The 51,492-nt window shown below is 41.5% G+C and overlaps 1 long non-coding RNA gene across 1 annotated transcript; it reads right to left on the reverse strand.

Moving 5' to 3' along the window:
* Positions 1-332: 332 nt before the first annotated feature.
* On the reverse strand, positions 333-48,731 carry LOC112995486 (uncharacterized). Its single transcript, XR_003262198.2, has 5 exons — positions 48,607-48,731; positions 45,229-45,346; positions 44,941-45,035; positions 44,404-44,559; positions 333-881 (listed from the first exon to the last, which is right to left on the reverse strand). It is a non-coding gene; the product is annotated as an uncharacterized LOC112995486 (long non-coding RNA).
* Positions 48,732-51,492: the final 2,761 nt, after the last annotated feature.

Here is a 51,492-nt window from a genome sequence, read left to right on the forward strand (position 1 = left end):
GCAAAGAAGATACCACAAAAACTGAAGTCAGCACAATCTTGAATGCTGCTGATTGATGCACTGAGCTAATCTAATTGATACATTTTGGAAAGACTTGTTTGAATAAGCTAGGTAATTTGGAAATGAGGTATATAATGATGCACCCCCACATAAAGTCATCAATTACTATAGCACCAACTGAAATACTAGCTGCATCTTTTGTTCGCGTGGCTGAATTCTAGAAATATTGTATTGTTCCCCCAACTTTTTTTTTCTTTTTCACTTTTTAAGGTGGAGGATGTAAGTACAGTTTAGCTTCACTTCTCATGTTATATGCTTATGCACTACTGGGTCCTGTTATTCAACCTTGTTTGCTGTACCTCCAGAGTACATTAAAATGCTATAGGTCAGATCCATATTAGATCCTGTCCTGTCCTCGTGATGAAATACAAAATCTGCTTGACCCAGCCATTCTGAGAAAACAGATTTTAAATCCTTCACTAATCACTAGTCCTGTGCGTAGTGCTTATTTCCATATTCAGTGGAAAGGACAGATTTCAGGGATTTGACAACATCCTGGGGCTTTACCTGGGCTTGTAGAGGCAAGGAGCTGTCAGTAAAGTGTCCCATGTCTCCTGAGGTTTTGGTAAATTGCATAATAATTTTCTCTTTCTTACAGCATGACTGTTTAACCGTATAACCTGTTCATGAAACCTTCCAGAGGACTTCATACAGATCTCACCACTTTAATAGTATTCTTGGTTGGATAACAAATATGAATAGTCAAACTAATTTCTACACATCTTTGCTGTAAAATCAGTTGTTTATTCAGCTGTTTGGTTCCGTACTAGCTCTTCTCATTCCTCCTCCATTAGATGCAGGACAGTTCTGGGCTGGCAGCTCTGTAAGGAAGTATAGATACAGATTGTCTGAGGGACTTTCCCAATGGGCAACAGGAATCAGCCAGTCCTGATTCCAGTGAATGTTCCCAATGCCTCTATAGCATTTTGTTAAGCAAATGGACAAATCAAGGGCAGGCCAGCTTACCATTCCTGCCCCTTTGTGCCAGTTTAGACCTCAGCCCAGACAGTGGTAGCAGAAAACTCACAACAACTCGAAAGTCCAAAGGGCTGTACTCAAGGGCTAGACCTGGGTCTCTTCCTATTCAGGAGTTACCTAATCTTTGGGTTCTTCCAACAGAAAAATTTAAAAACATATTGAAAAGATAACAGCAAAAGTTAAGTTTCACATTCTGTCTTGGTGTTCTCCAACTTCTTCTACTTCAAATAAAAGGTGTGAACATTTTTCATTTCTCTGTTTCTTACTTTGAACAAAATAAAGGTATGGTAACATCTTACAGCTCTATACCACTGTCAAGTGCTGCGGAGTGAAGGAAGAACCTGGAAATCCACTGTTTCTAAGCAAAAATATTCTGGAATGTTTTAAACTGGTTTCTCTCATTCTGGAAAATTTCAAACAACCACAAGACTGCCAGAAATTACTTTTGTTGTTTTAGAACTATTTGCTTAAAGGAATTAATTCCAGAAAGATGTTGGAATCTTCCTACACAAGGCAACTAATAGAATCTAGCTGAAGTATTTTATTCCAAGGTCAGGTCTTCACCCATCTGGGTAACTCACATGAAAGCTGGAAACTCTCTTCTAAGCAAACAGAGATGTGTATGAAATGAAGGGAATACCCAAGCAACAGAAGAAATCAGGTACTTAACTGAAATCTTCAAGGCAAAAGGTATCTAAACAGATACAAAGATATCATGGGAATGCTCAAATCAGAGATTCAGAACTGTCAAAATGACAAAGGAAAAGAAGAATATTATTTCACAAGAGTATCAGAGAGAGACTGATGGGAGACAAAAGGCCTGTGCTCCAAATGAAAGAAAAGGCTTAGACAGTGTTCACTCAGCTACTCACCTCATCTGAAAACTGTTTCCACTCTGGTAGGATTTTACTTCAAGCTAACTAACTCTAAACCACACCTTTTCCTCTCCTCTTGGCATGAAATAAACACTAAGATTTCACCTTGAATTATTTATCAAGGTTAGTCAAACCTCATGAGCACACACCCCAAAGAGGAGAAGGAGAAGATGGGATTTGTGGATAGCTGATAAGAACATATTTCTGATGCTAATTATCAACGACTGATAGGAACACCCTCACAGATTAGGAAACCCAGTGTTGAATCATTTCTTAACAACATGTTTTTCTAGAACCTCCTTAAGAGCACAGGTTACAGCTGGGAGATATCTTTTTTTTTTTTTTTTTTTTTTTTAATGTTACCAGAGCTTCCAATGCAAATCTGATAGTTTGCAAGTTCTAGTTTCGTTTCCCTCCTGCCAATGTTGCAAATACTTTATTAGTCAGCTCTCTAGCAGAGCTTGGAAGGAACAGGGACTCCCCCAGCACTGGCTCAGAACAACAATATAGCATGAAGAAGTTGCTCCAGGCCCCAGATTCGTTCCTCCTCCTCTCATATGTGCACTGGGCACCCCTGCTGCCATGCTGTTAACCATTTAAGCACTGACCACTATTTACTCATTTGGTATTTGTTCCACATACCTCTGTACCACTTCTCTTGTGATGTGTCTGTGCTGACAGCCTCATTTTTCAAACCTCCCAAGCCTCCAGTCCCTTTTCCTTTTTTCACTGGTCTTTTATTCCTTTCTATTCAACTATCCACAGTAAGAGAATTCTGCATGCAGATAACTAACGGATAAAACTGAAAAGAGGAAGAAATTGTCCACTTAACGTCACTCATGTTGGATGCCTCACTGCCAAATTCCTCAGCTTTTTTTTCTTAGATGTGAAACTATATGGGATGGTTAATGGATTTTAAAAATCTGTAGGAATATTTGCTTTGGACATGAAAACTAACACAGGAGGATTGTGCAAGTACCTTAATCCCAAGTTATGTGGACAGCCTGTACAGAATATTAGCTGAGGATTTATTAACAAATAAACACAGTCAGGGCTTCCAAAGAAAAAGCCATTTTCATTTTCTATTGGAAAGGTTCCTCCAAAAGCTTTTCTGTTGCTTTTGTCCAGAAACTTATACTAATACCCATACGTCAAGCCACATGCCACCAAATACCTTCAGAATGCCTTTTACCTGGAAGGAGTATTAAGCAAATGCATCAGATTCAGAGGAGAACAAAGACCACAACTACTTCAGAAAGGCTACAGATCAGCGAGCGTGCAGGAAAGTATTCTGGTAAATACTGCTGGTTGCCTGCCCTGTTCTTATATTCTTACCTGGGTGCCTGGAGTTGGTGTTCTTTGTGGATATCCCCCAAGAGTAATGGGCCTCAACCAGCCCCTAACAAAACTGAACACCCTCACCCCATCAACTCCCAGCAAAGCGTGTGCGCAAAAGAAAAAGAAACCAGAGAGAAAACTAACAATGTTGGAGGACAACAAATGAAAGAAAGGGCAAGAGTTCATGGTCACAGGTTAGAAAGGAAACAACAGTTTTGGAGACAGAAGGAGACGCCAAGCAGAGCACCCTTGCAAGGGTCCCTGAAACCAACCAAAGAGCTGGTGGATGCTGTGCGGCAGTGCTCTGCGTGGACATGATGGGATGAGAGTATGAAGATAGGCTCCAGTCCCTGGGACCCCCTCTCTGGTATCCCCACTCCAGAGGCTGCGACACAGCAGCAGGAGCACACCACGTGAAACTGGAGACATCCTGCAACTTGGTGAGCCTCGGGTAGGGGGATATAAATAAATACACAGGGGGAAAACTGAAACCAAAACCTCAACGAGAGGGTTTGGAGGAGCAGTAAGAGGGACTGCCACCTGATTAACTTGATATGCTTGTACAACATGGTCTCTCTGTTGCCACAGAAGTGACCTGAGTCAAGGGACCCCCGTGATTTGCGCTGAGAGTATGCCCATACTCATACCTCTGGAGAAGATTTTCCAAAGTATGTGCCCAATGGGTCATTGGTTGGGCTCAGTGCAGCCTGGTGGAGACAAGACTCAGGGCTAGACAGAACCCTGAGCTGAGCTGGTATAGCCATTTTGATGTTGCTTACAGTTCCCTGCATCCTTATTATATGAGCACTTCCATATAATATCAAAGAAATATGCTAACATCTAAAAAAGGTTGTATGAGCAACCATATTTTCAGTTGAATTTAGCAACACATTCTGTCCAAAGCTGTTGAAAATAATCTGTTAATAGCAGTCACTCTCTCTGTTTTTCAGTATACTTCTGAAACATATTCAAGAGTGTTATGGCGAATATGGGATTTTGTGGGTAAGGTCATCTGGACACTGCACATAAGTGTGGAGTCACGTAGCATGTATTAACTATAGTTTGCAATTCAAGTTAGGAGAAGCTTGTTATTTAGCCTTTCTTTATTAAGCTTAAAGAAGCTTTAGCAGCTTCTTTACAAAGCAGTTGCTGCAGGATTGCACTTTACATTAATGTAAGGAGGAAATATCTTAATCACATACTGTGAGAAAAAAATAGAACAATATAGGGCTTTGCAATGCATCTTCCTTAATATGCAGAAAGTTAATATCCACCTTGATTTTTGACGTTACAATATCTAATGCAGGGCTTCAGTACAATTGCTACTTATTTTATTGGCAAGCAGAAAGCTGCTGTTGCAGTTACACCACCAGACTGGCATTCAAGAGATATAGATTTAGCCACACATTTCCTGTGTGACTTTGTATAAATTGCTTAACCTCTGTTTCTCAATTCCATCCATGAAACAGAATTATTTCTTTGTGCCACAGCAATATACTTTAACCCAAATATACTAATGAGTATGTACAATAGTGATATAAACTACATAAAATGGCACTTAGGAAAATATCAGCATTAGGTGAAAATAACAGTAAAAGATCTCTGTGTTCATAACAGTAATTTATTCCTAACTTCAGTCCAGACCTCTGTACAATTTCTGCAGACCTATGCCAATGCCTCACTGGGGATTTGATTAATTTTCTGAATAATTCTCTGGAGGGCATTGCAAAAATACAGTGTTTATCTAGATAGTATTCTATCAGAATAATGTTGTCACTATTTCTTTCAACATGCCGTGGCTAAAATACATGAAAAAATCCAAAGTAAAGGATTATCAGAGACAATTTACATGAGAAATGAAGAATCATATGAGGAAAGAAATGAACAGAACTTTATCTCCTTCAACAGTTTTTGCCACGAATAAAAGACTTGTTGAAGATCTGTCCAGTGTGAAATTCAGGTATGTTAGAATTGAAGCTATAGGCCATTTGATTGGCAGAGAACATGCAAACAGATTGTAGTAATGCCAGCTTTAGGGCCTTTGATTAAAAATAGGCTCTGGTGAGGTCTTGAATATAGTGGAGCAACTGTGTTTTCATGAAGGGTAGGGAAAGGGGGAGGAGAAGAGTGCAGGATGATGTAAGATTGCACAACTGCTCCGCGTGGAGTGAATCTACCCCAGCACTGAGTTGCTGTTTGAGGAAGCTGGGAAAAGGAGAAGGGTGTGCCTGGTGAAACCATGCCTATGAGAGCCATAACCACATATTTAAAATAGCATTGAAAAATACACTCTGGACCATTTCTGTTGGGTTTTAGTGCAATAAGCCTTTTATACAACTCCTTTAAATTAGACATGCATACAAAAGGAAAAATAAGAGCCGTTGGTGACATAAAGAAGATCCCTCATTTCCACGCTCCCTTCTGCTCTAGGTGACATGGAGCTCCCAGAGACAAGACTCTATCTAGGCTATTGTCTAACTGAAGTATCCTCCCTAATGATGCACAATGACAGAAACTGTTTGTTTCTGATTCCGTAGAAAATGAAAGAACAGGCACACAGGAAAAACACTCATTCTCATTCAAAATAAAAAGAAATGTGTGGGCTTATGCATCACGAGTGTAGATAGGTCATAGTCAGGAGTAACACAGCATTCTGGTAAAATGAGGTTCCACTTTCTGCATGAAGAAAACTATATCATTCGGGCAGGGTGAGAGTTCTTCCAGTACTAAAGAAATGAAGAGCGGAGAAAGCCAGGCAACTAAAAGCAGCAGTCTGACTAAAGGTCTCTTTCTAAGCAGTTATATAAAGGGAGGGGAAGCAGACGTGGAACTGCTGCAACCACAGCTACCGTTTGAACTTGACAACATGCTTCAGGGTGCAGTAAAATGACAGAATGAGAATAAAAGACAGCCTCCGAGTGATTCATTTCAAAACAGGGTGAAAAGCCCTTACATAGCTTCATGTTAGCCCCTATTCCCAAATGGTTCAGAAGGCCCTTTCCTCAGGGCTCCAGTCGCACACATAAACCAAGCTGAGTCAGTTCTGACTAGGAAGAGCCTCCCTTTCTGCTTGCATGGCTTCTTCCTCTTTTGCACATCTGGACAAGGTCTTGCTTGGGGAACAGCACCTGCTTATAATCCCAAAGTCGTAGCAACAGACTCTGGACTGCTCCTAACGTGAGGAACGTATTTCCTAACCCTGTCCCCCATTTGAATGATCTTACTAGTGCACTTACTCAGTGTCCTACCTCAGGACTATTTTTGGTTTCATTTAAGCTGAGGGGTGACATGAGGCAAGTACTCTGAGGTAACGCTGGAATCTGAGGTTTTCATTGTATGGAGTCAATGTAGTTGCCTGAACAACTGCTGAGTTAAATTGAGCCCTGAATAAACAGCACATAAGGCAGCACATCAGACAACTGAAAACCAAATACACACACAAATGCTGTGTCTTTATGTTATAGAGCTTCCTGTGTAGGGTATGATGTTTACATCCTTAAAACTGCTAGGACAGGGCCACTTCTAGTCTCACAGAGTGTCAGTCTTTTAAATTATGGACTGTACTTACCAGGCTTATTGCAGATAATTTGCTGTCTGCTGAATGCTGGCTCACAGTGAAATGAGCAGGTGATTTCCTGAAAAGCTGCTCTTTTGTCAAGGTCTGTAAAGCAAAATTTAGAATAAACCTCCTCTAATAGTTGACCAAGCTGAGGAAGGACTGCTTTTATTTCTTGCTTTCCAAGAAAGGAGCGTTGGCCAACAACAGCCTTGTCCAAGATGTCATAACTTTGCTCTTATAACATAGAACACTCTCTCAGTCTCCTGATTTCCAGCTTTGCACACTCTGTGATCTTTTGTAGAGGCAAAGCAAGCTCCACTTCAGAGCCGCATGGGCTTCGGTTTGATCAACTAAGACTTTCTGAGCAAATAAGCCTTTCCAAAGTTTCAAAGATTTTGGCAAACTTCGGTGGCAAATTGACCTTGCTTTCATCTGAGGCACCAGTGTCCGGCAGAGCAGCAGGGTAGATCCTGACTTGGCAGTTACTGGCTCAGATCCCCAGAGCTCATCTGCTGCGTCTGTGCACCATTGAGCCCAAACTATGAAGCACAGGTTTCTGTTAGACATGTGAAATATTGTGACAAACTCCTGGAAAAGCTGCAAAATCTCCTTCACTGGAGGTTTATAATGACAAGTTAAAAAACACCAGTCAGGGAGGGTATATGGATAACTAGTCTGCATCAATGCTGGGCCATTTCAGGTCCAGGTTCCTTCCAGCCCACCGCTTCTAGCTTGCCAAGAGCTTCTCTTCTCTCTGGCGAATCAGTCTTTTAGGCTGAAATTCTCCACTTTATTTTCCTTATTGCACTGCTACGCATAAGCCAGTCGAACCTGAATAAAATTACTTCCAGCACTAGTGCTTCTAGTTACTTCTGACTTGTCTCGTATGGGCAGCATACGTCAGGACAGTATCATGCCTGTAACCTCACGCAGCAACCGTGGCCCACCAACACCACCTCAGTGCTGCTGCGAGAGCCTCTCCTCATACAGTGGGTGACCTCAAAGAGACAATTTCACTCTTATGCCTATTTCCCATCAGTCTTGATTCGTTAATTACACGTAGAAATACAGGAAGAAATATTGTCAAACTACTTTGGGGGGGGGGGTTGTGTCATTTTTTTAAGTTTCTGTGTGTATTGGTGCATTATTACAGAAAACATTGTTCTTGTTGGGGAGCTCACAACTGCTTTTGGCCTGTTAATCAGCTTGAAAGATAAGAACGTTACAGGAGGAAAAGTCTACCAGATGCTCCAGAATACTTCTAAAGATTGATTGCAAATATTTTTGTTGTTTAGATTGAGCTGACTTCAGATTAATTAGAACTGCTGCTAATAAACAGTGAATGACTTTATGCTCAATGTTGCTGCCAGTTGCTTCATTTAACTGTGTTCACAGTGATAGTATTAAAAAAAGATCTTATGGGAATCATTACATTCCCTCACTGTGAAAGGATTTCTTCTTGTTTATCTTATATACTCTTGCTGCCAGTTCAAGCATTCAGCTTTTGAATAGTTCCCAGTCACTTTCTTGGCCTGATACTGCCAATCCTCAACTACTGTCATCACCCCATTACCTAAAATGTGTACAAAAGCTGCCATTCAGATCCCTAGAATTCTGCCTTTTCGTTAATTAACTGTATTACTACTGTTACTACTATAATACTATATTGTAATAGTCCCACTGTGTATCATGACAGTAACATTTCTGATATGCAAATATCAGTAAATTAATATCACAGCTTGCAGTGGTTGCAGTATTCTCCCGTGATCTGTTGGTTAGAACAGAAACCCAGGAGCTATGAGACCTACATTCCAGCACTCGTTTGCTACCCACTCTGCTGCCTTGCGCCTGCCTTCAAACATTGACGTCCTTCAGCTTCCTCAGTTGTGAAACCAGGACCCTGAGGTCCTTGTATACCTTCTTTATGAGGTTTGTGAAAAGTTTTGAAACACTGGGACGAAAGATACTAGCAAAATCCAAAGTAAAGTCAGGAATTTTATTTGTTTGATTGTGTCTTATCTGGAATCTATTAGATCAGATCCAACCCATCCCGCTCATACCCCAAGGCAGCCAGCCTTGAGCCTGCTCTGGTCTGTGAGCCAACTCTCCATACCAGCCCCAGTATATGGCCATATTCACTATATTCCCCATCTCCAGACTGGTATGATTAATGTTAAATCTGTCACTGTAATAATTCTGCATCTCACAAATACTGCTCCACTACCCTAGGCCCCCATCTACCTCAGTTCACGGGCTCACTTCCCCACAGTCCCTGTTCTTCAGGAAACTCAGTACTGATTACTTCATCAGAAGGGACTCATGGTTTCTCAACAAAGCAGAAAAAAATTTATAACTGAGCAGAAAAAAAATGCATTTTGATGCCTCAAAGATGAGAGGCCAGGCTATTTCTGCCCTTAGAGGGGAGGAGACAGGCAGAGGTAAGACAGAGGCTGAGGACAGAGCCCTGCAGAGCCAAGCAGGCTGGCTGAAGCATTACTCGTGCTGCCACTGGAAGGGGCCCTGAGCTCAACATACCTCCTGCCCTCCCACTCATCCTACCAAAGACCATGGTGGCCAGCCCAGGCGCAGAGCTCCAACAGACTGGACAGGCCTCAGAGGCATGGGTCTTTTGCTATCGCCAGGCATCTGCTGCCTTCGGTAACTCTCTGCTTCACCTATGCCAGGACATGGCCCCCACCAAAGCATACCCCTATGAATAGCGCTATCCTGCCCTAGTCCCCCCTTCTCCCCCCAACACTTCAGCAGCTCTCATCGTGAATATGGGTCCCCCAGGGCACTGACAGACCCAAGAATACAGAAGTCATCCTTGTCCATGTAGTCTAAACCTTTGTCTCTGACAGCACTTAATGCCAACTTCATCTGAGAAAAGCTATAGAAAATTTGTGCAAGCAATTAGGGGATGAACCGCCTCCAAGGAAACTTTCTCTCTAACCCTTATTAGTAGTTAGAGGTTGGCCGCAAAGCAAGTAGCTTTACATTCTCAGACTTGCAGACACCATTATGATGGACACCGTAACAGAAGCCAATTCAAAACAGATACACAGCTCTTTGTTCAGCAGCTTGGGTGCACTGATTCGGTGAGGCACTAGCAATGCAACTCAGGACTAGATTGACGTGGCTTTATCTTTTCTGAGCATTGATCTTTAAGGGATTTTTAAAAAGGGATTTTTTTTCCATCTAAAGCCAAAATCATTTGATTTTAACAAGATTTCAGATCACCCCTAAAACCAAAAACATTTTCAAACAATCTACGAACATTTAAAATGAAATCTGTTATGAAAGGTCATGTATTTTTAGGGGTTTTAAAAATATTATTATTGACATCTCATTCAGCAGTGTAACAATACTGTCTGACACAACATGTAATGTCATTCAATACCCTCAATATTCTATTAACTAATTCTCGTATTTTATATAAGGGCAGCTGCACCTTAGTGAAGGCAGAAAACTCTTATTTCATGGATAGAAAGGTCTTCTGTTTGTACTCTGACACATATTTTACAGAATTTTTCAACAGAATTTCCATTCCACAGGAAGTTTTGGGCTGTTTTCATTCTGAAGGAGAGCGATTTGTGAAATGACACTATTTTCCATAAAATGAAAATCATGGGTTTTAACTGGTTCCTGTCCTGAAGAATGTGGCTGACACCTTCCTTCGGTGTCACTCCCAGCTCTGTTGCCCTTGTCGTCCTGTCCCTTCCTGTGTTACTTACTGCCTTTCAGCTGAGGATTTATGTCTCTAAGGTTAGCAGAAATGATTCTGAGTATGGCTAGGAAGAAGATTTCATGAAATACGGATGTCATTTTTGGAGGTGTCTCTCTTCAGATCAGAATCACATTCTGAAACCAAAGTTGTGGCCTCAAATTAAATATATATTGTTGATGACCAAGCCCTTAATTTTCCAGGTCACAAAGGTTATTACGATCAGGTCTTGAGAGGAGTTGGGTCCTGAGTTCTGCAATTAGTTTGCAGATGCTTTTATTTGTATATACAGCCTCATCCGTAATCATACTTGCACCATATGCAAAGTCCTGTTTGCAATTCATATAAATTATTGATTCACAGCTTAAGCTGCACATTTCCTCTATTAGTCACATTTCTTAGAGGCTTTTCATTACTGCAGCATATGGAAGTCCTCCTTTCCTATAGTGCTGTGCAGTGATTAATTGTAGGAATTAAAAGGTATGTAAAAGATGTAATTTAGGACCAAACTCAACATGGAAATTTCCCCAGCACAAACCTGAAGCAAGCAGTAGAGTTAATGAATGTTTATACTACTGCTAGCTTTTCACTGTGTGAAGACAATGTATTTTCAGCTTGTCCCATACCAAATGGACAACAGGAGTTTCAGAACTGTTTGTAGGGATTAATGACTAGCAGGGAGGAGCTGACGGCTCAAACGCAGTTGAGGGCCATCAGTCATGGATGGTCATTAATTCTCAGGCAACACCCAGTGTCAGAGTTATTACTGTTATGAACTGTTGTTTAAAATCTTGCACATGAATGTTTTTAGGGATAGGCAGTTATAGTCAGCAAGTATGGGGCATTTCTAGAAAATTAATGCCTTATATGTTGGGCAGACTGCTTATGTCAGCTCTCACTATTGCTCTCATCTGCTAATATAATTTATTTTGGATGATGGCTGTGGTTTGTGTGCCCATACACTCCCAGTACAGGACATTTAAATCACATCTGTTGACTTTTCAAGAAGTGTGCCCCCCCCATTTTAAGGCAGTACATTGCAGAAGACAAACTCCATGTTCATATATCTGACATGACCAATGTAAAAACCAAAGGAAAGAATTTTAGGTGAATCAGAATTTAAATGAAAATGTCTCCAGAATGTTGCAGGTCGTGTAAGGATGCAAGAAAGGACACAGAAAGTACAGCAAACTGCTGACAACAGGCTTACCCAAACATGCAGACATATGCCTCTTGGATACACTGCACACTTCTCTAAAATGGGTTCAGGACTGGTAAAATGTGCAAGTTAATTAAAATACTACCAGTGATAACATAACTATTTTTATGAATTGTATGAAATTAAGGTGTAGTTTCAGTTCCATTCTCAGCAAATTCCTATCTGTATCACATAAGCCATCATCAGAAAAGATGTTAATTTGACTTCCTTGTTGAAGAAGCCAAAACGTAGAGGACTACAGAAAATTAAGCTTGCTTTTTCTATTTGACTTGCTTGTTCCAGGTTGCACTGGAGAAATGTTGGTAGTGAAACACAAAAACATTGTTCTACCCTATATTTGTCCCTCAGGTGTCTCAGTGTGCCTATTCAGCAGCTTTCAAAACAGCAATATTCATTAGCTTTTAAGGAATGGAAAATCCATAGGTTTTTTTAAGTACAACTACTGAAGCTGGCAATCGGACATATAAAACAGAGCACATGAGCATCTGCAGAGGTAAGCCAGGTAGTCAAAAGACTAGTGTGAGTATACTCTTCTAGACATCAAAGTCTGCCAAAGGACATCCATCCTTTCCTCTTCTCCCTTTCAAAACTTCTCTTTGCCATGTTCCAGATCTGTTTATTTTCCCTACAGATCCCAATAGCAATAGGGACTTAGGAGTCCTATTGAGATCAGGGTCATATATTAACCTAACAGTCTCTGGTATAAGGTTATTACTAATCTCGCTTCACGTGTGCTGTCTCTGAGGGCAGGGCATTTTAGAAGTGTTTAATTGCTCTGCAGGGAGAACTTATGTCTTATTCAAGCAGAAAATAAAAGGGTCAGGAAAAGAAGTAAGGAAAGAGATAAATTCTCAGATAAAACTGAGTGCTTAAGCTGCCATTATAAAACATACAGACATCCATGCAAATTCAAGAGTTGTGTATTTCAAATAATAGGAAAAATGCCTGATCTGTAGATGCAACAGTGTCTTTTATGCACACCTGTTTGGGTGCACAACAGCTTAGATTCTTGATCTTGCAGTGAACTCTTTGTCAGCAGGTCCCTGTGCGTAGGTGCTTAGTTTTTGATAATGTAGCCTCTAAGTCTGTCTTTAGAATAGTTTTAAGATTTCCATGAACTTTGCTCAAAAATGTGCCAAAAGACTTCCAAGTAACAAACATGCTTTTGCAATTTACTGAAACTTTCCCCTTGTGTTCCAGAGAAGCAACCTCCCCATTACTCACCAGAGAGACACACGAGCCAAGGAGGAAGGAAAGGGAATCAGCTAATAAAAACAGGCAATTCCCTTCTTTAGTGTCTACACTTAGTCATTAAATAAAAAATAGAAGTGAAATCCAAACCTTTTTTTTTTTCCAAATGGGTCATTGCCTCAGTGAGAATTGAATCAGGTTTATTTGTATCTTGGTTTTGATCAGAACTTTTTGTAATTAGTTGCTTTGTCAAAAGAGTACTACTGCACTTCATACCATAGCAGGGCTGTTGTGCCTATGAGGTACTCTGTATCCTTCCAAAGAAATCCAGTCTCCTAAGTATATCTTTTTACACTTCTTCAAATGACTAATGAACTATATTACCCAATAAGCAAGGGGCTTGGGGGTATTTTTGCCAGACACTAATTTTACTTGGAAAAAATTAAGTCAAGGCCAAGGCACAAAGTTCAGATCTAAATCAAATTCACTCTCCCCTAAAGTCTGAGCATGTTGCAGCCCGAGGTTTCCAACTGACTCTTCTTAAAAATGAGCTTTTGCAAATTTTCAGTGCTCAGCTTGCTTGGGGTTCAAGGCTTGGTTCATCAATTGGGAATTGTAAAATCAGATTTTACAAGCTATGTAATGCAGGAGGACAAGCATAGATGATCATAATGTCCCTTCTAGCCTTAAGAATATCACAGTCAAATAGAAGTAGAAATTTTCAAAGGAAAATGTCAGTTGATACATGATGAAATGGTAATTTCTGTTCACTTCACACTAAAATGTATTCAAGCCACAAGAGTGATATTCAAACCTTACTTTCTGCAAGACAATACCACACTTAGTAATGCACCAAGTAGTATGAATTGTAACTCAGGAATCTCCCCTGCAAGTTTTCAAGAGGTAAAGTAAGAAAATAGGAGGAAGCAAAACCCAAGCACATAATTCTTTTTTCTTGAGTTATTCTCTGAAATCTTTATACACAAGATCACTGGAAAGATTTTGGGGATACCTCCTATATGCTTACTACATCAAAGAGGCCACAACACAGATATCCATAAACTAATCAATGTTACACAGTCAAGGAAGCAATCTTTCCATGCATCCTGGCCAGAGCAAATTCTGAAAGGCTTTTTAGTGCCAAAGCAGTTGAACTAAATTATAAATTGGCTATATTTAGCCATCCCTCAAGATTTCAGTTTCTGAGTATCATTTGGCTGCAGATGAAGATGCAAAAGGACTCACACTCACAGGTCAGGTTATCATATATCAGTTGAGCCCCAGGGAATACCTGCCTGTACACTTCCAACCTGGCCAAACACAGGGTAGCATGGCATAGTTTAGCCATCTTTCACCACAGGCAAAGCTATGTCAAATTGCCTTACATTTTCCGTGGGCTAAAAGCATTCATACTGGAATTACCACATCTCAGCTGACAGATGGTAACTTATTAAACATCAGTATGCTGAAGAAGAGTTCAAACCCTCAAGACTTCTGAGGCTTTGAAAAGAAAGAATTTATGAAGTATGCCATACAGCTTCCACCTATACTGCTAGGTATACATTTGCAAGTGCTTTTTGGATATAAGGTGCCCTATATGCAAAGTCAAGCAGACGTGGCACTTCAGCTCCTCTCCTCCCTCCCTCCTGCTCTCAGGAATTATCATCCTATTGAAACAAGCAGGCTATTTGGCACAGTCCTAAGTGTGGTTACATAACAAAGCCAAAGAAAGCAGCTCCCACAAATCCAAGCCACAGATTAAGTCCAGTTTTAGAAGATAATATGTATGATAATGACAATGAGAATTATTCTATAAGAACGAACAACTCTCTGGCTCCATATGCTCACAGTAATTATATGTTTAAAAGACTTGTATGTGAATATTCCAAAATACAATAAAAAGCAAGTATTGTAGTCAGGATGGTATTTTCCATTCATACTTCTTACCCGCACCTACAAGCCTGCGTGGAGGTGAGCAAACTAGTTTGTATGGGCCACTCCTTGGCTAACCTAAGAGCTGTCTCTGGAAGCAGTACTAACAGTATTCTGTACCTGTATGCACAGGAAGGCGACAGAAGGTGAAAAGGAAGAAAGGAGGTAGACTTAAGAACTAAAGTGTCTTGAACTTCTTCTGGAAGTCAGAAATGCACCTATAAATTCTTAAAAATTCTTCACTGACCTAGAATACTGTCTGACTCCTTTATAAGGCATACATATTTTAGGGGCAGATGCACAGCCACATTCTTCTGTTTGCAGGTACTCAGTAACAAGTCTTTGGAGAGTCTTGGTACATGAAACATTGTTTTTCTCACATCATTTGCGAAATGTGTCTCATTACTACCTTTTCCAGCAGTTTAAAATGAGTCATAAAAGAACTGGTTGCTTGTCAGATATGCTACCTACGTGTTCTGGGGTTCATGAAGTATGTGTCCTCCAGCAGAACTTGACAATCAGCTAGCGGTTCTTCGATGTTTATATTTGCTTTGTGACTTTGTATTATCATCATTAATGAGGACAAGAATGAAAATGAAAAGCTATGTGCTTCATTAATAGGAACTAGCATACAAGTGACATGATTTTGGCTAAACTCAAATAGAACAGTAGTTGACGGGGCAATCAGTGAAAAGAACAAGAACTTTCAGACACTGTAATTCACAATATTCACAAGTTTAAGTGTTACATGTGACTTGAGGTTCTAGCCCTATTACTTGCATTTATCTTTTACTCCCTATGGTTGATGTAGGAAAAAATGCATGGCTACAATTTCATAAAATATTTGAACAAACTGGAGTTGTTTATGAATGACAAGAAACAGAAGTGAATTTCAGACATTCCAGAACTAGACACACAGCTGTCATAAAAAAGGACAAAAAACAAACAAGCAAAAAACCCCACCCTACGTTGTAGCATATGAAGCACAAGAATTAATTCATCATTATAGCATGAACAGTTGTCTCAGATATGCTGGCTTGTTGAATGTTGAGTGAGGACTAGCTAGCTTTGTCCAGGACAAAATTTCTCATGTTTCTTCAGTCAACAGATCTCCTTGTCTGTGGGAACAAGTCATAAAATGGACAAACAGAAAATAGAGGATATCAGCATTGCATCTGCTTAGCCATTTGAGACCAGAATCTTTTACTGGAGAGGTGACCAATACGGAAAAAAAAATCCTGTAAGCTTTTCACTGAAAGCGGTCACAGTGAAAGCACACTGGCTGAACAAGGTACATGCCCTACAGATCTTACGCACAGGACTGAACACTTAGGAGTGCCTGATGGAATGAAACCAACATACCACTCTTCTGGTTTGATCAGGACATTATCAAGCCCAACTTCCTTCTTTTATCACTGCTTTCCCAGTGCTTTGGAGCTTTCTCACCAAACAGGTCTGCTCCTAGAATGCACCGGCTCTCCAGAAAGCTTACTCATCTTAAGAGAACAGAACTACTCATTCACTAAGGCTTTAACCAGCCGCCCAGCTACCTGATGTTAATTATCATCAAAATGTAAATTCCAGATGGCACAAATCAATGAATCAGACAGACAGAAATCACTCTTGAAAAAGTATAGCACAATAACCAGAATAGATAGTTCGTTATGTAAAATAGCTCATCAAGCCAGATGATTTAATTGAAATGTTAGACTGAAGCACTGGATTCTGTGAAGAATAAGCAATGCATGGGACTGGTAAGATCAAATGAACTTGTGTAGGGAAAAATGTTCCAGTTTTCAACAGATTTTATTACCTGTTTCACAGCTGCTGGATGATCCCATCCCATATATGTACATCAAAGCTCAAGAAAAGTGGAGAAAAATTAGAGCCATAAACTCTGAAACAGTTCTGTGGCTTTCCTTATTGGTAACAGTTAGTGAAGAACAAGTTTGCCTGCTAAAGATGGAAATAGCCAGCACCTCCTTCAGAGAGGCTACCAAGCTCCTTGAAAAATAAATAGTTTTTCCACTCTTCAGGAAGGAAACACTAAACCCTGAAGATCTCTGCAATTGCCATCTCATTCCTGGGCAAAACTATTAAAAAAGCAGTAACCATAAAGTGCCAACAGCTCGCAACTGCCAGCACCTGGAGGCCTCACAGTCGGGGTTCAGATCAGGACACGGAATAGAGACTATCTTTATTGACACTCAGATTACCACTAACCGAAAGAAAAGCCTGATATTCCCTTATATAGTCATATGCAGGGATGCAATAAGCCACCACAGAGTGGATACAGAATGATACCCGCAATGTCTTGTTTGAAGCAGAGCTCAGACTGACATTAATTACATCTTCTGTCCAGGCCTTCACCTATAGCGTGACACATGCTATCCTTCTCCTTTAACAGCTACACAAGCTTATTGGCAGATACGCTAAGGTGGGAGAGGCATAGCGGATAACCCTGCAAGACACACTTATTCTCAACAGCTACAGCTATTGCTATTTTACAGTAATAGCAGAATGCCTACAGGAAGTCAGTTCTTCGATAAAGCATGGATAGCTTAAGCTGAACTAAGGCAAGACCTGGTCTACGTTGGTCAGACTGGGTAAAAAGCTTTGAGCTGCCTGAAAATACACCAGAAGCCTTCAGAGCCTAGGTATCACAGTCACGTAGTGCATCAGGGCCTTGACTGACACTCCAGTAGGTGTGGGTAGCCAGAGACTATCACTTCCCTCCTCTACTCTGCGAGAAAGCTTATTGCTCTCTCTTCAGTAAAGATCAACCCATGCCTTGGTCAGCTCCAGCCTTAGGTAGCCTGATTGGCTGTAGCTAAGTAATCTTTAAGCACTAACAAGACTTCATCTGTCCTCTTTCTCATTGACTCAGACCACCACCTGAATATGCCCATCCATAAGCTTTGGAAGGTGGCTTAAAAACTTCTTCCTGATTTCTTAAGCGCTCAATGGGCCAAACCCCAGAAACTAAAATGAAGCAGGCCTCTGCAGCTGCTCTGCTCCTCTGGGACAACACAATCACAATATAGCAGTGTGTGTTACAAAAGCCTTCCACCACAAGGCTAACAGAACCATCATGGCTCTTGTCTCCAGTAAACCTCAGGCAACCTTCCTGCCCTGCAAAGAACTCTACCTGAAGCACATTTTTGAAATGAATATGAGAAAAGTATCAGAAACAACATGAAGTCTATTAGGGATTTAGCTAATTTTTGGAGAAAGCATTTACACACCATAGTGATAGATAATGATACCAATCCCAAAAACAGATTAGTTAACACTGAGGAGAGAGAAATAAAAACAGGAATACAGGCAGCCAGAGAAGAGAGTTCTAGTAACTGGAACTGGAAGATAAACAAAAGGGAAAAATTGAAGGAAAAGGAATGCTTCTTTTAATCTTGTGGAAGGAAGAAGGTCAAGGAAAGAAAGGCATAAGCACAAGATTATGAAGGTGGGTTTCTCAGCTGAGTACCCAAGATACTGCTCAATCGTATGGTGGATATAATGAAATGTAACGTTTCCAAGTTTGGGGTAATATCCTATCTTTCTCAGAAAACATGAACCATCCTCAGTTCCAAATAAAAATACATGACTAACGTGTATATCCGGGCGAGACTGAATGAGACATTTTTGTGCCATTCTGGTGATACAGAACAGCTGGGATGGACCTTCAACATGTTTCCATGTTTTGACAACATGGAATCTAAACTGGTTTCTCCCTTTTCCCCTTGTTTTTTCTTTTAAACGGTCCCCCTGGCAATTATGAAGAGGTACTCCTCTTGCATACTGTACAGTAATCTCCATTTTCGTGCTCCTTGGAATTAAGCACTGACTTCATTGTGTGGAAAGTCTTAAAAAAAAGTGGAGGTGTGTGTGGGGGAAATCATTTCCAAGTGACATTCCAAGCCCCTCCCTCTCGTTGGCTCCGAGGAGTAATTACTCAGCTGGAAAATGAAACAACGCTGCTATTTTAGTGTGGCTTAGGACCTTGGGCCTGGTTTCATGTTTCAGATTAATGCTTTCTGTGCCTTTTGGAAATTCAGAAGAGCAGAAAAGCCACTCTTCAGATAGAGCTGCATCCTGTAGTTGTGAAGCATTCTGAAGAAATGCATAACTTGCTGCCCCTTTCCTATTTTGCTGTGTCCCACTGAGACAGAAATAGTTATTTTCCCTCCCACTTGAATGAACTTCTAACCTGCATCTACAAAGTCACATCTGTTCTTCCTGACCCTCTATCCTGGGTCTCTGGTTGCTCTGTGATGAACACTTATTATACTTTGTTGCAACAAACCAATAACGCCAAACAGACTGAAACAAGCCATTTAAATATGAACCAAGATAGGCCACTTATTGGCATCTGAAAAAAATCTAATCTTATGATCCCACATAATTCTAGTGCTAGCAGAAAGTGGCTGGCTAGAATGCCAAGACCTTTAAAAAAGGAGCTGAAATTATTCCTTCAGCACATTCTTTAATATTCCAGTAAACAAAGCAAAAATATTCCATTTACAATTCTGCCATTTCTTATATTCCAGCATGGTGGTCACTCCAAGAACACAGACACACTGGGACAGTGGTGAAATGCCATGCAAGGGGAACTTTGACATAACGTATCAGTCTGAGGAACAAATCAAAACAAGGTACCACTTTGCAGAGACAAGACAGGCTAAGACCAAACTCTGGAAATAGTGAACTGTTTCCAGATTCAGAGAGTAAAGAATAAGAGCTTCCAAAGGCAACACAATCAAGGAATAATCAACAGCCAAGGAAAAAATAACTAGAGCATTGACTCAATAACTTGCCTTTCCAATATAATCATAAATCAGAATGGAATAAACCATAGACTCTGTGAGTATCTGTATCTTCCTTAGGTCCATGCTTTTAAAGGAGCATGGTAGGAAACACATTGTTTTAATAGCATTCTATAAGCTACTTGCTCATTTATTTGTATCTTCTAGTAATGTCATAGCTTTTAACATACAAATTGCCATGCCTGCTCAGACACAAGGTCCATCTAGACCAGGATACTTTCTTTTAAAATGGTCAGCAGCAGATGTTCCAACAAAGGGCACAAGAAGCCCCACAAAAAAAGCCAGATGTGGTATACTCTACAGCCTTACTTTCTGCCCCAGCTCTCCATACACTCCCTTCTTCATCACTTAATAAAAGACCAGTTTCCTTTTCAAAAGTCTGTATATTCGTCAATGTACTTACAATAACAATCCATACTTCTATAAATTCTATCAAAAAAGCAAGTTTATCAGCAAAGCAGAATGAGAAGAATAAATTCTCAAAGCTGTATGAGATTCATCTATAAATCCCACGTATACAGTTGCCAGCAATAACAGTTAATAGTAACTACACTGTACAGCATCAGATCCCACTGTCTGCCCTCCCCTGAGAACATTATTGACGGGGTGATTCTCTGCGTTTGCAGAGTCTGGGAATGTTTTCAATAGACAGTGCAAAAGCAGACACACAGTCACACCTCAGATCTACCATATGTGTAAAGATGGAACTAATACCTGGCTGATTCTGTGAAGTTTAGAGCTCTTAAAAATTCTGGCAACGTGCACTTTGCTTATGCTTTACTAAGATAAGCATACATTTAATGGAATAAGTGCAAAAGTGAAATCTTATTACTTCAGATGATTTCTTCAGTCTTTGGGAAACCTAAACACTTAAAATGATTCACTGATTTCTAACATGATTATCAGACTCCTACAAAGCTTTGCATATTATCACATTATTTCTCCTGGTGATAACATACACAAAGTTGGAAATTGTCATCCCTTAGCTCTAACACTGAACAGAAATCAGTCACCAAAAAACAAACTTTCACTCTCTTTTCCTTACAAAAATCCATGATAATTCACTCTGTCAAATCAATGAAAGGACTAGTCTACCACATGCCTCACATTCAAGTTACTCTTTGAAATCCGTAAAACAATTCAGCCCTATCTGATAGCAATCATAAGAGAAAGCAAAAGAGCTGTGCTCCATCAGGTGAGCTTTTCTTTTTTCTCTTCTCCCAAGTGCCCTAAGAGTACTCTTATTCTGCAAATGGGATAGGACATAATGTCACCAAAGCACTGCCATCACTTCCTTCTGTGTGTTGCTGAGTCTTCACAAGCAAAAAAGTGTCTTTTCATCACAGCTATTTTGCAAAAGTGTCAACAGGAACTCATTTTGTCGGCACTGAACATGGGTTTTGGCCTTTATTTAGTGAAAGAAATCAGGAAATATTACTGCACTCAGTCTCTCTCCAGAAAACTGCGAGACTTTGAAATTCATTCTGTTTCCCTCAGTCTTCCAGTACCTGCCATAAGTTGCTGCTTCAGGGAGCTGTCCCAAGAACTGTGAAATAGGTTTGTAGAGGACAATGCAATCTAGTGGCAAAGTGTCTGGTGCAAGGACATGAGGTACAGTGACACGTGAATAAAGGTGGCTGCTGTTTACTCTTGTTCCTTGTACCAATATTATGAGTTCATTTCTCTAGGCAAAGCTTTTTCATCACCGATAAGTTGATTTAGAGAGAGAATATACGTATGCATATACATATATATGTGTGTGTGTGTATACATATATATATACATATATATATATATACAATCAAGCACAGAAATTTACTCCAGAAAAAAACACTTCCTTCCCTGAAGCCCGAGGGATTTCATGAGATATTCCAATCCCATGCCCTAGGCTAGCAAGCTATGAAACACACAGATCCTTAGAACAAATAAAACAAGAGACACCAAGTTACAGAATTATTTAATAAAACACTTAAATAAAAGTACAGAATCTTAGGGACAATTTCGTAATAACCCAATCAGTTAACTATAGCTTTGGACTGAACATCTCTTACTTCATATTTTCCTGTTTTTCACATTATGCCAGTAAAATGATTTTTATTCAAGATTACTGAAATTAGAGACAATTTATGCTGCAATATGTGAAAAAAAAAAGGAAATAAATTCTGTCCCTTAGTTTCTGAATGACAGGGCAGCATTTTAAGCAGTTTTTCCAGGGAACTAGAAGGGGCTCTGCATACCCAACTTTCTCTGGCATTATGGCTGACACGGGTGAACCAAACCTTCTGAAGAAACCAAGCCTCAATTTCTCTAATACCAACCAAGCATTATGGCCAATACAAGGTCTGGATTCTGAAAACTGAGCTTCATCCAAAACAAATTTAGGGATTAAAAAAAAAATCCATCAAATCTTGCCACAGAAAGGTTTGAAACAAAATCCAACAAAAGATTTCAAATTAAATTTTGTAGTTTATTTTGCCCTCTTCTCTCCACTATGGAATGTAACAAGTTCAACAGAGTCTTGGGGATTTTCCTTCCTTTACTATTGTCATGTCTATTGTTTCACTTACTCTACGAACTTCCTTCTAATTGGGAAACTTAGGGAGCAACAAAGTGTCATAACTGTGGTGCCCTTATGAATCCTGAAGTTACAGTGCAGGGGAAAAGCTTGGTTTTGCATGTGGAGATGGAATACAGCTGGACATTATAAAATTTGGTGGCACTCACTCTTAAAAGGAGGGGGAAATTAAGAATACAAAAATAACAATTTTCCCCTTGTGTTTAATGGAAAATTCATTTCACTTCAAACTCAGTGATGAAATGACAACAGCAACATTCTGACACTCATTTTTAATTGGTTTTCCATTTTTTCACCTGCTGTATTCACTACTATATCAGAGCTAGTGTGCAGGAGTTGCAACTGTTTTTATTGATAATCACAGCACTTGCAAGAACTTGGGCATAGTGACAAAAGACATCTAAGAATCAGGACAGACTTTACCTTTTAAAAGTGAAATAGCAGAAGCTGGGAGGTAGTCATCTAAGCAGAGTAGAGCCCATTCACGTGTGAAACCCTGAGAGATTTTCAGAGTTGGGATTATCCCCAGATATGTTCTCTAACAATTGCTTTGTTTGCTTTTCTCCCACATTTGCGTCACTTCTTCTGTCACCTGTATCTCATTCCCCTTTTTAATCATTCTTCTTTGTGTCTCTTCACCATGTCCCAAGCCTATGGTCTCAGATGTGCATTCCTCCCTCCTTATCAGTGCACTTTCTTCAAAGTAAGGAGCCTTTCTGGGGCCAGCACTAGTTATCTGCATTTAAAACACCTACAGAAAAGACAGAGTTTCTCCTCCTCTGCTGCCTGTGAAGTACAAAATATTCCTCCTGAGGAACATAGCCCTGGGTCTCAGCACTACCACTTTTTCATTTCCATTTCCATTTCTTGCTGCAGGAATTCTACCTAGAAATTTATTAATCCCTTGCTTATGTCTACTTACTTCTCTCCAAAAAAGGAAATAACCTATTTCTAGAGACCAAAGATTCCTCACCGCCCAGGAGTCATGACAAATTCAGCCCTGGGGAGGAGTGGTGGCTCCACATTAGCCAAAATATACACTGAAGTGCTGTTCTGGTGCTTATGGTTTCCAAAGAAGTGTCATGTGGCGAGGATGTCACTTGGTACTTGATAGTTTAATCAAACCCTCAGGGTTAGCAGACATTAATTATCTTGTAGTCCAAGAGCATTAATCCCTTCTCAAAGTGACATCATTTAAGTATGACAAATGCGTATCCTTTCACTACCCTGACTGGAAAGCAAACGCAAAATAATTCATCAACGGTATCGTTTTATCAGCATTGTCGCTCAGGCGGAAAGCATCACATGAACAAAGAATATTGCCGTGCCCGCGGGGACGAAAACCGGGCCTCCGAAGCAGGCTGAATCCTCTCCCATCCTGCCATCTTCTCCCTAATGGTTGTTAAGCCACAGGTTAGTCTCAGTGCCTATTTACCTGTTGGATAACGTAACTTTGACACGAGGAGCCTTTTACCAGCTTGCAGGTGTTTGCCCCCCTGTGAGGCTGCTCAGGGCTTGGCTTTGCAGATGCTGAGGATTTGCAGGGCACCCGGACGTCCGCAGGAGGCTCCCCGCTGCCTGCACCAGCGCAGAGAGCCGCAGGCCGGCCGGTCCCTCACATGCAATCCCCATCCAGAGCTGCGTCCATTGGCTCTTCCTGATGTCTTCTCAGCAAATATAATTTTCCATTTAAAAGCACTCTGCTGAGGCTTAAACTCATTCCAGTCCGCAGGGAGAATCTCATTCAAATGGGTATAAACACTTTGATTTTAAAGCTAATTAAGTGCCAAGTGTCAAATTAAGTGCCGAGCTGGCGCTTAGGTTTTGCGCTCACCTTTAACAAATGGTTTTGTTTACCGTCTGGCCACATGATAATTTTGTCTGGCTACACCCAAGAGGCATCAGCATTTCTAAAGCATCTTTAACTATCAGGGAAAATAGCCAGACTGCAGCAATCACCTTCTTTTGGCAGAAGCATTAAAATCTGGTATTTGATCAAGTTTCAGGTTTAGGAATTGGAGGTAACACTGGGAGAACGTTTCAGCTTCAAGCAGGACCTGCACTGAGCAAACAGGTGTGCAGACAAGCTCGTCCCAGCTCGGCGTCCTGCGGGTGCTGCGGGCAAGGCTCCCGCTCGGGACGCTGCTTTCAAGGGGCCCCGCGGGCACCACCAGGCCCCACTGCCCCTGCCCAGGCCCCGGACCCCGCCGCCATTTTGGCCCCGCCGGCTCCAGCCCTGCCACCGCCCGGCCCTGCCACGGCCCGGCCAAGCCTGGCCGCGGCGGTGTCCGACGTCCGGGGCCAGGGCTGGGGCCGCCCCCGGCCATGCTGCTCCCCAGTGGGGCTGTGGGACGGGCCGTGGCGGTGAGGCCCGGCCCGGCCTCACGGGAGTCCCCACACCGGCCCCGGCCCGGGAGCCGCCAGCCCCGCGGCACCCCGGCGGTGGTGAGCGGTGCCCCGAGATGCAGCAGCCAGGAGGGAGCAGAGTCCTCGCCAGCACCTCGTGAGGCTGCACAAGCGTCCCGACACCATTTTAGCTGAGCAAAACAGAGTCTGCATGGAGCTACACTAAAGCAGAGACAGCTGCCAGCACGGCTTTCATTTGTTTCTGTGCATGTCCTTAACTGCAGTAATTGCTACACAAGTGGAGCGCTTCAGTGTAGCCAGCTCAGGTTTTCCTTTTAGCCTGATGTTTGTTTAATGGCAAAAGTGATTTCAGAGTGGCTGGCAAACCTCGCTCTGCCCAGATGGCCAGTCCGGAGCCCTGGGCCAGCGTGCCGGGGCTCGCACCCTGCACACGATCAGCAGGCGTCATCCCATGGGGGACAGCACCATGAGGGGTCGATTTAGGAGTAACGTCTCCTGGGATCACTCTCTCCTTGACTTGTAGTGAGACTGTGAGAGCTTGCTGGACTCCCAGGAGTAACACAAAATGGTCACACAAGCTCCCTTGGAAAACCAGGCCCTCAGGCATTCAAGGCAGATGCAAGAGTGGAGTAAGATGGTATTTCCAGATGGCTGTTCATAGAGCAGCCAGGCAAGAGAGACACAGGAATTAGGGCTAGCTTCAAGCCGCTGCTTCCGACACCATGCCCTCTCCACCCACAGCCTCCACTCCCCAGGGATATTGCAGTTGCTGATGCAAGTTTGGAAATTCTGTAAGATTCCCAGGCGGCCTGTTTGGGAACACGGAACAAAGCAGGAGACAGAGGAAGCAGGAGACACAGCAGAGAGAAGCCCTTAATCACAAAGTTAGCAAGGGGTGAATGAAAGCAGGGTGAAAATGACAGATTTTTGTCTTGACCTATGAACACAGGGATTTCCCCCTTTCCTCTGGGAGTGGGAGCTCAGCCGTGCATGGCTGGAAATTGGCTCGTAGTTTTGTATCTCCCAGATTCACCCCCCCATAAGAGCAGTCTTTGCACCACAAACCTGTGTTCCTCTCCAGCATGCTGACTTTTCTCCACATGGCTGGCAGATAATACAATATCATGGGTGCCGCTTACTTTCACAGTACTCTAGTTCCCCTCTGCCTTTCTGAATCTGAGGTATGACACACAGTCACGGGCAGGAGAAAGGGCAAATTCCATGAACTGCAGCATCATCCAGCAATTCTGCTTTTCCCATCAGCTCAGGGGGCTAGTGAGAGGATTTCCTCTCCCACACTGTGTCATTTTCTCCTCATCCATACCTGAAGGTTTGCCCCAACTTTGAATCCTACAGTCTCACAACATGCAGATTTACCTTCACTTGTGCCTTATTGTTCAATATATCAAACAAGATCTTGTTCACTTTGCCTGCATACGTGACTTATTGACTTCACACATCATTTAATTCTACAGGATTTCTAACTCCAGTCTCTACTATCCGTGGCATAAACAGGCTATTTCCATGTGCTACTTAATTGCATGCTAATAATCTTCTGTCTAGGAAGCCACTGCATCGACTCATGCAGGGTTTATTTACAAGGTACATTGCAGACAGATGTCCCGGCACTCCAGGCTGCCTGGAAGCTCTGTAGCCATGTTAGAGAAGTGTTAAGCCACAGCTGCAGGTTTATTACTTGGGCTCTGCACCCTGCTCTGCACCACTCAGAGCACAAGCAGAGGGAGCTTATATCTGCTGGTGAGCTACCATGTAGCCATGCATGAGGGGATGGGAAATTAATGATAAAAAAAAATCTACATACAGAAAAATTGCTGGAATGAAGATGTCTGATATGTTTTACTCTGTTGAATAGTATAAAGTTCAAAGATGGTAAGTTTAACTTTACGAAATCCAGCAATGAGGAAGTTAACATTTATCACCATAATAAGCTTATTAATCATAGCTGGATCAAAGGTCCTGTTTAAAATGAATAAAATAAGCAAATAAAGACTATCTGTGGAAACTGAAACATCACAAAGAAACAAACAAATGGGTTATCAAAATGAGTGATTTTGGGGTGATGACTTGACTTGATCTGCAATCATAAAAAAAAAGTCTTTTGATGGTAGAACCTACAGGTCAAAACATAGGCTGAAGTTTATCATCTGTTTTATGAAAATTACATGGAGGAAAATCTAGTGCCAGAGAACACCAGAGCCTCTCAGTCCTCAGGCTCTCGCTGGCTACTGCCATGATCAGAAGTCCTCAGAGCAACACCAGTGCTTCATCTCTCCCCACCCCTCTCCCCACTCATGCTTCCCAAAAAGTCCTAGTAGGCTTATACCTTGCTTAGACACTTCCCTTCAGGACTTACTGTCAGAATTTGGCTCTGTCATTACTGATTAGGGTATGTTTACTGTTCAAGTGACCTAAGTTACCCCTCCATGGCTGGTAGCCACCTCCTCCACACCCGCAGCTAAGATTCAATAGTTTACAACAGATGTGTTGTTCAATATTTTAAACAACATGTTCATTTTACCTGCATACATGACTTACTGACATCATATGCCATTTAGTTCTGCTGGATTTCTAACACAAGTCCAGTGTGCGCACAGTGTGCATGTGTCATCTGGGCTAGGAGGTTTACTTACACCCCTCCAAAGGTGTTTCGGAGTGAGCTGTTTAACTTTGCAATAAAGTAGAAAAGGAGCATGCATGTGTTCAGATACAGAGTTCTTCCATTCCTTCTTAGGGAAATGAAGAAGAGGGATAGGATAACAGCGGACTAATGTGTGCAACATCTTATCTGTGCTTGGCATTGCCTTAAGATTTAGCTAGTTCTAAACTTTTCCAGGTCCCTCATGACCTGGGAAAAGAGTATGGTCTGCCTCCTTCCATGTTCTGCCTCTGCCTTGTAGCTTCAAGGCTGATGCTTTTAAATCTTAAAGTTCTTTGCTCCTAATTTTCTTCCCCAGGGTCTCCATTCACTTGCAGGCTCACCTGTAATGCACAGCAGGAAGCAGTGGTAAGCCCACAAGTCTTGATACCTGAATTACTTGCCAGGCATTATGAGTAGTTGCCCACACAACTACACATCTGCAGGAAGGAAGAGGTAAAACCATCTCAGACTGAAATCAGCACCTGTCCAGCTGTAGTTCACAGTGCGGTATAAGTCAAAAGGCAAAAGGTACTTATAACACTTGAAAAAAAAAAAGTCCTTTACCACCTAGTTGTACATGACAACTAAGGGAGCCCAAACATGGTAAAAAGTAGCTCAGTGTAGGGAGTCTCTTATGTGAGCAGGGAGCTATGAGGTAATGCACTATCTTAAAATTTTCCTATGTACTTGAAGAACATGCATCTAGAATGGTTCCATATTTTCAGCATGTAAAGATTTCATTCTTCTTTTGCTTATCAACGGAAGCCAAATTAACTCAGTGTCCTGGATCAACAACAAAGCTTGATAATCAAATAATATATTTAGAGTGCACAGAATATGAGCTCTGGCAGGTCCTGATCCAGCCTTCCTCCGCAGTCCCCAGTGCAGTCTACAGTCCCATTCAGCTTTGGATCAGACTTCAGGAACTGCATATAGTAAAACGGTGCCTGCAAAGAGAGGCAGGAGGGCTGTGCCTATGAACTGGAGTGTGTTGTGAGAGTAACCAAGGACTTTGCAGGCACAACACTGAAATGCCCTGAAGCTGTTATAAAGTGATACCATGTTAAGTAAGGCCACTAACTGGGTATCACCCACTTTAAAAGTCTCCTCTGTTTTCCATGGCTAGAGGGAGGGAGACAAAGAATCATAGGCCTGGAAGGGAACTCCAGACACCATCCAGTCTATTTGCCCACCTCATGTCAGGATTGTCCAGGTTTACATCTTTCCTTCTAGACATTTCTCTAACCTGTCCTTAGAGGCTTTCAGTGCTGCAGACTCCACATTCCCCACCTCCTCCTGGCCCTGTCTCTCTGTGCTCCGTTTTCCTTATCATTAGACAAGTCTCTTTATATCAAACATAATTCCTTATTGCTGTTAATTCTTCTTGTTATATCTAACACAGGCTTGGAAACTGGATTGTTCCTCTCCTCTTTACTGTATTTGAGGACTTACATCCCTCATCAGTCTATTTACCTTTAAATACCTCAGTTCTGCCATCTGTCATAGGTATATTCTGGATTACTATCTTCTTAAAAGCAAAATAAAACTACAAATCACATATCCTAAGCATTGTTCATTCCCTTCTAGGGTCCAACAGTCTTGCAGAGCAAGCAATTGCACAAGGAGGACTATGTGAGATGCAGACTCCATTTGCCCCTGAAGCGTGCAGCACTGGACCAGCAGTGTGCTGGGCTACGGCTCTGGTCCACAGAGACATTTTCCACGTTTATTATTCCTGATTAGAAAAACATTCCAAATTTTGGGATTGACATTTAAGACTGAATGAAGTTCCAATTTGGTCTGATCAAGGCAAACTTTAAAATAGAATGTCTATTAGCCTCTGTTACCATATTTCTTTTATGAGTGTGAGTGGGAAGAGCATTAAAGAAGGCCATAAATCAGATGCATACTTCTGGTGAGTGCAGGAAATCCTTTATGTTTCACAGAAATTGGAATAAATGCAGATTTATTCATATTGTCTACATTTTCCGAAACATCACCCAAGGAGGCATTTACAGAAGCGAAATGATCAGGAGAGAAAAAAAAACCAAAAACCCATTGGTGCCTAAAGCACCAGTTACAAATCATTGCCTCCCACTCATTCAAGATAGGAGGAGAGAAAAACCTTGCATATTTATCTTCATTTATTTATTATTGGGGGCGGGGGGAATAAAGGAAAAATAAACCACACCATAGTACTGAGACATGAGACATTTCTCTTAACACCAATAGCGTGCAAGCACGTCCATTGGAAAATAATCTGCCTTTAGTGACTAACTCCCAGCAGAAAACTTGGCTACCTTCCAAAATGTAAATATCCCTGCGTGTACGCAGGAAATCATTTCAGCAAACCCAGAGCTGGCCTAGCAGGATGGGAGATTCTGAGTAGCACGCCATGCATATATTCTTATTGGAATAGGTTAAAAGGAGCTCACAGCAGCACATTATGGATGAGACCAGCGAGAATTTAAGCATGCAGCATAATGGTAAAGCAATTAATAAGAGCAGTTGCTAACTGTTGCACAACAGAGTGTTTTAAAATTCCTGTGCTCTTTAACAATAAAGTGGAGAGACGCTGTGAAGGGGGGAAAAAAGCCTGGCATGGAAGGGACATTCCTTCAGTTCCTCTCAAAAGTTTGAAAAACCTCTGGATAGGAAAATACTATTGAGCAGCCAATTCTTTCCACATTTGGCTAAGCCCAATGCCCAAAATACACAGAACACTACTTCACTTTGAAAGGATTGCAATACTCCTATCTGAGTCATCTGAAAGCAAATAAAATGAGACCTAAACAAATAAACCTAATTGTGCATGGAAACAAATCCAGCTCTCCAGCTTGGCCATGGCTTTGTTTTTGTTAGTTTAAAGCCTACATATGCAGTTTTAGTGGCATCAGGAGTTATACAAATATTGACAACAAATTGCCAAATGTTGTTTTTTTCCCCTCAGTGCACAGTGTGAAGAAGCTGGGGGAATGCTTCTAGGAACCTTCCCCAGCACACTGAACCAAATCACAGCTTGATGGGACCTGCTCCAGCCTCCTCTCTAAAGGGCAGACACTAACAAGGTTGAGCTTGTTGATTGTTATCCTCAAACACTTTTATTTTTCACTCGTGAACTTTGCTGAACACAAACCCAGGCTTTCGAAACGTAACTCAAATGTTTGCACCATAGCCAGAGCACTGTCACATGCTCTATCCTCCACCCTGTGATTTGTTGCTAGTCTGTGTCATCCTTAACCTGCTTCTGGTGGTTCGGCCAGGAGAGAAACAAATAACGATGACAAGTGAGAAAACCAAGCTGTGCTCCGACACTCTGACATCCTTCCTTTAAAATGCTATTGCCACTTGGTGGCTGCAGCGAAGGGTAGTCACCATGAAACAGAAATCACACTTATGAAATCCTGGTGACATCTATCAAATAAATAGTAGATTTTGATCGAGTTGGTCTGAGTGCTTGGCAAATCCCATAGGGAAAGGAGAATAAGTCAAATCTTGACCTATTGTGAGCCAAAGTTAGCCAAGATACATTTACATTTCATTTTTAAATTAACCACAGACTTTTCTCTCATACAGAGCTAATGAAACAACACATTTTCTTTTTCTTTGCCTCATGTTCAAAAGATACCTACAATTCTTATTATTCTAGCTAGTTGGATAAAGGGATTTCCATTTTGCAAAAACATAAACTTCAAATCACCGTGAAGAATTAAACAAAGACCCTTTTCACACAAAGAAACCACAGAGATCAGATGCATGCACCTTCCTGAACAGTCAAAAGCCTAACTGTTAAGCCACTTACCTACAATATGGGAGAGAGGAATTCATATCCTTATTCCTTCTAATTCATCCTGAGAACTTAGAATTTGGCCATGTACATCTCAAAGAACACCCTAAATAGCAGGTTATTGAATACCCTGCAATGAATCACTCTCTCAATCCCAGTCTTTTTTATCAGAAAATGCATGCTACACGTGAGAATGAAAGTCCCATTAGAGTTTCATTGCAACTAATGAATTTCCATGAAAAGGTTTACATATTAGTTTTAACATCTTCCGTCAAGAATGTCTTGCCTAAGTGTACACATCTTTGCTTTCACTATTATGACATCCACTCTTCGGTTATTATAGTATTATATATTCAGTATATTAAGGCATTAATGCAGAAGATCTACTTAGGCCTTCTGTATTGCATTTCTTATCATGGTATAAGTGCTCCTAAACACTTGCACAGTAAAGAGTGAATCATTAAATGAGTAGAAAGCATAATGGAAAACCATGAGAACTTGTGGGTTTGTGAGAAAGTGGAGGAAAAAAAATCCTCTCTATTTCACTAATTCTGGATCTTCATAAAAAACCCAGAATGCTTGGGAGTGTTCATGCTGTGAGCAAACACTGAAATACGACAAGGCATCAAGGCACGTTGCGTTACATGATATTCAGACAGCTGCTGTGATGGCAGTTTCAATCCACCAACTGGTGCAACGAAACAAATCTGAAATGTAAAAGCTACATTTCCACCAAAATATTTCATTAATATTACATGCACGTAAGTCAGGGAACTCAGACTTCTAATCCCCACAGCTACCCTAAGTCAGCCCTGGAGGACAAAGCAATAACGCAGCTGCACAGACAGCATCTCAGAAGGTATTCTAGGTTTCAGTTTGCTGACTGGAGCATGCAAAATTTCTGTAACAATGCTTTGTTAGTGTATTTTCTTTGAAATTTCTTGAAGGGGGAAAATACCCACTGCTTTTCTGTGGAATGCAAGTGTGAAATGACTGCACACCAACATATATGAAGATATAGCCAAATTTGTATGAACACCTACTTAGTGGAAAGTCCCACCCTGTGCAATAGACCTCAGCAACATGCACCAGGTCAGAGGAGGAGAAAAGAGCTGCATCTTTTTCTGTCCTAGATTGCAAGCTGGGGACCAATAAATGTCTGTAGCATACGCCACCCTTGAAACCTGGCTTGCTCTAAAAACAGTCCTTTCCCTCTCCAAAGCCCCAACAGCCAGCCTGTCAGCATAGGAGGTGGGTTGCTGTAAGCCTTCACAAGAGGTGAAGACCCTCTGCGCACAGCAACAGAGCCTGCCTTGCCCCTTCTCAGCTGAAATAACCTGCAGGTCTCACGCCACGAGGGAGGGAGAAAGACCCACCACCAAGAATCATCACCAAGGCTCGAGAATGACATACCCTCCTGCCTCCTCTCTTATTTCACCAGGAAGTCAGGTTTTGTCTGATTTAGCGAAATGCCTTTTCTTCGTGGAGGAATCCATTAAATCCACTTTTAAACTTCCAAAGATTAAAACAATGGGGAGCAAAAAGTAGAAAAGAGCATTTGAAGCTGTCCATAAAATAGGGCTCTATGTATGTGGACAATGGATTACTGGACAAAGGGCACCTCGCCTGCTCTCTCACCACTTCTCTTTTCTCTCTCTCTCTCTCTCTTTTTCTCACACATACACACACACACTCTTCCTTGGGCTGGACACCTTCATGAGCCCTGAAGCAGGTCAATTAAAATGAAATAAAAACCAATAAATATCACGCATAGGAAGGAGACTACCCTCCCAACGTTAACAGCTGCTCCTGCCATCCTGCATCACTAAGGGGCAGAGGGTCATCCCTCCTCGCCCTTGGCAGCGCTTCCTTCCCCAGCTCCCTCACCCCGCGGCTCACAGGGCTGAGCCCAGCTTTCTGACGTTGTCAGTGTCCCACTGCAGCGTGCAAAGTCGCTCTGAGCGTAACGAGGCAAACTGTCATTTTCCGCCCTTGCTGCCATCGTGGGTGGTCATATTAGTGACTGCTATCATCTGTGCAGGACTGGACACTTTGGAGTGTACAAAATGTTCCATATGGCATGTGGAGGAAAACATCCCATGCAGAGCTCTGTGCTCGCAATATGTTACGAAGCCGTATTTAGGAGCAATGTTACCATTAGGAGCCACTGGTCTGTATTTGACTTGGAACTTCTGAATTATTATAAGGATAAATGAGAAAATACACACTTCTCAGTTCATGAAAATGCAGGAAGTGGACACTAGAAAATTTGTGCACTTCGTGTAGGGAATTCTACCTATCATGTTTCTGCTTGGTATTTACAACATCTTTAACTGTTTCTTATAATTTTCATTGTTCTATTGAAATAGCTTTTATTTCTTTCTTTTAACTTTCTAGGCCACCTAACTCTGTAATATCAGATCTTCTTGTGCTGATTCTTTGTGACTACTATTTCTGAGATACTCCATCAAGTTATTTACATTGCTAAAATGACATAAGTTCTTTTCCCCCCACTCCTCCATCCGCCCCCTGTCTGTCTGGTTTCCCCCTTCTAGTCTGGCTGAAGTGACAAACTCTCTCCCCCAGCCAAACATTTGTTTTTACAAGGTATTTTTATACCATCACCTCTTCCCTGCATCTCCCCCGCCTACCCACCACAAACATATGCTGTGGTAGGAGGACATTCTGGTTTCACATCATTTGCAATGTTGAGGTGACAAATTTCCCCTCCTTCAAGTCATTTTTTTTCAAGACTTGGTTTGTAAAATGCAAATGGCAAAGGGCTAGTTTGTCTTTTTTACCCTACACATGGAGATGTCTTTCTTTACTTAGAAGAATTAAGTGGAAGAGAAAACAAAGCCTGATTGATTTATTATGCTATTTAAAACCTGTTTATGCTGCAGAAAGATTAAAAAACATATAGAGACAATATTGTCTAGAATGATAGGGTCCTTTTATTCATCCTGAGGAAACCGGAGATGAGGGAGATTTCCAGGAAAGCAGGCAAACATAACTACCCTACTGACTTCATTAGTTTATCACAGTCTATTTTTCCCCATACTAAAATGCACACGCAGTTGCAGCCACACAGAAAAAACAACCTCAAGTGCTCTAAGCATCAGGCTTGGAATCCTGAAAAACATGACTGTGGTCTTCATCATACCAAATTAGGGTTACATGTACTCAGCAGTCATTTGGTGTGGTGGAGAAATGCCTAAGCCAGTTTTAAATTAGGCAGGAACAATCTAGTTAAAACAGCACAGAGCCCAGTTTGGGCTTAGCCACTCTAAATATTTACCCTTCTCTGAGCTAGAGGTTGCGGTAGCATGCATACTACCACAACTAGAGAACTTCCAGTACCTGAATTCACCACTGAAAAACTAGGTCTGATATGCTAAACATCCAGGTAATTCTAGCAGCATACACGTATGGGATGGGCCAAATTAAGATTAATTATAATGAGACTGAGTTTGACCTTCTGAGCAGCATGGCAAGATGGCTGAAAAAATGCCTTTCAAACACGGATTGTATCTATTCAGCACAATCCGTTAGACTTTCTGAAGCAGGATAAAATACTATTCCCCTCTCCCTAGATCAAATTTAATATTGTTTCAGGATTGCAGATGCATTTTAATTCCTGTTTTATGAAGAACTTCGAACACAACAGAATACAACCAAAAAAAGAACGCTCCAAGAATGCATCTTTGTCAATTTAATCTTGTGATTTTGTCATATAAGAAGGGCCAAAAAAAAAGTTTGAAAAACAAAACAGGGTGGGTTAACTCACTGCCAGCAGCTGAACAACAAAATGGGAAAGTACTAAACAGTGAAATTTATTTATACTGTGCCGCAACCGGCTCCAGAGAACAAATTATTAGCAGAAGGAGCCAGTCATAGCACACGCAAGGCTTCCCTCAAATCAAACAGATACGGCTGTCACTGTGGGCAGCCAGAGAGCACAGAGAACGAAAGAGATAGGAAAAAGCCCTCTCCACAGGCTGAAAACATTTTGTAGTTAAGGGAGTCAGAGCAGAAAGTGGGTAGGGCCTTTTGTTTCGCTTTGGTTCAAGCAAGGTCATTTGGGGGAAATGTCTGCAGAAAACAAGCAGGAATGAGCTGAGCAAAGAAGGACAAGGGAACACGAGTTTCTCACTAAAAAAAACACACAACTGGGAAGCTTGAGAGCTGTTTTTCCACCCCAAGAGCTTTTCAGAGATTGCCCTCTTTTGCATGCTGTGGAAAGATGTTACTAGAGGACCACCAGACTATTGCAAAGGAGCCATCCACCAGAAATATCTAGCAGTGCATTGGAGAGAAAAAGCCATCCCTCGTCATCCCAGAGCTATCAGTCTCCAGGACTCTGTTGGAAACTGTTCAGGGAAGTTCAGTTCTGCTGGCTCCTAACTCATCATCTAACCCCTGGCACCGTACCCAGAACAAGGTGATATTTATTTGGCAGCAAATTTACTAGAAAAAAAACAATTTAAAATCCCTGCATTAACACTCAGTTGTTGGCTAAAGACACAGTTCTCTTCTGCGTGCCACTGAAGACTAACAAAGTGACCTCTGGATCTCAGAGTAAACATCCAAAGAAGCACCTGTTGATCCATGAGGAAAATATATGAGTGAGTCCAAAACTTTTAACATATGAAGAGACTACCTCTGGATCACTGGACATTACCCTGCATTAGACTTTACCTGAACATTTGTGCAGAAGGTAAACGTGGCACAATATAGCCTAAACCAATTTTTAATTGCTATAATCAACTCTCTATTATAGTTTTTCTAATTTTTACCCTCAGAAGAAGCAGTACAAAGAGAGATGCATCTCAGTGACTTGTCTTTTGTCTTCAATCCACATCATAGATTTCTTCCTCCTAAAAGAGGGCAACTGCATATCTATGCTGAAATGGCTGCAGCTCACATGCACCTACATGAGCTAGCTGAGCAGTGCCTGCTCAGGTCCTGTTAACAGTGTAGCTGTGTCAGCATGAGCTCAGCACCAGCTGCAGAAACCATCTACACGGCTAAGGAAAAACTCGGCGAAGTGGCAATAGCAGCACCAAAATCAGTGTAGGCTGTATGGATAGCAGTATCCAAAGTACGTAGTAAAATGTTGGCTCAGATATGTCTACAAATACTGGTATTAGCCTACCTTTATTAACATTTTCAAGATGTTCTGAGATTTGAGGTGAAAGATGCAGTATCAGCACAAAAGCATTCCTGCCACAATAAACACACTTGGCTGGACTACTGCCTTTTCTTGAGTTCTGATTTGCCTCAAGTAAATACAGTCATTTATTGCATGTTTCACCTTATCACGGAACATCTGCTGTCTGTGATGAGCCAAATAACAGGCAGACTCAATTCTCCTGAGATACCTCTGGCTAACTGTACACATAGCTTTCCTCAGAGGCCAGCATGTCACTAAGCAGTTGGCCTGCTATAAACCACTTCATGCTGTAGGTGTTCCCAGATGCCTCATGCTGCACTTGTGTCACAACCCAAGTTCCTGAGGAGCCTATGGAGCCTTAGCCATGCTTTATACCTACCATGGGAGCAGTGTGTTTCTTATAAAGCAGTTCTTTCGATCAACAAGACAGAAAATGAAGAGAGAAATTGCTGGCTTTTGAGGGAAGGTCAGGAGTGGAATGTGAAAGAAGGGGGGGAGGTTCAGTAACAGTAACACTGTTTAGCTTAGTAGGAGGAGGATAGTCCTGCAGGAACAGGGAATAACATGAAGAAAACAAAGAGAAGAAGACCGTGAGTAGAGTGGTGAAATCAGAGGATGCTGGATAGTCAAGACACAGACAAGAAACAAAACGCAAATGCTGTGTGAAAACACACTGAAGAATATAAATTTCATTCAGAACATAGCCAATGAAAGCACGCAAAGGCAATGGCAGATATGGCAACATTCAAAGAAATTTTTGCTGCAGGATTTTCAATAGATTGAGTGGAGAGCAAAGAAAGTGGGACTGAGGGAGGCTGTAAGAATCTAGCTCTGAGAATGCTGGCCTGCATCAGGCTGCTTACCATGGAAGAGGCACTGTTAGCAATGAGGTCCAAGAGCATCTCAAGGCTGAATAAAAGGGAGAAGCTGGAGCAACCTTTGAGTGACACGAAGACAAGGTAACACAAATTGCTCCCCAAAAGCATGGAATGGGTTAGGAATGCTCAGATTCAACACAATGTACTTGAGGAGAAGGTGGGCCAAGATCTACCGGTTTAGAGCGCTGTACAGTCTGCTCACTTTCACTGTCTGCAAAAGAGCTGCTCTCAGTTTACACCAGCTTAAACCTTGGCCCACTCCATACTCAGTATTCCTCACCTCAGTTTTAACCACATAACGGCTTCAAACAAGAGCACAAAGTCATGCAAATCCAGCATGACTCTCTCCCACCCAGAGGAAAGTTTTGCATATCACAAATGGATAAAGATAGATGATGATACCTAGACCCCTGTGCTAAACCAGTCAAAAAGCCCAGCAGCTGAGGTTTTCTCTACATGCCTGAGGAGGCAGACTCACATCTCTATGCATCCTGATAGTCTGTGAGGGTCTGAGGGGAAAGAGATTTTTTTTTATAATCTCTTTAGCCATGCTGCTCTATTTTATATTAACATGTTGCATTTGTCTGGTGTATCCAATTTAGCATGGACACAGGTTTTTCCCCCCTTCCACCCAACCATCTCAAGAACTTTATCTACTCTAATATAAAACAAGATACATATAGCATTACCTTTTATTCAAAGCTGAACAGTGGGAGCTTCTTCCACAAGGGCAAGATACCCCCAATCAGCTGAACAATGATATCTTGTCTATACGACAGGCAGAAACTACCAGCCGTCACTGGGTTCCTGCACTTGTGGAACCTCCTACATTGCACAAGGCCAGCTTCGCTGAAGTTATTTGCCTCAAAGTAAGGCAGCAAATGATTCCTGCACCTGTACCACATTCCCTGTAAGAACACAGGCAGCTCCAGGACTTGTACTATCAATCTGAGCATGCAGGAGTGGGGGTGAAGCAAAGGACACTTAGGGAGCTAACGTGTAGGAGAACATGCCGATGCGTGGCTGTGGTTAGTGGAAACTGAGGACTCTACATTACCTCATGTTCAAGGGAAAGCTTTCCTCCTTAAGAAAGGCAACATTCACCAACTGCCTTATTTTGAGAGTCAGCCTCTTTTTTAATGTGTGTCATATGAAAGATGAATGGGAAACTGGAAACATGGGCAGAAAGATCGTCTTTGGCCAAGAACTGTGGCCATTCAGGTAGGCTGTACAAATCTGATCACCAATAAATCTATAAAAGTGACAACAACTTATGGGAGAGAGAACAGGAAAAGGTGACCCAAAGTAGGCAGGTACGGTGATCATGTTATTGGTAAACTCTATGGGCATATGGAAGACTATCAGGGACTAAAACTTGGATCCTTCGCATCCCTATGAGTATTGTAAATGCCTAACTATTGGCTGGTTTTGGGGAGGGAACACTCTTGCCCATGTTTTTTTCACAACAAAACCTTCAAAAGATTTATTTTCATCTCCATGTAAAAAAAAGGGGCATTATTTTATATCTCAGAATTCCAAGGAACAGAGCAATTGTTTACGACACATGTTTGTAAAGAAAATAATCCAGTTGCGTCAAAGTACGTACTTTACCTTTACAGTACAAAGGTAAAGAGCCTTCAAACTAGACTTTTGAACTAAGAGCCAACAAGGGCTACATTTTAACCTTGCATTCAGAAAAATCTTGATCATCGCAGGCAGAAAACTATATAGAGAGGCTCATTTGCCCCATCTAATGGTCAACGGGAAGATTGAATTTGTCCTACAATTAAATGCATCACCACCAAGGCCACGATTCAGCAGAGTTCTAAAGTTCTCATTTCTAACTTTAAGGAGATGTTTAAATGACATTGACAGTAGGATTTCAGAAGATGCATAAGTGCTTTGCTGATAATGGAGCCACAGGCTGAATGTTTATCATGGCAGCAATAGAGTAATGATTTCTTTAAGGCCAAAGAAAAAAATTGTGCTACTTTCAAAAAAAATACTAGGACAGCCTTTTCAGCAACATTAAGTTGTTTGTCACAAGAAATGAAATAAATATGTTTTCTTTTGTGCTGAAGTGTGCTAAGGTCACTTGATACTGTAAAATAATAACCTGCAGAAACTTTGTTACAAAGCAGTCACATGGATTGTGGTCATTACAAAATTGCCATGGCTTTTTAGGGAATTTTTAAAAAGCGTTTACCAAAAAGCAAGTGAGATTCCCTAGAGACCTGTTGACCTTTTGTCTACCACTGCCGTGTGCAGTGTATTCATTCTTCTGAGGTGGGTCTGTCTCTTTAGAGGACAGGCTGGAGTCTAGAGTGATAACATGAAGTTTGGGTGGGTGAAGAGACTTTTTACCGTGCCCTACCCTAGGATGGACATGTTTAGCATGAAGACCTGTCAGGTGTCTCATCTGAGTCCATGTCTCACTCATCCACTACATCTTTCAGGGCAGTACCCACATTCATACTGTAACACCTCTCTACTCCACAACCTCACATGCTGGTTGCAGGTCTGATCAGATGTGCCTAGAGAGAAGCTGCAACCAACAGAAAGGCCATCGGAAAGTCTGGCAACAAGCTGCCCACCAAGTAACCCAATATACCTGCAAGGTGACTCATCATGAGATCCTACACCCAGGCATGCTTTCTCTATGTGACCCCAGCAAGCCTATGACACTTTGTATCCGTAGATACTCAGCATGCAAGTAACTCCATTTCCACTGCATGACACACAAGTCTCCTACTCCAGGACTGAAGTATCTCAGAAAATCTAAGCAGAGACAGGACTAAACTATCAGTGTGTTTATCTAGACCTAGGAAGGAAAGCTCACAGAGCAGTTATTGTCACAACCACAATGGACAGAGAGTGATGAACCACCAATCTCAGCAAGCAGTGTGCAACACCATCTTCAGGAAGCACAGGTGGGAAAGGACTAGCTACCCTGTAGACTCTGAGAACAAACTGGCCAGAGCAGGGAAAAGACTGTAAAGGAGGAAGAGGAACAGCATCCCCACTAAGGGTCACTCATCTCAGGTAATAAATCTGAGAAGTGGTTATAACTACTTTCAAATACATCAGTTCTATAGCAGACAAGGAAAGAAGTCATGGGCAGTAGGGCTAGAACCTCTGGTATACCAAGTGATGTGTTGTGCGTAAGAGTTCATAAAGTACATGAACTACTCTGAAGATCATCATGAAAGGTTTGCTCAGCCTACTCCCAGAAATACGTTTTGGGCTGAATTATTTGTCTTAAGGGTACGGTCAAATGTCTCTGAAATCTCTGTCTCTAGAGTTCAAGACTCTAGCACAAGGAAAGCAATGGATGATAGTGTCTTGGAGCAAACGTTTGCACAGCCTCACAACAGCAGTGTAAGCTTGGATGCAACATTTCTAGCTGACATCCCTAGTAGAGAACACAAAAATGACCGAGAGATGCAGATGAAGCACATAATAGTCAGTACTTCAACAGCTCAGGAACTCTGGTTCGCTGGAACACTGCTAGAGTCAAGAAGTGTCTGCAAGGAAGGTCCACTGAAGACAGTCCCTGAGAGCCATCTCCCTGAGTCATCTGAGCCCTCTGGGACCTTCCCTGCGGGTATGCAACTACCTCTCATGTTTACACTAGTCATCAGGGGAAGGAAACAGCAGACATCTAAGGTGTCAGCCGAGACTATACACAGTGAAAGATCTGAAATACGGGCAGTGCCCAGAACCTCTTCCACTATAAGCTGGCTTCCTCAAGGACAGCCACTTTGGGATTGCTGCATCTAACTGTACCTGACTACCTTAATAATTCCTCAACTGGGTGGCACCAGGAGAGCAACTTACCCCAGGTAATGATTTTATAGTAAGATCAGAAATAACTTCTAGAATTTCAATTCTTTGGCCTATAAAACATCAGATGATGGAGGAGGAACCAGCATTTACACTTGAGAAAACAGGCCAAATGCGTCTGGGCTTCTGTCAGCAGTGAATTCATTCACAATTTACGGTGCATGAAGACTGACTCAGGGAGAGGTATATTCCAGCAGCTCAGACTTCCTCACTCCTATAATAAGGATGTACTGCACTAAGTTCCCCAAGAGCCATTTGCAGCATGAAATCATTGACATTGCTGTGCTGGCATTTGAGCCACGACAGTGTGTTGGTCAGGTGGAAACTGCTAGAGAAGGAGCAATAACAAATAGCTGCAAAAGAGGCTACCATGTAGGAAAGATGCAGAGTGATGGCCCAGGCTTGTTAGCCACAGATTAATATCGCTGTCAAAAGCAGCATACGTAGACAAAGGCTGAGCTTCCTTAATTCTCTAGTCCCCCAGTGCAAACACCTTTGACAGTCTGCGTTCTGGTTTATTAGGCTGGGAAAACCCATCTTTTTCCCTGTATGAGGCCAGATATAGAAGTCTGATTTACATCATGGGCCAGAGTTTATTATGTCAATCTGAGCTGATAAATAATCCAGAAACTGGCAAAAACGAGTGTTTGGAGAGAGCTTTGGATATAAAACAGGCTTTAACTGAAAGCTACGACCAACTACAGATAAACCTTTCAGTCTCTCTTTTTCTGTTGCCACCAATATAAGTGAGATAATTGTCCCCACCCCTTGCTCCCCTAACCACCACCCCATTATCCTCGGTTAGAAACCATCTCCCACAGCTGTTTGCACTGCACTTAATACACTGAGGACTCAATTATTTTGTAAAAGAAGTTGAATTAAACATGCCTGTTCCTGGTTGTGAATAAGCTTACAATTAATTGTGTGAGGTATATATAATACATTTGAGAGGAAAATCTAGCATTACTCTTCTCTGAAAGACTTTCTTTTCTGTTATGTAACAGAATTGAATGGAATTTTTCTTCCTTTTTACATTTTCCTAGGAGTAAAATCTGCATTCTTCAGCTGTGATCACACAGACTACTGTTTTTTCTTTTTTCAACAATAATGCACAAGAACACAAAGACAGTGTTCCCTAGAAATGGAACCATATATTTTATATCAAAAGGCAATTTGTGTTTACCGAGAAATAAGCAGCACACTAAATAATAAAACAGAAGTTTCACTTTAGGTTCGGACACTTACTGGATAGTTATCCAGTTGACTAGTCTCTGTTTTGGGGATTCTTTTGGGGGGGGGCAGGGGTGACTATATCTTTAGTCACAGATATTCTAAAATTCAAAACAAAGAAAAACAAAGAAAAGCAAAGAAAAATAGGAAAACCAACTAGTATATACGAGCAATGGCACTTCTTGCTATTGCCACAAGTGTTAAGAATATTCTTATACATACCGCTCACTCACCAGGAAAGCAACATCTGAAGGAGCTAGAAATCACGGCTTTACCACCACTCAGCTTTGCCACTGCCACCTTCCACCTCCTGCCAGGGTCCCAGCAGCACCTTTTTAAGCACCACCTGCGTCTGCGCGAAGGCACACTGTGATATCCCAGGGGAGCAGCCAGCTCACTCTGACATAAAACTAGGCTCACGTGCTGGAATCAGCCCAGGGGCTGAGTCCCAGCTGGCAAATCTAAAATGACTTCCAGCCCAAGGGAAATGAGAGAGGAGTGTCCAGAAAGAGCTTGTATAGCGGGCTTCCAAACCATAGAATCACTGCCTCAGAGGGACACAAATACTGCCCGGGCTGAAGGTTTAGAGGGTTTGGGCTGTTTGAGCGGTCAGGGAGGGATGCTTTTGTTCTTGTCCTGAGCTGGGCTCAGCAGACCTAATTCTTTTGCTGGTAAGTAAAAGGAGTTTGCACAAATGTGACTGTAGCTCTTGTTTTGCTGGTTGGAAAGCGGTAGGATTGATCACACATGTCACACTGCACGGCTGCCTTCCAGCATGGCCGATGATGCCTCTGAAAGGGAGCATGGCCACCTCACCCAGAATTAGCTCCTCACCTCTACTGGCACTGCAAACACCTCCTCAAAAGCCCACTCTGTTCATACTGTCACTGTGAAATAAATGCTGGAACTCCTCGTTACCACCACCTCATCTGTGGTGGTGAAACACTGTTCCCTAGCTGTTGTTTGGATAACAGACACATGGGGCAAGCCCAAAATCAGGTAGAGACTGAGACCTCACCACGTCCCCCTACATCCCTAAACATACAGCAGGCTGCACAGAGCCTTGTGGCAGGATAGATAAATCCAGGCAACGGCCTGTAGCTTGGAGCTCCCAGTGTTGGTCCCCTTAAGAGAGTACAGAAGGTTATTCTGGCATTCATGGATTATGCTATCTAACTAATACACAGCAAAGGCATATAGGTGAGCTCTTTAAAGGCTGTAAAGATATAGTCTCTCCAGGACAAGGGTGCTAAGGCTGGAGATAAGATCAACACCATTGTCCTTAGTCTGAGATGAAAAGCCTTAGCAACCTGACCTGACTCTGAAATTAGCTCAGCTCTGAGCAGGGATTGGACTAGAGGACCCACAACAGTCCTTTCCAGCCTGAAGTATTCTATGATTCTGTGATCTCAGTGTTTTTAAGACAGCATATGTGTGAAGGAACAATTAAAATGGTTTGTGAATGGAAAGATGGCTCCTATCTCAGATCTGGGATTGCAGATTCAGCTGGAGTTGCTGTCATCCTGGCAAAGACTCTTGATGATTCTTACAATCAGTGAAATGCAAACACAGAGGAAACACACTGGACAGATCCCTAGCATTTAGAGCAGATCTGTGGCATTTCTCTTACACTTTCGTGCAAGAATGTTCACACCCAATGAATATCTTTCATCCTTTCCTACATGATTCCTCTTCACAAGCTCCCTGGCACTTCCTGCAACAGCAGTTATATGGAGCAATATTGTACTAAATATAATAATTCCCCTGATGCCCAACTTCTGAAAATTTGAGTGAATGTGGCCCCTTTGTCATTCCTTTATATAGGTAAGTTGTGATATTTTCTATCATGATACAAAATGGTAAATCCATTAGAATTATGAGGAAGACTTTGAACACACAATACATGGCCTTTAGCTTAGAAATATTCACATGAAACTGTTCATACTGAATCCATAGAATTAGAATATGAAGACAGTTTTAAGGGCTCTCCCCTGCGGTCTTTCTGAGGGAGAAATTTAAGGCTGATAGGATAGTCAACACATTAACTAACACTAACACATGAGAATGAAGGGTAGAACTTCTACTCGTATCCAGGTAATATCAGTAAAGCAGATACAAATATTACTGTGCTCCCTTCATGCAGTAAAAGTAACATTTCATAAGCTATTTCATAAGTAAAAAAGGCCACGCACCCAGAAAACTGAAGCGCATTCTTGAAAATGTCAGAAGATATTTTCAGATAGCTGGGATCTGAAAATCCATCTTGGGATCCACTCCAAGACAGACAGACCATGAGTGAAGAAGTGCTCCTCTACTGTAAGTAGGAAATACTTGTTTTATCTCAAAACCTGCAAAGGAGACAAAATTGCTGAATCATGAAAGGATTAAGTCCTAAGGAGCCTCATACCTACGGTAGATATTTGCCCCACAAGTGAATTTCCTAAACAAGGTAATCCTAAATGTGTCTTCCGAATGAAATTATGATTATGATTAAGCATTTCTATACTACCAAACGATCACATAGCGGGGGCACTTCTAATATTGGAGATGTCTACCTGCAAACTTACATAGGAAAAGTAGCCTAGAGAAGAGAAATCTTCTGTGGATTTAGGGTTGAAATTAGAGCCTGGAACTACCAGCTTGAACATGATCTTAAAGATTCACAACAGTCTCAACAGAAAGCAAACTTGTTTTATTTTGGAAAGCCAAAAATAACAGGAATGAAATACCTTTCTCTCTTCTGAGACTTAGAGGTGATCAGAACTTCAGATACAGCACATCATCCTGAGAAGATTCATGGAAAAGGGTGGGGTGAACTGAGTGGCTGTAAGTAGGACATGAAATTGGATGAAGTTAAGCATCTTCAGAATTTCTAAGATCCAACAGACTATATAGATTGTATACTAGGTCTCAAACGATATGACAGTTCACAAACAGATCACAAAGCATCATCAAAGCGTATTTCCACTTAAGCAATAGGCCCAAATGAAGTGTTACATTTGTACCATTAGCTGTACCTCTTCTGTAATTCCAAAGGATTGAAGCCAAGAAAAACTCATGTTCTTCAAGGTGATCATTGTCCTATGTCCTGTCTGCCTTGTCAAGAGCCTTTCTAAGCAATCCATATCCGACGACCTGTGAAAATCAAAACTAGATGTAAATTCTTTTGTATTCCTCTCAACAATTTTGCCAATGAATGTGGAGATGACGATTCACTTAAATAATCACATTCTGTCAATAAGGTCTGCTAACTGCCCATCCTCTTCTGAGAGCTTGATGAGTGATAGTTTTCATGACTAAACAAAACCAGCTTTGTATTCTTGAGCTATGTTTATGGCAATTTTCTATTAGCCAGGCCTAGTTCTTTTTAGCCAAAAATCAATGGCACAGAGATAGGATGAATAAAAAATTCTGAGCTTTTGGAAAGTAAGCAATAGCAGCAAATGTCTCCTTTCCGTTCAAGCTGGAAAGGCAAGTAACTCTCACAGTATTTAGTTAGCTCTAAGAATTCTAGTCCTTTGTTTTGTATGCATTATAATGTATCCAGACAAAAAGAGTACGTGGGATGTCCAGGTTCTTCTGTGACTTCTCTTGGAAAACCTCTACCTAGCCATTATTCTTACCAGAAGAGCATACAAGAGTTACAGTGAACTCAGAAGTAATGAAAAATGTTGATACAACTAAAAATTACAAAAGTAGAACATGTCAGAATATTAATCTGGCTACCTAATAAGGTAACCAGTTTGCCAATGTGACAGGAATTCAGGAGATGTAGTTTATCTGGACTTCAGTAAAGCACTTGGAATGATATCGTATGAGAAATGATTAGTTAGGATTAGCAGAAGAATTGTAAGCCAGGTGTTGAATTAGCTAAAGGGGAAATGACAAAAGGGGAATATTGGTCTGGAAGGATTTTAGTAGTGGCATTCCTCAAAGAACTGTCCTGGGACAAATTTCATGTAATTGGCACAAAAAGTAGCAGTATACTAATGAAATGTTCTGATTGATCAACTTGGGAGGTAATGTCAGTACAAAAGCCTTGAAATAGCTAGAATGATAGCTTTGGCACAAAATTTAACCGTATTGAGTGTAACAGGGGATAATAACAAGAGTTCTTACCATGAACCAAAAGCTCATTAGCTGAAGACCACTAGAAGGAAGTCTGATATGCTAATAGGATTACTGTACTCCACATATGGGGATGCCTTGCTTAGATCCTTCCCAGTTCCTTACAGGCTTTTTCAGCTAGTAGTGCTGCTAGCTTCATCACTTTGACCAAGAAGCAGAGAGAGGTAGGCAGGGAGCAGGCAACAAAGGTCACAAAATCACATAATCCATAAAAAAAACACAGAAAATACAGGGAAAAGTAATATCCCACATGCTTCTAGTGTGGGACCTGAGATTTGGGACTGGCCTATGAGAAATTCCTTGTTATACGGGACATCTGGCAAGCCTGCGTTAGCCATTCACAGGATGACTATAAGGAGGACCAGAGGAATGGAGAGCTCATTTCAGAGGAAGCTGCAAGCCGATGAAGAGTCTCTTACTAGGATTACCTGCTTTCCAGGCTTCAGGAGACTCCTAATGGTACTGTTCAGTCAGTAATGGCACAAGTTAGAGCTCTTGTATGAACCTTTCTCTTACCTGTAGGTGGGAAGGGGATCTGGATCTAGAGCTAGCCTGCTATGGTCACTCGGGACCCCAAAAGACTCAGATAACAGACCAGTGAGCAAATGCTACTGATTAATATCCACAATGGCTTCTCTTCACCCAAGGTGAAAAGAACAAATACTTTCTTAAACTGTGCCTGAGCCACACAGTTCTGAGAGTGAATGGGTGGCTGAGAAGGACTCCTCCTCCTACAGGAATTCCTGCTGAAGCAATGGGAGTACCTTCCTCCTCTACCCTGATTGGTATTGCTGATATTCGCTGTACTGAATCACAGGAAAAAGTTCATAGCGAAGGAGGCACCTTTTCCTGTGACCTGAAAGATACTCTTCAGCATGAGGTCCCTTCCAAGCTGGATTATTCTATGATTTCAGACTTCTTAAGGTAGGATAGAATGAAGGACAGTTATATGTTTTCTTCTCAGATGTTCTCCTCTCATGATAACCTCCTTGCCTTTACTAGGAACTTTCTTTTGAAATGCTTACTTCTGATCTGCTGAGGAGAAAACAGAGAGGAGGGAAGAGGGTGTCCCAATTTGTTTTGTGAGCAGTAGAGCTAATGAAGGCTTGTTTCCCATGGATTATGGCCCACGTCACTCATGCCCCTGCCTATTCAGCTGACCAGTATGCCCTGTCCCCTTTTCATACCCACCACTCTACTCCAAAACTGGAGGGTCCTCCAGAGCTGCAGGACACTCTTTTCCCTGCAATACCTCCAGTTCTCCCTTACCTCCTTTAACCATGGTCCAGCTTCCCCTGCTCAGTACTTGTAGCTCTCTTGCAAGGCTCATAGTTACTTTTTTGGCAGGCAAGGAGAGGATATACTATTACAGGGGACAGAGGGGAGAATATACTATTACAGGGAACAGAGGGGAGAATATACTATTACAGAAGACAAGAACCAAAAATGTTTTCCAGAAAATAAAATTAAAAAAAAGAAAAAAGAAAAGAAAAATCCTTGCAGAGTAGTTCCAGGAAGCAGGATACTAGGCTCATCATTAACCATTTCACTGCTGATCAGATATGTTTGATGGAAAGGCATGGAAGCACCAGAAGAAAGGGTAAGGGAGGATATATGACAAAGAAACAGGAGATGTAAAGTCCACTCCAGTCTTCTGTCAGACCCATCCATATTCAGGCTGTGATAGTATTGCCACAGTAGCACAGAACTCAGCCTGAGCTAAATCCAGAGAAGGAGGTAATTAGCTCTTCATTGACCACACTGGTGGCATACCAAGCTGAAAGCTAGAAGTCTGTCCAAGCTGCACTCCCAGCAGATACACTCCAAGAGAAGAGGAAAATACACAGAAAACAGTGCCACAGAACAGAAGCGTAGGGCAGGGACAGCTGTGATCTGAAAGAACACTGCCTGAAAGAAGTCATGAGGTATTGAGCAAGCAATACAAGTTTAACAAATAATAAAAGGTTGTGGCTCTACTCCTTGATTTTTTGTGGCAGCAGGTTTCTCAAAGGTCTGAATGTAGTCCATGCCATCTGTGCAAGTAACATGACTGCCAGTTCCCTTTTAGAAAGGCCAGCTGAAGAACAAAGCAGGTAAGCAATTACCCTCACTGCTGTCAGGGTTTATAGTTTAAGCTCCGTTCCCAACTTACATAAGATCTTCCTTTAGCAGTTGTATTTATCCTCATCATGCCTTGCAAGGCAGGGGAGTGCTATTATTCCCATTTTACAGCCAGGGAACTGAAGCTCAAAGGCTAAATTACTTACCCACTGCCAGAAAAAGTGTGGTGGAACAGGGAACTGACCACAACTGTCCTAATTTCCAAGAAAGTGTCTTAACGACTGCATCATTTTTCTTGCAAGGCCCACACAATCTGCACTATGCAGGAACACACGTAGGAGCATAGATTAATATGTGAAAATGAGTGCTTTAACCTGCACTTTGTTTTTTGCCCTCCAGTCCTACATTGTCCACACATAAACAGTATAGGTTTTGCAGCACTTTCTCAGAAGCTGGAAAATAATTTCCTTCCACTAGCAAACATACTGTTTGGGCTGTGTGGTACAACAAAAAAGCCAGTTCAGCTTTTCATTTACTGCTGTGTCTGCATATTAACATAAAGAAGGTCAGTAGGAGTGCTCACAGTTCTGAGAAAATGAATAGTTAATTATTGCTAGAGTGCAAGAAGGGAAAACACATGATTTATTTTGGTGCAGAACACAGCCAAAGAACTGCTTCTTTTTCTGTGGCCTGTTTTTTGTGGGAGGGCATACATAGAGTAAAATTTGCAGCGATCAGTTGAGGGTATTCAGTATGTTTGAGTATTAAAGAAAAAAAATCCCTTCTTAGCTTACCAGTAGGAACAATCTCAATAAACCAAATGCAATATTCAGCAAATATGTAAGAATTCCATTTTCATTCCTCATTTGTATCACCCGGCAACTTGCTGGTAGCTTTTGCCATATTCACTCCTCCTGAAGAGTTTGTGTTTGATGACTTTACTGTATCGCCAGCAGTCCACAATGCTTGAGAGTCATGCTGCATTTAGACCAAAATGCCCTTGTTCTTCATATACAAGTATGAATAACATCAAAGTTAATCAGTTTAATCAGCAGGCCCAAACTTAGTACTATCATTTTTTTCTGTTAGGATGTCAAAGCACTGTTAAAACTGTTATCCAGTCCTCCAAAGACTAAAGTTACATTTTCTGTTCATATTTCATCTAGAATAAATAAGTGAAATGTGTTTATACTACAAAATATACACAATTAACTTTTAAAAACATCCTTAGAAAACATTTTTATTAAATGCTTTATCCCAAACTTTCTATTAGAACAATCAGAGAAGGTAGACCAAAACTACCAAATCAGCTCTGCAAAAGGCAGATTAGTCACACTGACACTTCTGAAGTACTAATAATTATGTGAAATTATGAATACTTATAAAGTCATCTAATATCTTGATGTGCTTGTGTTGAAAAATAATCGTTATTGCAGGCTACAAAAGTAGCAAGAATTCTTACTTTCTAAGATAATGAAAGAGTTCTGGGGAGGACAATTTGCTGTCTACCCAACCCAACTTCACCTGTAACCAGCCAGTTAGGAGAAAGAGGGGCTCATGTCCAGTCCCCTTGAGCAGAGCAAAATGCTGTCACTGAGCCCAGCAAGCCAATTGCAAGATTAGGACTTCTGCTGTGAATCTCTGGCAAGTCTCCAGGCAACTGGCAAATGCCAAAGAAATATCAGAAAACTTAAGCAAAACTTCAGGGGAGTTATTGCAATATGTTCCTTGTTCACTTTTTATTTTTTATTGGTTTCCAAGAATAATAATTGGTTTTAACCAGATAAAATATCAGACATTTGAAAAAGACTCACTATCCTAAAACTTTTAATATGTTGTGAATCAGCCCACTTAGTTCAATGGATCACAGCAAAAGAGAAAGTGATGATTATTAAAAAATAATTGACATCATTTTCTGAGTTTATTCACTGCAATAGTAAGCAACAGGTATGCACTGCTGCAGCTTCTTTACAGGATATTACAAAACTTCTTAAGCTTATTTGCATATGCTGTCAGCTCATTCTTACACTGTTACAAACTACAGATCATGACCAACAGGCATGTAAGATTTTACAAACACAACATTTGAGTAAAATGCAGGCAAAAGGCGCAGAACCCACTAGCACGCTGCCACCGTTCTTAAACCATCTAATGTTCCTCTAGGCAAGAGCCAGACTCAGCAAATCACTCAACACCACAAAATCGATGAGTAGCAGAGATTCAGTCTCATCTCCTAAGTTCTGATTAAGTAATTTAATGACCTCTGTCACGTCATTTATTCTGCAGAAGTGATGGGTTAATAACTGCTTCACACTACATGATCTAAGCTTTTTTAAGCATTTATGCCACCAATTCACAGAAGCAGCAGCAACAGCATTAAACAATTTCCAGTTTCTTCTAGAACACTCCTTTGCTTTGCAGCTAGTCAGTTATAGATAGCCTATCCGCATTCAAGCAATGCTTTATTTCAGCTGGAAACAGGTTTTGGAAGAAACAAGTCTGTTGAAGAAAAGAAAAAAGATCGCTCCCTTGCCCCACTCTCATTGAAGAAACATTAAGTGTTAGAAACCTCTTTGTTTTCCGTATTGTTAATTGATTCTTTTACTAGGAAGACTGAATTAGCGGCATTGTGACAGTGCTGTGCTGTGCTATGCAATGCAGTGAAATTTCTGTCAACATCACTCAAGTAAGTGAATGCAGTAGACTCGTTCTGGCTTCAGCCATTATGTATGGTCTGAAAGCACCTGAGAACTCAAAGGCATCAACTGTGGGTCACATTTTCCTGGTGAGCAAACTGAAAGAACTTTAATGCTTACTATGATAACAGAAGTCTCTTAAAAAACAAACAAACAATAAAAAAAAACACACAGAAGTGCATATCTGAGTGGGAGAGGAATGACAATGAAAGGTAGAAAAAGAATAGTGGATAACAAAATGATGGTTTGAAAAAAACCCACTGTACATGTCAAGTTTTTTATCTGAATTATTATTAAAGTGTACAATGTATACAAAAATAAACTAACACCTGGTCATTTAATAAATAATACTCACTGTACATACATTCATGTAAATTACATAGATCTTTTAATGGT

This window comes from Dromaius novaehollandiae, chromosome 4 (genome assembly GCF_036370855.1).
Source record: "Dromaius novaehollandiae isolate bDroNov1 chromosome 4, bDroNov1.hap1, whole genome shotgun sequence".
NCBI classification, from domain to species: domain Eukaryota; kingdom Metazoa; phylum Chordata; class Aves; order Casuariiformes; family Dromaiidae; genus Dromaius; species Dromaius novaehollandiae.